At 41.5% G+C, this 72089-nt stretch overlaps 2 protein-coding genes across 4 annotated transcripts in view; both read right to left on the bottom strand.

Moving 5' to 3' along the window:
* Positions 1–12049, bottom strand: part of LOC307039016 (protein kinase C delta type-like) — a 22537-nt gene extending 10488 nt beyond the window's left edge. For both annotated transcript variants that reach the window (XM_079680757.1, XM_079680758.1), the window contains exons 1-3: positions 11853–12049; positions 1627–1757; positions 1129–1401 (exon numbers count right to left, since the gene is read on the bottom strand). In XM_079680757.1, coding sequence (XP_079536883.1) covers positions 1129–1401; positions 1627–1735 — 382 coding nt within the window. In that variant the 5' untranslated portion in view covers positions 1736–1757; positions 11853–12049. The remainder of the gene's footprint in view (positions 1–1128; positions 1402–1626; positions 1758–11852) is intronic.
* An 8825-nt stretch (positions 12050–20874) lies between these two features.
* Positions 20875–55119, bottom strand: fgd5a (FYVE, RhoGEF and PH domain containing 5a). Of its 2 annotated transcripts, none has more exons than XM_079681635.1 (21): positions 54854–55119; positions 49907–52616; positions 42854–42971; positions 41278–41336; positions 40884–40914; positions 37659–37810; positions 36421–36577; positions 31565–31655; positions 31050–31100; positions 30806–30864; positions 30039–30110; positions 29803–29871; positions 26466–26549; positions 26287–26366; positions 26042–26138; positions 25628–25765; positions 25258–25360; positions 25010–25146; positions 23774–23902; positions 23311–23465; positions 20875–21943 (listed from the first exon to the last, which is right to left on the bottom strand). In XM_079681635.1, the coding sequence occupies exons 1-21, from the start codon at positions 54861–54863 to the stop codon at positions 21907–21909; spliced, it is 4539 nt and encodes a 1512-aa protein (XP_079537761.1). In that variant the 5' UTR covers positions 54864–55119; the 3' UTR covers positions 20875–21906. The 2 variants fall into 2 exon arrangements, with proteins under 2 accessions (XP_079537761.1, XP_079537762.1); XM_079681636.1 differs by having other exon boundaries at positions 23801–23902.
* Positions 55120–72089: the final 16970 nt, after the last annotated feature.

The raw sequence follows: 72089 nt of genomic DNA, 5'->3' as shown, positions 1-72089 counted from the left end.
AAAAGGCTTGCAATATTTCAGTTGATTTGTAATGAATCCAGAATGTATGACATTTTTGTTTTTTTAATTGCATTACAGAAAATAAAGAACTTTATCACAATATTCTAATTTTCTGAGACAGTCCTGTATACCGGGCTCCCTGTCTGGATCCTAACTTCTGCTTCTGACAGCCAAAGTGAAACTAAAACAGGCTTTCAAAAGCAGATCGTGATAGGAATAGGATTTTGAACTCCAATGGAAGACCATCTTATCAAGTGGCCTTATCTTACCAAATTAATGGTTTCATGTTTGCCCCTCTTCCCTGCACGGAGATCTAAAACTCTCAAAGTACAGCCAGCCCTGAGGCTCGATTCCTTCGCGACCTTGAAGGACTGTTACAGAGCTTTGGTCGTGAGGGCCACACCTGCAGTCAGCTGACAGGCCCAGTGAGATGTGTCACCGGGCTGCAGATTAACCCTTCGCTGTTTGAGAGAGAGCGTTTCTTGCAGAGCAGTAAGTCCAGAGCATTCAGTCTCCTCACTCCTAAAAAAGTTAAAGATAACTCGGGATGAACTTATTCATGAACTCAAGGTAAGGATTCCTTTCCAACAGCAAACATAGGGTTACATATAAACTCAAGGGATATTTATGTGGGTGTACTTGAGAGAAGAAGGAGAGGGGGGAAGAGAGAAAGAGAGAGGAGGGGCAGGGGGTTTTCGCCAACAGCTGACAGCACGACACTTGTTTCTTCAGATGACATCACTCCCTGGTGGTCTAGTGGTTAGGATTCGGCGCTCTCACCGCCGCGGCCCGGGTTCGATTCCCGGTCAGGGAACACTTGTTTTGAATGCCGGGTGAATACTTTTTAAAACCAGGGTTTCTAACACTTTTCATGGAAATCCTTTGAATGATTTACTTCCCCGTGTCCGTCTATATTTTACCCCTGACTAGGGCCAAACGGTGTGTATGTGATGACGGTTGCAGGGTTGCTTTCTAAATTTGCTTTGCCACGTCGACATAATCTAACCACACCCACACAATCCTGATGGAGAAGTTATATTTTTGGGGAATAAACTGATGAAAGGTATAATTAGAGGAATACTTTTAACTCACAAATATGAAACAGTACAACATATTTCAAAGCGTTACCTGCATCCGTGTCTTCCAGGAAGAACTGCACAGCCATCTGGACCCTCCCTGAGGGAAGCAGGTCCAACCAGAACTCGGTGCGGCTGGGCGTCTTGGACTTCTTGCAGCGCTCTGCCAGCACAGACAAGTCCACCGTGGCGTTGGCCAATGGCTCCTCGACGCTCTGCATGAGGACCACCTCTAGGACACGCCCCTCGTAGATGTGAGCATCAAACGTGGACTTCCAGGGGGGATACATGGTGGGCTTCCTCTGCACCAAGCCCTTTCCTCGCTCTGTGAAAAAAAGATTCATCATTAGGAGAAAAAAAACGTTATCTTTTACTTTTTCTTTCTCAGGAAATTCACAGGAAAGGAGTGACTATCCCTCAGAGTTTATTTATACGTTTGAGCCAAGCAGATGGAGGCTGTTAAGGCTCTTACACTTGGGACATATGTTCCCCCTACTCCCCTTTCTAGATAAAATGATGACTGCGTGTGTGTGTTTGCATCTGTACATACCCGTGTTGACAGACTCCCTCATCTTGATGGCACAGATGGGAGTTTCGGTTAGAGCGGGCAGGGTGCCCACGTCATAAGCATTGAGGGCGATACGCAGGAAGGGTGCCATGGTGACCGCTCACCGAAGCCTCCTGGAACAAAGACATAAACACAGTTAGAACATCACACACACATAAGGGTCACAGGACAGATGGTGGTGTATGCTGTCTGTAAGTATGATTGTAAAGCCCCTAGAGGAACATCAGTGATCTACACATCTTCAGCCTGTACTTAGATTGCTTCAGTGCTGAGCGTAAAAACAAGAAGGAAGACAGTCTGAGGCAAACAGTGTCCTCAGACGGGAACTAAGAGGAAGTCGAAGTTTTACTCAAGACATCACTTTGGAAACTACCTTCCACTAATGAGGGAAGATAAAGCTCAATGTTCCTGTTCTCAAGTGAACAGGAACACCAAAAAGATTACATTTCCAAGAAAAGCACAGAGTCCCAGTTTAGGGTAAAAGACAAACAAATGGTAGAAGATTAGCACAAAGTTAGCTTTTTCATCCTGGTTGTTTGGTCCTTAGTCCCAACAGTCTATACTCATCTGGCTGTGGAGATTTGGGGGTCAAGCCATTCGTTTGGAGGACTTTTGTAGCACTCAATCCTACCAAAGTGTTAATCCATGGCATAAATGTGTGGACAAATATAGCCTGCTGTGAGTCCTGTATCTTTGTTGTAGTATTTCCTTTTCTTCTATTTCTAGTTTGCTTCCCCTTTCTACTTTTCTTTTTTGTTAAACCACATGTATCTTTTTTCAGTATCTCCCAGTAGTGTCTCGGCAAATAAAATCCATCCTTTTTACAACTTAAAAACGTTCTGTGTCGCCCTAGGCTGTCTTAAGGCCAAATCAGTCAATTGCATTATTAGAACGTTCTTTCATTCATTTGTTATTCTTCACCTAAACCCAATGTATTTTTGCCATATACAGTAAGTTGTGCATTCACCCTCCAAGCTAAACAGTCCAAGTGCACTTTGAGATCCGCACTTCATTTTGAAAGTACAAAACGTAAAGCAACCACAGCTTGCAAAAGTGTCCACTCGCTTGCTTCATTTCAGCCGAGTTGCTCCACCGACGGGTTTGTTCAGAAGTGTTTTCCATGTGTTTCGCACACTTCCTCTTAAAGTGCTTCTTGTTTGAACAACAGTCTCACCAGAGTTAATATTAATCCGCCAGGCTTAAAGACACTTTTTGGGGAACTATTTTTGGGAGGCAAGATGACAGCAGGCAAAAAGTTTAGTCCTGGAAAAGGGATTCCATTTGATATACAGTATGCGTGTACTTTCATCAGACCTTGTGACTGATTACAAAAGGGTGACGTTTTCTGTGGGCATCCAGTTAAGCCTCATGTTAGACAAACACAGAGCAAGAACCAGAGGTCACATCAGCCTACATCTTCATTCCCGGTGCAGCTGTAAAATCCACACAGCACTTTTTGTGGGTTTTTAATAATAGTTATTTCAGCCACGTAACACAGCTTTGATTCAGATGTTTGAAGTCTAACAGCATCGTGCTTTACTACACTTGATGTTTAGCTTCTTCTGCTGAACAGGATTATTCTGTTGCCTCCATGTGTCTGCTTACATAATGAATCATTCCTAAGGGGATGACTTCAGTTTGTGTTCATGTTGCTTTTCTCACTGCTGAATGTTGAGCTCAGGCTCTGGATGACTGAAGTGCTGCATGCTGTGATACATTTTCATGCATGTTGCTCAGCATGCAAAGGTGGAATAGATGCTATTTTGAGCTGAGTGACGCTCTGAATGCAGAGCTAAGTATTCTCTATCCCCAGCTGAAAGGTTTTGATGGTGGAAACCTCGTCTCTAAGTCAACAATCTGGAGCTGTTTAGGAGTACAAGCCGTAGTGCAGTAAACAAGTCTCAGGTGTAAACGTGTGCAGCTGAACATAACTCTTGGCTCAGGATATTTAGTGTGTAGGAGGCAGGGGGGCCCAACAGAGGCAGACTGTTCTGTAAGCTGCTGGTTTGATATCCAAGACAAACAAGAGAAATGTAAATGTAGAAGTGAATGACTGACACTAATGTCTCAGCATCCATCAGTAAGATGCCCCTTGAGCAAGCTCTTAACCTCCTTCTCCAAAAGTCAGAGGTTACTCAGTAGCCCACGGATACGTGAGAACGTGCCTAGTGTTCTTTGAAGTTAACTGGATAGAACAATTGCATATTAATGAAGTCTTTGTTTGTATTTTAAGAGTATTTTAGTGCTGCTGGTTACTTTATATCATAATAAACTGACAAAAAATACTATTTTGTACATTTGACACCAAACGATCAATCTAGAAAACAATGTATTTAATTGTTCATAAATCACAAATGTCTCTAGTCAAAAAGAGGACCCTTTATCAATTGAGCTTAAATAAGGAGGCTATACAAACAAAGCACAAGAGATAATCATGGTAGAAAAACACACATCAAAGTCTTGACAGAAAATAAATACACACCAGGACCAACATTTCCAATTTCCCGTCCACTTCACACACTCTCTTGTGTACACATACACAGGCCTTGCTACAGAGAAAAGAGAGCCTTGTTTCCCCAGACAGAGTGGAAAAAGTGAGCACATGCAATTGAGGAAGGGGTGGGAAGAGGAGAATAGCAAAATGGGAAGGAAAGAAAAAAAAAAAGATAGCCAACCCACAGGAAGGCAGGCCAGTGGACACGAGGAGAAATCAGACTCAATGACAGAACCAGATTTGCACTCACACGCTGACGTCCAGTGATTTAGATATTGATCTTATGCTTGTGCGAGGCCTCAACGAGCTCTTTAGCTGCTCTAAATGAAGTCTTTAGCCTTTGTCCTAGATTCAAATGACTGCCAAGCACCAGGTCCAGTCAATGTAAAGCTGGATACCTTGTCATTGGTGCTTGAGTTAAGTTATGCCCAGTATGCAGGAAACACAACAAGATAAATACACCATGTTACTAAATGCCATGCGAATTATCAAGGCATATCAGCTATGAGGAAGTTACCTGAACCATTTCTATGTAAAAACAAAACAAAATGGTGGCTTCTTAGGATATATTTCAGAATCAGATTCCTTTAATATCTAATCCTGTGTTTAGCAGAATCACACACATACAGTAACAGCCAGTCGCTGAACAAGTAGATCATTACACAACAAGGGAAATGACCTTTAATAATAACGTGAGACCCATATTCCATTACATTGCAACACAATACTGGAGTCAGATATGCATGATGTTAAACCATCATCAGTCACGCTCAGCGAAGCACTTTAAATGATAGTCAAAGGTTTGGTATGCACTGAACTTGGAAGAGGTGATCGAGCAGGTCGAGCAGGTCGGGGAGCTTTGTGTAAACCTGAACTAAGAAAGGTAGGCTTCTTCCACGGAGGGACCACACAAACAGAATGACCTTGTTTCATCCAGCAGCTTAAGTTCCGCTGCTCGTGAAGTTCAATTAGAAACATTGGAAAACCATCATTCAATCAAAGAGATTATTATAGAGATGACTCACTAATTTCAACATAGTAATGCCTTGAGGGAAACTCTTTTCTTATTTTGTCAGACGTCGCCTGCCGAAAAGCTAAAAGGGATCGAGAGCTCTGTTCAAATATACTTTAATAATATATCATTCTGCCACATAATTAACGAGGATTTTTAAGCCTTTTTTATACCATAGAAACAGTCGCCTAAATGTATTTTAATTCAGCAGGACAACAATGTTTACCATGAAGACAAGGCATCGTTATAGTTTCTTTTCGGTCAGTGGAGTATTCCCTTACAGATTGGACAACGTGCAATACGAGCGATGGGATGGATTCCAGTCCAACTGAGCGTGTTGTTTGGTTGCCAGATTCAAGGCCGAAAGCCCCTGAAACAAGCATGAAGTGAACATGGCCAGACACAATACCACATTTATTAATTGCAAGGAATCGAATATTAAACTTTATGCATGACAGAACGCCACACTGCGTATCCAAGCACTAAGTCAAAGATAAGTGATGATTTGTTTTTCATTTATAGAAGACATTCAGACTAAGAGCACTTAAACATTCACATGAGCTACCTGCCTTTTCTTGACAGGTGACATATTGACTTGTCATAGCAGGATATGCACAAACAATGGCTCAGTTACAGTAAGTGTCATTAAATCTTACAGTAAGGTATTCGAATGAGCCCGGGCCCTGACACCGTCTCCCCTGAATGGAATGCAGTCCATAAAAGATATTCAAACGTGTCCCAGATGGAAAAGCACAGGTGTAGATACACATTTTAAAAAACAAAGGTTTTAATTTGCCTGCTTTAGTCCTGGCCTTGCGCATGCTAGCATTTCAGTCATGCTCTCATGGCTCACTTAGACCCTTGAATGAGAAATGCTGAGACAGGTCGTCAGGATCAGCAGCACACGAGACACTTTGACTCAGTACTTAGACATATTTTGACCTTACTGACCCTAAATCATAATATATGTTTTCAACATGTGCATAAGCTGGTGGTTGTCTACTCAGAAAGGGAGAGGGTGGGCTGCAAGAGAGCTTGGAGAAATCTGAAAACAAAGGCTGCCACTCTGACTGAACCAAAAACTGGCCCGACCGGATGTTAAAGAAAGCTGGAAGATGAAAGGTGAGACACAGGTAACAGATGTCAGAGCAATCACTTTGAGTCTGCCACATTTGGCGGTGTCTGGCTCACTTGGTGCTGCCTTGCGGTTGCAGAGCCAAGAAGTATTTCACACATGCGGTATTATTATATAAATTACAGGAAATACTAAAAGCATTTTTGATAAGGGAGGAGAGTCACACTGTGCTTGCACTTCTTGTGATCCAAACACTTTAGAAACCCTGTCCTGCTGTCAGCAGAGATTGACAGGGGAATGAAGGAGGCGTGCCGGGCTGAGTGAGAGACACAAAGGTTCATAACAGACCCACAACAGCCCGACTGGATGGAGCAGTAGCATAGCAAATTAAAGCTGAACAAACACGCCCCACACAATTATAATGTACCTGAACAAGCAAGGTCAGAGTGAGCCGGGCCTAATAACCTGCTGTGCAGCTGTATGAATAAACGTCTCTCTGATCATAAAACTGCGCTTTATAGCTCAAAGTAAAACAATCTCTCCACATTGGAAATTAAACAGCGTTCATGGAAAATGTTTGTTCCTATTGTGATAGCGATGTTGACTATACTGGATCATTTTCTTACTAGAATAACACATTGTACATAAACTCAAAAGGACAAAGTGTACCTGTTGTGTGAAGGATGCATTTTCATTTTCATCTACAACCAAATAGGGAAAATCCGCGGAGAGTAGGCTACCTTAACCCAATGAACATTATATTATCAGGGCATTATTGAATATTCTTATTGATATGATCAGGGCTCTACACTCGATTTGTTCACAATTTCAAGCACAGATGTTGCTCCAGCCATTACCTTTGCAAGAGTTGAATTGATTTATACAGAATGATGGCAATGTATGTTAAATAGTACATTCACAAGCAATTGAAAGGCATTATTTGAGATCAAACAAATGTAGGTAGGTGTGAACAAAAAGTGTTTTGCAAAATGTTTAAAATAAAAAACTACGATGGGGTAAAGGGAGTCGTACAAATCTGAAGTGAGTCAGCAACACACAGTAAAAGCATCAACGATACAATATCTCATGTAAAGGGTTACTTTGAGCCTAATCAATTCATTGATTTAATTTTTCTATCCCCAATTTGGACTATTTCAGCAAACAAAGCAACCTAAATCCCACAAAACTTGCCTTAATCCACAATCCTTCCACCAAGGCATGGTGTGTATTATTACCACATTAACACCGCCCCGAGGGCACCCGAGTGTGCTTGCGCGCACACACAGTAATAACCTTGAACAAAGCAGCCTTTAATGAATTTCAGTGGAGACTGGCTGGAAAGAATCAAAGCCTTCCTTTATTTCACTAACCAAGGTTAATGTCTAACACACACACACACACACACACACACACACACACACACACACACACACACACACACACACACACACACACACACACACACACACACACACACACACACACACACACACACACACACACACACACACACACACACACACACACACACACACACACACACACACACACACACACACACACACACACACACACACACACACACACACACACACACACACACACACACACACACACACACACACACACACACACACACACACACACCCACTCTCTACTACACACACTGACAGAGGTCATGTCAACAGACGTGTTACAGATGTTGTCTACCAACACCTACAGGCCGGAAAAAAAAACATGAAAATGTGCATTTTACTAATATTATGTGATGCTCCATCTCTCAAACATACAGGTTGCTGGTTCAAGGTCAGAGTCAGATGTGATACACTTACCACAGTGATACTGTTGTAACTTGAGTACACCTTAGACTAAATCAATACCAGCTGTCAAAAACAGCCAACGTGATGATCGGACTGATGGAACACAAACTTCAGAGCAACTATGGCTTTCTGATTTCCTTTCCCTTCCTCCTGAGCTCTTTGGCACCATATCAAACCTGCTACTATACCAGCATGGAATGAATCCTGCCACTGTGTGTGTGTGTGTGTGTGTGTGTGTGTGTGTGTGTGTGTGTGTGTGTGTGTGTGTGTGTGTGTGTGTGTGTGTGTGTGTGTGTGTGTGTGTGTGTGTGTGTGTGTGTGTCTTCTCCCCACAAGCATTAAAAGAGTGGTGTCCATTTCTGCCTCGCTCACAGTTCACAAAGCCTCGGTTAAGACAGACAAAATAGCATCCGAGCATGGAGAGCCAAGCAGGAGAGCATGATGTGGAGTGAGTGTGTCGCGAGACAGAAAGACGGACGGAGAGAGAGAGAGAGAGAAAGAGAGAGAGAGAGAGAGAAAGAGAGAGAAAGAGACAAGAGGCCAAGGGCAAGTAGTGAGCTAAACTATCATCAGCCGGTGCTGACTCGGCAAATTCTTGACAAATGCCTGTGTGTTTGTGAGTGAGTGTCTGCGTGCGCATGCTGATGCATAACAGCAGGTCCTCATAAGAAGAATCAGATATTGTACTTTTCATAGTGAATAAAAAAAAATAGTTTTAATGAAAGTGGGGCTACATTTAATGTTCTCAATAGTATACCTGTGTTTCATTTACAGTATGCCAAAATTAAATGTCTACAATGCATTACTTTTTCTAGTAAAAACTACATCTACAAAACTATTTTCAGTATTTAAAAAAAATACAATTGTTAGACTTTAATAGTGTTCAATACACCATTGTGTTATATTGTTGTTAAAAAAATATGTATATAACATTATATATATGTTTTTTTATGTATTTTAAATACTTGCTTTAACTTCTTAACGATTACGGAAATATTATTTTTCTCTTTAAATTTAGTTTCATTCTAAAATGGAGCAACTGTCCTGAAAATTCCCTTGGAATAAATAAAGTTTTCTTATTTCGATTTGATTCTGCATGTTAAAGGGGACCTATCATGCAAAATGCACGTTTTGATGTCTTTTATACATAAATATGTGTCCCCGGTGTGTCAGGGAACTCACGGAGCGTCAGCAAAAAAAACTCTCTCTCCTGTCCTCCGTACCCAAATCTCTAAAAACGGGGCTACAACGGAGCTGATCCAGATTTGCGTCCGATATGACGTAATATCGGAAATGTAGGCTGGCTTTACCCCCACGGCCCTATCAGAAACTTTGCTATCAGAAACAATGCACGACTGTTTTGGACGTAATATGGTCGGTGCATGTTCACATTAGCATCGCTAACACTCAGAGCTAACCTGTACTGGAGAGCATGTGTGTGAAGAAGCAGGAAATAAAAAGGAACTCACCTTGTGGTATTACCGGCAAAAGAGAAAGCCTTTGAGCTCCATACTGATTCAGAAATAATCCTTGATAATCCATGATATGGCGTTTCATCACGGCAGTATCTGCCGGTAGAATCTCCCGCATGAGCTCAGCCCCCTCCTTTTTTTAAAAATCAATTATTTTAATTTTTAAAGCTTTATACCCCAAATCAGCACTTTTGAAACAGGAAGTGAAATAGAGGGATATGAGGCATGGCTAGAATGGGTGATCTGTTTGGTATTTTGAGCAAAACGCTTCATAGAAATATTTTTTATATATTTGTATATATCTGAGACCTATGCTATTGCCTAACAAAAGCATGATAGGTCCACTTGAACTTATCTGACCAACAGCTACAATTAAATCAAATCTTTCATTAAAATCTGTAAACATCTTCAATGACGTCAACATGTACTACTTTACAGCTTAGTTGATGGGTTTTTGAGTTTTCATTTGCCCTACCTATTAAAGCACACTAGCTTGTATACACACAATAAACATAGCCCTATATCAGTCAAAAGAGTGTTTTTATATGCGTGTTTGCACTATCTGGGGATCAGTGCTGCATGGGCAACTCCTCACTGAGCAGATGTCCCAACAGTGTCCTCCGTGCAGCTCATGGAGCCACAAGCCAATATTGACACACCTCTAACTGCAGGCAGATGCAGGCAGATAGTGTTACCTGCAGAGCTGCATCGCCTCCAGAAGATAACAACAGGATAGAGTCTTGCCACAAAGGCAGACTGTGTTGTAGTGTGTGACACAAGACTTTCGCAAAAGATTGACGGGTTATTTCAAAATAGGATCAAGTGTGTGGGAAATTACAAGTCATATCAGTTGCAGTGTGGCTTTAAAAGGTTGTTACAGCCACAGAAATTAAGGGCAGTCTTTACAGAGAAACTTATTTATCTTTCTGACACATCACACTTATTTTTGTCGCCATAAAAACACCATACTCATTGTGGTTTACATATGTTTTCTCAAATCATAGTTGCTACACCTGACTGCAGTGAACCTTTGACTTTTCAGGCTCGTGGACCAAACTCAGCTGAACTACTGAAACCGGCTCCACCTCAAGTTACACCACAATGATTGTTAGGTATTTTTGGTAATCATGTTTTTTGTCTTTGTAATAACACTGGCTGCTTTCTGTCAAATCACGGCAGAAACCAAAATAACGAAGCCTGGGACTCCATGAAAGACAGAAAAGTCAGCTCCAAATCAAGGTATCTTCCTTTAATTTTGAACTTCAAGAAATTAAGGTTTTATTCACATGTTGTCACTTTAACAGTGAGTTATAAAGATACAAACTAGATGTTATCTGTAGAGTAGAAGAGTTGCTACAGTATACAGACCTGGGACTCAACAGTGAGTTTATATGGACCTTATTATTGTCAGTGCTGCCTTTCTGTCAGTTGTATGACAGGTCTATAACCTGGAATTGTAACTTTGGACTGCTCATATTAAAGCCATAATTACATGTTTAAACTTTACCTTCATGTTGATAATTGCATGACTCAAAAGGGAGGCCTAAAGGAACAAGCTGTCAGATTTTCTGCCAACTTGCAGACTTTCTGGCCAGATTTTTTGACTTTTGTAGCTTTTTAGGAGCTACTTTCACTTAACAAGTGTTGGCAACATGTCAAGCTTATTCTGGTTGGTTTCTCAAATGGTACATATTGTAGCCTTTATTTTTTTAAGGGGTTTGACCAACTCATTCAAACCACCATAGTTAGGGATATTTAAGGCATGGAATTAATGGGTTTCAAAGGAAACACTGAAAACAAGGAACTCATCTTTGAAATGGGTTACAGATCTACTTTCTCTCGTTTGTGCTCATTGTGGTTCTTTAGCATACTGACAAACGCCTCCGTGCACCATTTTTAGTTTCCCAAGTGTCCCCTGTTGCCATAGAATACAACACTTCGCTAGAGGACTTTCTGAAGCAAGCATACTTTCTTCCCGGTGTTGATTATTGTTTCCCGCCTAACAGAGGCGAGCACAGTCTATGTTGTGTGACACCGACCTGCAGCACTGAAACATGGCTTAGCGTTGCGTAACTCCCACTGTAACACGGCGAGAGAAAGAGACATTCCGCGACAGCAACTCCTCGTCTCGTTCCCAACCGCCACACGGTCCTATTATTACAAAGACTACTGATGTGAACAGAGGTTTGCTCCTCTATGACAAAACAAAGAGCCAAAGCCGGGTGTAGTAAAGAAAGGCGACTCCTGACACTTAGTTCCCTGCAAGAAAGCAAGTGTCCCAAGTGTCAAACAACACCAAGTGTAACCCCAAGTTTCTCAAAAAACAGCGACTAACCTCTTCCGCTGTCTTGGAAAGTGTCTTGTTCGTTGCGAGTTTGTAACCCTGGTTTTAGTTTTTGAAGCAGCACGGTTTTCCCAGGAGGTTCGACTTTGAAAAACTTCAATGGAGTTTAAGGAAGTGTTGAAGGCGGCTGCGGTTCACTCAGCTCCCTCTGTCTCCGAGCCCGACTCTGTACTGCTGCGGCTCTGTGGCAGCGCGCTGCAGAGCACTGAGGCGTGACGTCACACAGGTGAATTCCCAATGACCGAACACACACACACACACACACACACACACACACACACACACACACACACGCACACACACACACACACACACAAACACACACACACACACGCACACGCACACACACACACACACACGCACACACACACACACACACACACACACACACACACATGCACACACACACACACACACACACACACACACACACACACACACACACACACACTAATGGTTTTGCTGTGTGTGCAGTAGAGGCGGTACAATTCATAAAGTGATTAAACTAGGGATACGTCTAAACTGATTGTATTTACCTATTATTTACAATTCAGGGCACTATCAGACGTGATTTTAAAACGGATATTCCACATAGGCTATGTCATTTTGGCCTCCTTTAGCCATTCCGTTTGTCCTGTAACCTTGGCCTGAACCAGTAACATATCACTTTACAATGCAAACCAAGTTAGGAAGTTAGGAAATAATGTGTTTATTCTTTGCAATAGTTTTATAGTTCACAATTGGCAGAGCCCTTGATAGACATGTTACATTTTTGTTGTTGCCTTGTGCTTTTTATTGATTATTAAATGCATTGAGAGAATGAAAAAAACTGTCAAATTCCTTATCTGATTTGGAATCTTATATGTGATTTTCCACAGTTCCACACTGAGAGTAAATGTCCACAAACGATTTTGCCTTGCAGTAAAAAAGTTAATATATTGCAGAATAATCAGCAAACCGCTGGTCTGTCTGTCTATTCATCAGTCCCTGTTAAACACACAGGTTTGAGAGAAAATGCAGTTTACCAAACACTTCCACTCTAGCCCTGCCCAAATCACCTCCACACAAAGCAAGCACGGAAATCCACGTGGTGCTGAGTCATCAGCCCCCACCCACCAAAACTGTATGACTATAAGAGAGGATGGAGCAGTACATTTAGACAGCTTGTCTCAACCCGTAAAGAGCTATTTATAGTTTTAAAAAGGGTTCAACAATGACATAGAGAATTGGTGACCTGGGATGAATGCTATGGAGTTACTCATCACATCATCATCCCCTTAAACATTTGGAGCATAGGCAACCACTCAACTAAAGGACAATGGATTTAACAAAAAAACATCTACCACCACTCACCAAGAAAATACACACACATTTGAAGTCAAGCATGAATTTTAATGTAGCTATTTCAAGATCACTCAGAGCTCTAATGTGTTTCTTTGAGAAACACCCACACTAATTTAGAAAATGTACCATGAAAGCAAGCTTTAGCTTAACACACACAACCATAAAGACCCATTATGGAAAACGTTACTTTAATCTTTACTTCTACTTCCTGGAAAACTGTCTATCTTCACCAATGACCTCATTCTGCACCAATAGTTGTAAATAAATATTCCGTCCAATAAAACTATCACAGACTTTGTATCAGTGACCCCTGCCTGCCACACCCATCAAATAAACCTGCGTCAGGCTTTCCCAGATGATATCCAGTGGATTTGCTCTCGAGTGATCCCGCCCTGTGTGTTGTCACGGCCTGCATTTAGCTTAAACAGGAAGTACCTCAAATTGGGGAAGCAGGATTTTCTTCAGATGTTGTCACCATGAACACCCCCTACAAGAAGAAATAAAGGACATAGGGGTGTATAGTTTTCGGATGTCTGTAATAAAGTTCATATCTCACTAACACCTACAGAGCATCAAAGCTAATGCTTAAAGCTTGAAGTTGAAATTAAAGGGGCCCTATTGTGCTTTATTTACTTCATGCTGCTTGTGCTGCAGCACCTCTTTTCACCCTCTGTCTGAAACCAGAGCCCATCTGCTCTGATTCGTCAGCTGGCCGGCTCTAAACTCCCTCTGTTGGGAACTTTGGGATTTTAGCCTCTGCAGATAATTAACATGCACACAGGGGCGCCGTAAGGGGGTGAAAAGTTAGGATGATTCTAAGGGTCCGTGAATGACAGGGGCCAAACAATTTTAGAACATAAAGAAAACAATGTTTAAGTAACCAATGTGATTATCTTTTCATGGGGCCCAAAATCCCTTGCGGCGCCCCTGCAAGCACACACACCTATATGACACACTACAGCAAAGGGAAATCCCCAAAAAGCATGATAGAATCTCTTTAAGTCCACCTTAGTCACAAGGAACCAGTACCAAGTTGGTATCATTGGTTGGTATCCAACCTCCTCAATAAACTCCAACATATCCAGAACTCTGCTGCCCGCCTCCTCACCCACACCCGCTCCCGAGACCACATCACTCCCATCCTCCAGAACCTCCACTGGCTCCCCGTCCGTCAAAGAATCCACTTCAAAGTCCTCCTCATTACTTACAAAGCCCTCAACAACCAGGCCCCCCCCCTACCTCACAGACCTGCTGCACCACCACACCCCTTCCCGCTGCCTCCACTCATCAGAAGCCAACCTCCTATCCATCCCCACCCGCACCAATCACCGGACCTGGGGGGACAGAGCCTTCTCCGTCGCTGCCCCCTCCCTCTGGAACTCACTCCCACAACCCATCAAAGACTGCACCGACCTCACCACCTTCAAAAAACTCACAAAAACTCACCTCTTCAATCTGGCTTTTCATGTGTGATTGTTTTTGTATTATTTGACTTTAAGTTTAACTATATATTTATTTGTTGTTCCTTTCTTCTCTTTTCTTTTCTCTTCACTAAAGCGTCTTTGAGCACCTGTAAAAGCGCTAACAAATTAAATCTATTATTATTATTATTATTATCATAAAGATTAACAAGTGAAATGATTTAAAGACTGTTATCTGCTACAATAATTACAGCATGAGTTAGTTCACTTGTTAAGTCTCAGAGGGTTATATTTTTTCACTTTAAAAACTCTTGTATCATAATAACTACAGCATATACTGTTTTAATACATGACTTCATATTTTCTGTGTGAAAGACTTGTAGGGGGAAGAACCCAGTACTTCCTCTTGTGAGGGCTCCTGCCATCCCAGCAGTGCCAGGGCAAACATCAGAGTGAGTAGTAAGGGGAACAGACTATGGGAGGGGGGAGGAAAAAGCAATCTTTAGAAAAAGGAGAGAAATAGCCCTTTCATCAAGAGACATGACTAAATCTGCTATCTGTCCTCATTTACGTCTTCTCTCCTTCTCTCACTTTTTTATATTTCAAGGCTGATATGTTTGTAGCCAAAGACAAGTTCAACAGGCTCCTCACTCAAAAGGCCTTGAGGCAAACCAGGCAAGCATTAAAACAGCAATATATTGGCTTAGCTCTTACATGACAGCATAATGTCGGTTAAACATTTAGCAATGGTGGGTTATCTTTAAAAGTAGTGTCATTTTGTGACAGTCAGCCTCTACCCACTGATCTGGAATATCAGCTGGGTTTTTGTGTATTCTTCTTATCATGTCCATCAGTGAATCTAGCTGCTTATTACATGCTGCCATTCATACTAATCCTCTTTTGTCAGATATTCTTCATACATTCTCGTAAATAGGAGGAGACAAGGACAAATAAATGGAAAGACGGAGAACTTCCCCCCTAAAAAAAAACCTTACCTCAAAGTTTGGTCAGGTGTGTCTGCAGTATTACATTGGAATTGTGTAAGGGATTACAACATGGAAAATGGCTTACGCTTCCTTGGAAGATATGCCCCTTTAAAACCTAGCAAACAGTAAGTATCATTATCCGATCTGGAATTCATTATCAAAACATTTAGGTTTTTGTCTTAAATTGTGATTTTTTTGTGAACCTTTTTGCCTGCATAGTCTGAGATGTTTGGGAAATGAAACACAGGCACTCTTTATTGACTCTCATATTAGCTTCCTGGATGTGTTAGTGTTAGTGTGTACAAGGGGAAGCTGTCCTTTTACTATTTTAGGAAGACATTTTCTTCCAATTTGCCTCGACTATAGAGATGTAAGCTAGCCTCTCTCTGCACCTCTGGTTCCCCCCGGCTACTCAGGCAACGTTTTTTGTGAATGTGTTTCTGCATGCGTGAGACACCACGTGACTGAGTTCATGCTCCAGACGAGAAGAGGAACAAGGTGTCTTCAACTTTCAGGTGCTTGAAGGAAATGAGCAAAATTTCCCTGCTCACACAGCCTTTCTCACTTCTCTCTCTCTCTCTCTCTCTCTCTTTTGGGACTTCAACTAAGTATTGGGTCACTGACACTCCTGGGATCACGTATTTAGATCAACCCCAATCTTCCTTTTTTTTTTGTTCTGCCTACTTTCTGACTGACATCACATCATCTTTACTCATTTAAGTGGAAATTTTTGCCAGATCTCTGTAACAGTGTCCTCAGCAAACCCTGTGTTCCCTTAGTTCCTAACTACCTTATAAAGTTTTTAATGTGCAAATAAAATACATATTAAATGACCAAAGGACCTAAACTGGCCGATACATTAAAGCCACTTTTCTGTACTTTTGTAAGCGCTCACACTGGGCCTGCTCTGGTTTACTCACAGTCGTTAATATTGCAGATAAAAAGCTGAAAAATAAATAGGCCGAAATGTTTTGTGCTGTTACTTTGTCTTTAAATATTAATGCAATGCTTTCTTGGTCGTTTTAAATCACTGTCTGACTTGGTTGTTTGGCTTGGTGGAACTCTTTGGTATAACTAATGAACTTATCTGAGATGGCTCTTATTACCAGAGGCTGGGAAGTGAAAAGCCTTTTACAAAAGAAGGGCTCATTAAGGGTCTCCAACGGCAGTGGGGGGGGAATGTGTGTTTCTTATTTGGCCAAATGACTTCAGCAACAAGTCAGCATTAATGATGTGTAATCCCTCTGAGTAATATAAATATGTCATCTTAATTTGACTTAAAATGAGAGTGCCTCGGGTCAATCAGTGTAGTGGAAATTAATGAAATGCAGTGTTGATAAATTCCAACCCAGTCTCATGGCATGTACGATTCATTGTTTTTAGTGGGGGCTTCACAGACCTTTAACATTACCCCTTTACCCTTAGGTGCTGAGAAGAACAGTAGAACCTAAGAACATCACAGTAAAAAAAAAGATTATCCTAAATCTTCATATTCATATCTGCTTCCAAAATGTTATTTCAAACATTTACCGCAAATAAAAACACAAGTCAAATGACATTTGGTTTGGACACTCCCCCCCTGGAAAGATGTTGATTTAAAGGTTGTGAATTTGAAGTGGTTGCATTTTCTAACAAAATCCTCACACTCACAATAAAGTTATTACAAGCAAAAGTAAAAGTCTGGGTACAATACATATGTGTGTGTTAATGTGTCCTGCATTCAAAATGTTACTCAAGTAAATATACATTATGCAGATTGGCCCATTTCAGAATAATATATATCATTTGTTTGGATTATTGATGCATTATTTGTTTATCACAGCTGGTAAAGGTGTGGTAAGGTGTGTGAATGTTCAGGTGTAACTAAAGTCTAAATGTAAGTGTTGATTATATTTCACATCATTAATCAAAATCTGCAAAGTAACTAAAGGTATACATTTAGTGGAGTACGTGATTGACCTCTGAATTGTAGTGGAGTAGAACTACAAAGTAACATAAAATGGAAATACTCAAATAAAGTATAAGTATCTCAAAATTGTACTTAAGTAAAGTACTTGAGTAAATGTACTTAGTTACTTCCCATACTTCATGGTATGTGATACAGATCATTCATTGTACACTTTCCTTCTCTGTGCTTTCCTTTTTATTTTCTGTCTAGATAATGCATTATCTCATTACATGAAATAATACATTTGCTCTACAAGTTACTATTTTGTGATTGCATCTTATACATCTTCTTTGAACTATCTAAACCCAACACCCCCCAACACTAATACTGGTGGTGTACAATGGGAAATATGCAGGAGGAACTCTCCAGTGTTCAGTCATCAGGATCACACACAGTTCTGATGATGATCTGCTGCCTTCTGCTGGTTAAAGGATGCATTTTTTTTTAAAAAACTACTTTTTGCAAAAGCCACAAACAATGGACACACGTTAGTTACAGTATGTACTCATATCAGCGTCATCCAAGCATCACTTACAGGTGATACACGTAATGTCTGTTCAGTTGAATAGAGCACAGCTTAAACCCTAGATTAAGTTCTTCTTTTGTGAGGCTCATAATTATAGCTGCAGAGATTGTATCAGGCTGTTGATTTACTGCTGTTTATCGCGATTTTGAGTGTACATCGTTTTTGTACTTGTAGCCTAGATATTGGGGTTTAAATGCCGAATAATATGAGCAATTCGTGAGTAAATGCAATCGCTTATAAACAAAACACAGTCAGAAATGTACTGTGCGTAGTGACCTTTGCTGATCAAAAAAAGAACAAAGCTCCTCATAAAGGTAGTGATTATATTGTATTGGCATGGGGATCATCACACAGGTGTTAATGTATTTGTATTGTTTCCTCTCTGGCTTTTTTGTAACTTATAATCATGGGCGGATTGCATAATGGGCCCTTGGCACGGATATGCAATAGGCTGCACCACCTCTCTTACAAAGGCGCAGACCTTGTAATTTGTTTGCATCATAACCTGTTGTTGTCAGGTGTGTCTTTGTAGTCATGACATAGCACATATTGTGTTGCAATTGTGGTAGTTGTGTGGTGTTTTACTGTTTCCTTTGGGCTGTTTTATGTCTGTTTGTGTTCTTCTGGTGTGTCTTTGTGTCTGTTTGTGGTCTTCTGGTGTGTCATTATGTCTGTTTGTGGTCTTCTGGTGTGTCATTATGTCTGTTTGTGGTCTTCTGGTGGTCTTCTGGTGTGTCATTATGTCTGTTTGTGGTCTTCTGGTGGTCTTCTAGTGTGTCTTTGTGTCTGTTTGTGGTCTTTTGGTGGTCTTCTGGTGTGTCATTGTGTCTGTGGTCTTCTGGTGTGTCATTATGTCTGTTTGTGGTCTTCTGGTGGTCTTCTGTTGTGTCTTTGTGTCTGTTTGTGGTCTTCTGGTGGTCTTCTGGTGTGTCATTGTGTCTGTGGTCTTCTGGTGTGTCATTATGTCTGTTTGTGGTCTTCTGGTGGTCTTCTGGTGTGTCATTGTGTCTGTTTATGGTCTTCTGGTGTGTCATTGTGTCTGTTTATGGTCTTCTGGTGTGTCATTGTGTCTGTTTATGGTCTTCTGGTGTGTCATTGTGTCTGTTTATGGTCTTCTGGTGTGTCATTATGTCTGTTTGTGGTCTTCTGGTGTGTCATTATGTCTGTTCGTGGTCTTCTGGTGTGTCATTGTGTCTGTTTGTGGTCTTCTGGTGTGTCATTATGTCTGTTTATGGTCTTCAGGTGTGTCATTGTGTTTGTTTATGGTCTTCAGGTGTGTCATTGTGTTTGTTTATGGTCTTCTGGTGTGTCATTGTAGTAGTTCTGTGGCCGTTTGTTGTCCTTTCATGTTTCTGTATGGTTGTTTTGTGTCTGTTCTTAGCCGTTTGTGTGTCTTTTGGGTTGCTCTTGTGTCTGTTTGTGTTCTTATCGCGTCTTCTTGATTGTTTTGTGTCTTTCTGTGGTTGTGTTGAGTCTGTCTGTGGTTATATTTGTGTCTATGTGTGAATTATTCGTCCCAGTAGTTGTTTTCTCTTTTTGTTATCTTGCATCTTTTGATGTAATTTTGAGTTTTTTTCTTGTTGATGCACATTTCTTTGTGGGACATTTTGTACAACATTTTGTAGGTGAAGGCCAGGGGGCCCCGTGACACTTGTGGCCGCTGGGCCTGTGGTCAGTGGGCTTGTACAGAAATCCATCCATGCTTAGAATAAAGAAACAGCTTCATGTGATAAAGCACATTAAGTAAACTTTTTAAAGGAGTTTATTCTTATATGTATCTATATACATTAACATTTACAATGCACTATATGCAAGAGGTACAATCCATAAACACTATAGGTATCGCACATAAGAAACAGGTAGAAAAGCTGAACAGGGCTTGGTGAACAAATGTGTGATTTAGAAATAATGCGGTTTGACGGGTGAAAGATTGCATGTGGTACAGCTGCATGCTGAATGGAGCAGCACAAAGCCTTCAGGTGATATTCATGATAAAAAGTGTGGATGTTGCATGATGTTAAAACAGCAGTGAAACTCTGCAGACATTATGGGCTCAGAAGACTCTTAACACTGGCAGATTCTAGGTAGTATAACAGTGACTTTTCTTTATTCTCTAGTTGTTTTATTAAAGGTCCCATGTCATGGCCATTTCTACTTTCTATCTATCATAATTCCATTTTTGAGGTCTACTAAAATAGATGTATATTGTGCAATTTTCCAAACTCACATTGGTTTCTCATAAAGCATCTCTGTAAAGTATGTGTATTGACCGGTATTCAGTCTCTGTCCTAAACGGCTTGTTGGAGCTCCTGCCTCCCCCCACCCCCCCTCCCTGTGATACAGCGGGACAGCGCGAAACTCATCCTGAGCACACACAAACACTCACAGCCGAAGTAAAAACAATTAGTGTGGCTTGATATTGAGTAAGAAAAAGGTTGATGAACGCTGTGAGAATGGGTCTGCTGCGGAGAGCATTTCTCCGTGCAAGTCAATGCCTGTTAGTTGAACATTTACGCTAAAGGTCCGCCCCCTGCGTTTAATAGTGACGCCAAGGGATCCTGGTGTGTGAGGAGCTCCGCGGATTGGTCCATTTTGATTCGAAATAAATGGAAAAAGAAAAATCTCCAACGAGGCGTTTTGGGGCAGCATAGGCAGGTATTTTCTGTGTTAGAGTTTTACTCACTACAGGGTGTACTTTGAGGGTTTTTGACCCTGCAGACCGTTTACATGCAGAAAAACCTTCATAACACACAAGGGGATGGGTAATAACCGGAAAAGCATGACATGGGACCTTTAAGTAAGTGTGATTTTATCCAGCAGTGTATACATATCCATAATATATACAGCATGAGAAAGGCATTAATAAAAAATGGCACAACAGTATATTCTTATGTTACTTGTCTGTAAAGTATATAAGAGTAGATAAAAAGCTAATGTTATCAAGGTCTTTTGTGAAGACATGACAGTACTACAGTACTTTGATAATATAACGAACAAAGAGTACAATTTAATTTCAGGCACATTCATCATCAATTGCAAATTGCACTGCATTCAACTGGAAGAAATCAATCGGCACTTTGAAACGGTTTGACTTTTTTTTCTCAAAACATACATATTCAAATACAAAGAGTCTTTCAAAGGTTTCATCTTTAGAAATACTGCTGAGTGGATGTCATGCTGAGGGCCATTCAGTAGCTTTGTAAATTCAATATAATAGTAACACTGTGTAAAACTCCACAAGAAATATAATGTACACACACTGGGGTGATGACCTCAAAACATCAGCATTTTCTATACAAACAAATCCTATAATTCACTCCAATATCTGCAAGTGTATATTTCACAATGTATATTCAGAATACCAAATATTGTTCTAAAACAGCGACCAATATTTTCCCTTTTTTTCTAGCTGCAAATATTACTATATGGAGCAAAGTGTGTTTGTTAAGTTATACTCATCACAGAACACAAGCAGGAACTGAGTAAAAATGAAGGATGTTCAGTTTAATAATCCAGTGGGATCTTTTGTGAAAAATGGTGAAACAGTTATTTTGGATGAAGCGTTTGATGTATCCAAGCTGCTCCTGAAATATAAAATCTTCCTTGAACTAGGATGGATCTGTTTTCTAAGTCAGAGCTGTTTCCATCCTCCACTTCCTACCATTGGGTGGCAGCCTTGTCTAAGATCCCCTCCTGGTGATCCGTTTCACAAAGAATATTCCACAGCAGGTCTGAGTTCAGAAGCAGCAGGTAGCCATGTTGTGCTCCACAGAGTCCTAGCAGTCACACAGCAGGGCGCGTTCATTTTACTGAGCGGGTGCTATAAAACAGTAGCCTCCTCCATGGCATTGACCCACCTGAAACACAAGAGAAATCTCTTATGGCACCAAATCTTAAAGGGGGACTCCACCCAATTCACATGACAAAGCCACTTTACTGTAGTCTCAGTCTGACTGCTGCTTTTAATGAAGGGAAGGGTGCATTATGGGAAATGAAGAATCCAGTGTTCGTAAAGATGAAGCCATATCAAGGTTAAGGGGTCCGGGTATTGCAGAACTAAATTGGTCATTTTGTTAATCTAACTTTTGTTATGATCAGTTCTTTTTATTTTTTATTGTCAGGATACTTACTGACAGAGACCTTTCATAGTTAAAAAATGAACTCTTCTGCGCTCTCTGGTGGACAAGCTATGGCATTACATTGACCTTAGTTTGGAATTGCTGTGCTGTAGTTTGTTGTTTCATGACAAAATAATTAATCGATAAGTCTGCAGTTTTTATCTGATCCATTCCAAAGAATGACAACCGTCATCAAGGAGGTATGTTAAAAGCAGGATTGGTCAATCACGTTAGATACCTCCATTTCCAGGTATGTACTTAATTTTTACTATCCCCCTCGATGAGTGATTTAAACTTAAAGGTCCCCTTTCAAACTCTTTTTCAACAATATAAATTATAGGATATGCAAAACGTGTCTCTGAAGTGTTTGGCTTGAAATACCAAAGAGATCATGCATTGTTTCATGCCGTATACCCCTCTGTTTCAGCCCTGTTTCAAAAGTGCTGATTCTCTATCTGTAGCTTTAAATACAAATGTGTATACATTTTTTATTATGAAAAATTAAGTCGTATTAGTCCTCCATATATAAGTCTATATCTATAAATTATTCCACAAAACACATATATCGGCAGATACTGTATGTGTCAGAATTTACAATTCTCAATTGTATTTACTAGGGATGTAACGATACCAAAAACTCACGGTACGATAATATTGCACCGTGAAAAAGGAAGGAAAAAAGAAAACAAAAAAAGTAACAAAGATTTGGGAGAAATGTTGTCTTGCCATTTTTTTTTTTACTTGAAAAAATAAATCTGATTTGTACAGCATTTTAGTAGGATAGTATTTACTAATCTAGGTTAATTTTGTTAGTGACTACATAAAACTACGTTAAAAAGCATTTCCTAATCAACCTTATGAGGATACAGATTGGTGCATATATCTGATTGGTGCATATACCTGATTGGTGCATGTCAAATGTTCCAAAAGATGAGTAATAATAAGTCATAATATCTCCTGTGAGGTCCCTGGTGGTCTAGTGGTTAGGATTCGGCGCTCTCACCGCCGCGGCCCGGGTTTGATTCCCGGTCAGGGAACACAGTTTTCCCAAACACTGACCCTCCATAAAGAAAAATCTAAAGTTTATATAAGCCGTTGGTGCTTACCTTCGTGCAGTGTTAGGATCCTCCGCCCTGAAGGTGTAGTACAGGGTTTTCTTGTGGTACAGGTGGAAGACGTTGCTGCTCTCTTCTCCCTCCGGCCTCTCGGTCAGCTTGACCGTGAAGGCCTGCAGTGGTAGACTCTCTGAAGCCACTTTATCCTGGAGGAACCAGAGGTACAGACATTAAACTCACAGATACAAGTTAACCACATGAATGAGATGACAGAAATATGCAAATAACAGGAATGTCTTAATAAGAACAAAGCAATGCACACATGTCAAAGAAAGAGAGCACAGAGAATCCCTTGATAGGTCATGTGGAGGAGGGTTGAACAGTGGAAATGTGAGTGTTGATTAGTGCATTGGCCAGATGACAATAAGAAAAGGATAGACGAAGGTTGCGAGGAAATGAATGAGATATAATTGAGTGTTTTGGGGCTGGTGTGGGAGACTCTGTGCCCCCTCACCTCCGGGGCTGTGAAGGTGTAGAGCACCTTGTCTTTGAGGAGGAACCAGAGCCGCTTCCACTTCCTCTTGCTCTTCTTTCTCCGCTGCAGGCTGCCGCTCATGGTGGAGCCCTCCACTGTAAGCGACACCTGATGAAATAAATGCCAACATAAGATTCAATGTAATACACCAAAGCAACAAACTATACAATCATAATCTCCATTTTATCTGACAGTTTCAACTATTATTTCAACAAAAACTAATCTGATTTCTATTGCAGGGGAAGGATTTCATTACATTCCTGTTTTTTTGTCTAACCTCTGAAGATGAGAATTAAGGGGACAAAGTCATATAGTGACACCGCTGGCAGCTGTTTGACACTACTCTTCAGCTGTCAGTTGTCATACATGCCTAACATTCCATTCCACAAGCTTTACATTACTGACACAGGTCCCTGGTGGTCTAGTGGTTAGGATTCGGCGCTCTCACCGCCGCGGCCCGGGTTCGATTCCCGGTCAGGGAACTCAATTTATTTACTGGATACTATGGGTTCGATTAAAAACATATAAGCATATAGAACTAAAAGAAATTTGTGTTGTAACTGGGGATTTGATTTAATTCCATCAAAGTAATCTGTCACCAGCCTCACTTAAAGGTGACCTATCATGCAAAATGCACTTTTGTACATCTTTTATACATGAACATGGGTCCCCGGTGTTCCAAGGAACTCACCAAGTGTCAGAAAACACAACCCTCTCTATTTTCCTCCATACTCAAATCTCTTAAAAAGGGGCTGCAACGGATCTGATACAGACTGATCCAGATTTGAACACTTCTCTGACGTCACAGAAGTGGCGCTACAGCTATTAGGCCAACTCCACCAATCAGGAGGAGACAGCCACGGACATTGCCGTTTGAAAGCGCTGGAGACGCTGTAGTGCATATGCCAGGCCTGTAGATGGTGCTGTTCTCACAGAATCAGCCCATGCAAAGACAGTGTTACATTGAGCGAAATGAGGAATGGCTAAAATGCATGATCTGTTTGGTATTTTGAAAAATAAAAAGTATAAATATGCCTTATATAGGTATGGTCCTACACTATATTATTCAAATATAGCATGATAGGTCCACTTTAAACATCTATCATGACCATGAGACAGACAATGAGAAGTGGATTTGGAGTTGAGGGGTTGAGATGCATAGTGATCAGGAATTTGCCCCGTCAAGCTTAATTTGTTTTTGTTATGAAAACAGACCTGGTTGAGAGGGGAGGTGGTCTTCCGGCTCTTCCACAGGCTCGGGGGCTGCAGGCTCTGGAAGACAGCAGAGAGCGGACGGCTGGCCCGGTGAGTCCGAGGGCTGGAGTTCCCGCACGCCCCTGACAAGCTGCCACCTGTAGACAAACACATGAACAGTTAATACCATATCAAGAGGAAGGAATACTTTTTTCTTTTTGATCTTCCCCATCACGAGTGACAGTACATGCAGAAAAGCTGACATTCACCTCTTTTCCTGAGCTCAGTATAGCAATGATCACAGACTTTAGCCACCCTGTCTTTGAGGTACTTCAGAGGGTATCTGTTCCTGGAACAAGACCTGCACACCACCTGCTCAGAGACACAATACACACATTTAGATATCACAATATACACACCACATAGACATAGAAAGGCTATTTGACCTTGTGATACTTGATATTCCATCCATATGATAAAATGACAACTTGCAACCAAACAAATGATCAAAAGTGGCCCTTAAATGAAGAACCTATAGCACAATGGTTTTATTGGAAACCTAGCAATTAATTATATTATATTACTATTAATATCAGGTCCGGTTCAGAAACTGTAAAAACAAAGTTGTGTGTATCTGACCTTGCCACAGGCGTTGCAGTGGTGTCGTCTCAGTGTGAGGCTGAAGTCAGAGGTGCAGTTCATGCACATCATTACATGAGAAACAGGCACCAGCAAAGGAGCAGCTTCACCCAGCGCCATCCACAGCTTCTCACGGGCCTGTTGGAGGCAAGGACCAGGTGTGGTTATAGAAATATTATCGGTTTATTGACTGCAGTGAAAACGTTTTTGGAAGTCTAAACGCAATATAATAGGGATTTAAGCAGATTATTTTGTTGGATAAAACATAGTGTAAATTAAAATCATAATGACATCCAAGCAAAGGTTACTGTATGTGAAACACACCTTATTATTGCAGATTTTGAAAGGAAACATTTAATCATTACATTATATTTGATGAACCCAGAATAAAAAACGGCCTCTCTTCGTTCTTACCTCACTGCAGGGTCCACCAAACGTACAGAGTCCTGCAGCGTGGTCGGCTACAGCCCGACTCAGAGTGTGGAACCAGTCCTCACGCTCTCCCACTGAACTGAGGAAACAGAAACACAGAAACAATCATACCTCATACTTCTGAAAGGCTTTAGATGGATCATCAAGACTGATTCATCCATCATCAGAGAAAAGTATTTCGAAACAATTTCAAAAGCATTATTTTTAAGGTTTGGTCAGATGCTCACCTGGCTGACAGTGTTATGGTGATGTCAGACACCTCGATCCTAAGACAGTTCAGCACGTCGTCGAGGAGGGGTTTGCTCACCTGTGTGTGAGGGGGGCAAATGCACATCACAGTTAAACCAAAAAATATAGAAAGTTAGAGATTAACTGTGATTGACATGAAAGGGAGAAGTGAATCTACCTTCATCCCGGACAAAGACAGCGTGTTCTTAAGCCTGTATTTTCCATCCTGCTGTGGGTAGGTGTACAGCATTATATCGTTCATCTGATAAAAACACATAGAAAGAGGAAAAATGCAAATTATGTTAGGGGTGTCCTATTTGATTATACGAATAACATAGCAGATAATGTAACATCTTAGTTGACTGACTACAAAAATGTGTTAAATTCCCTATTTCCCTATATCTATTCAAGGATGCAAAACCCCATATTGCCACAAGGTGGTGGTGTTCCCTTGAGAATAATGTCTACAATTGCAGCACACACCTCTCTCTTTATTCTTTCTTTCTTTCATGAGAGCTACTTTCTGTGCTTACCTACTTTGATCACGTTTCCTTTCACAGTGTTCACACATGTCGGTGAACAACATTCCCATGTATGCACACAACAAAATGAGGTAATACAACTGTTTATTTGCTTGTCAGACCAGAAGTATTGTGATCTCCTGAACACACTGAGAAGTCCATTGTGTTACGAGAGGCATTTCATTCCTTCCCAGACAAAAGGGATGACATCATGGGTCACACCTAATGTGTGCTCTAAACATCCGCTGGGGCCGTAAAGGCAGCATCCAGGAATTCTCCACCCTGCTCCGGGCTCCAGGCCTCCCCTCCCAACCTTCCCAGGCTACACTGAGAACCAGGACTGGGTGGAACCGGCCACCTTCACCACAACAACAACAACACACGCAGCAGTAACGGGTTCACTGGACTCTACTGGCTGGAGACAAAACACAGCGCGATGGCCAAGCCCCGAGCCCTGCCTCTGACCTCTGGGCTGCAGCCACCGCAGCTCGTCTGCTCCACCCTGCGCCGCTCATTTACTCCAGGATTCCTTCCACAGAAAACCAGCCAAGTGCCAAGTTACAGATGAGTCAAACGACTTTCCCAGATGAGACGCAACATGTACCCACTTGACCTGTCGGCACTTAAGACGTTTCGTTTTTCAAAAGAACTCACGAAACCTTCATTTTATTCCCCTTGGAGGTATGATTAGGCCCACACAAATTAGACCTGACTGTTCATGATCCCGCTTATTTTCAAAGGTCGCTCCCCTTGAGCCTTAGCCTGAATGCAATACCTACATTTACATTGCAAAAAAAAGGAAATATATTTAAATTTGATTTAAAAGCTCAAGTCTTGAGTACAGAAACAGAGAGTTGTGACACAATCTCAAATGTGCCTTCTAATAAATGCTCAGCACAGACCCACAACTGTCTTTTATCACATAATATAGGGTCTGCATTTACTGTACTACATCCACAGGTAATTATCTCTTTCCACCAGCCTGGCAAGAGAACAACTCAAAAGTACAAAGTACAATATTCTTTCTTATTTCCTCTTCTTGTCTCATTCAGCTTTGTTTTTCCTTCTTTTCTTCTTATTTTTTCCATTATGTGTAAGTACTACTTATGTTTGTTGTAAATACATTTTTTACGGCAAATTATTTTGATATAATAATAAAAATATATTTTTAAAAAACCATGCTGCTCCTTGTATGCCTAAACATTATCGATAAACAAAAGTGTGGAGAAAAAAATGCAATAATACAAATAACATGTGGGGAAATTGGCTCAAACTCGACCCCTTTCCAGCCCTAGGGAATTTGAGAAATTACAGCACAATTACAGCCGCAACCCAGAGGGTCAAGTCAGGCCCACTCAAGTGAGGGCAGAGAATCAAAGCTCTGATTCAGCTTTTTTCTTTCATTTAAACTGTCTTCCCTCTGGCAGCTTTCTCCTTCTCCATCCTCTTTCTAATTCCTTCCCTCACTCCCTCTTCGTTGAGCCCAGGCTTGTGACATGGCTGCAGCTTCTCTCCATCGCTGAGGTGAGTGATGGCTTTCATCTTCACCATTGTTCGGATTCTCTTTCCTTAAAAGCCCATAAATAACACCTGACCCACTGAAGCCGTCAACCTCAAGAGAGGGAATGGCTATATAACCCTAATAGCCTACAAGCGTCAACCACCAGCCCTTTTCAGTCATCCCTCGACTGCAATCCTCTTTAGAAGGACTGAAGGAGAATAAGGGCAAACTGAAGATAAAAATAAGAGATACATAAATCAATTTCTTCACATTGTATTGAATTTGGATCAACAAGGACAAGCCAAAAATCCTAAATACTGCTCCTACGGATATGTAGCTCAAGCATAATTCATAACATGAGACAGCACTGATTGCACATGGAACAATAGAGTGGGCTTCTCTGTATCACGTTATGTGTTTGTGTAGCACCAGCCCCCCCCCCCCCCCCCCCCCCTCCGCCAACGCCTCCTCCCTGCATTCTACAGGGTGTCTGGCCTTCACTTTGCTGTCAGTCCCCTCCCAATACACAGGAAGCCAGCATCCAGTGACCCACACCAAACATCCTGTAAGGAAGTGGGGCCCTCGAAAACAAGTCCTGAGAGGCGAGGGGAGGAGAGGAGCGAAGAGGGAGGCCCTCTATGGATGGGTGTGGTGCCAAGTGGAGGTCTTATAGCCTTGGCCTCGTGCCCTCCCTCCCAACCTCCCCTACCTCGCAAATCGATCACCACCCAACATTCCACCATATTCCCGCAGACCCCGCTAGCTTTGTTTTTATGTTTTGTACAAACAAATCAATCCCTTGGACATTACAAACTCAAAGTGTGCATCTAAATATTGTTCAAACCCAAATACTTTATTTGAACCCCTAATGGAGAGCGTTAAGTTCCAAAAGAAACCAACATTTTTCTTTGAATATGTCAAATATCACATGTGGTATATCTTCAATGAAAAGCTCAGACAAACTAATACAAACGATACTTGTGTATATGGTGCAAGAGGATTTGAACGTCCTACAGGAATAGTTTGACACTTTGAAAAGCATGCTTATTTGCATTATTAGATAAGAAATTCATATTGCACTCATAGCCGTCTGTTTAAGTTGAAGCAATCGCCAGGAGGCGGTTAGCTTAATTTAGAGAATATAAACAGGGAAAGCCTGTCTTTCCTTTCCCAAAGTGAAAAATACACCTACCAACACCTCTGAAGCTGACTAATTAACACGTGTCATCTTGTTAAATTGATCTGTCTTACACCCAGCAAGGAACCTCCTGGTAAATCACAACTTGAAGATATCAAATATTAGGTGTTAATTCATTATAGTTGAAGTGGTATGGGACTTTCTCATCCAACTCTTAGCAGTTGAACTAATAAGAGAGTATTTCACAAAATGTCAAACCATTATTTTCAAACAAAAGGGAAAACAGTATGTCAAAGGCCTTCATGACAGCTATTGCAGTCTAAACATGTGTCATAAAGAGTGCATGATGTATTACCAGAAACAGGTGTCGAGGCTGCCTGCTTTTCCTCGAGACCTTCATCAGGGTGCCCTCTTTGACAAACATCTGAAGAAGAAACAACACGCATGTTAAGATTTCAAATTCCTGCCTACGTCAACTTTGTTTTAACACCCTGTCAAGGCCTTCAAATATTGTTTGTCAGACGTCACGACCGAACAATGCGTCGCTGTATTTTGACAGTGAGACAGTAACACTGGCCACTTGATGCTCACCCTTCCGGGCTTCAGGAGGTCCCTCTTGCCCTTCACGCTGTATTCGATGTGGACCAGACGCAGCAAGTTCTCCTGAGGGAGCAAAGAGATAGAGAGAGATTATCCAGTGATGGACGGAGCAGGAGACAAAGAATGAAACCGTCCCTGTTTGTTCGTGAATGAAAGGGAGGAAGGCGGAAAGGGATGTGATACGGAAAACTGAATAGAGGGGTGGAAAGAGATAGAGGGACCCTCTGTGTTTCCACTATCTGTCATTCTGTGCATGCGTGTCCCGGCATGTGCACAGAAGAGGAAATAAAAGCAAGTGTGATAAACAGAGGAGGCAAGCCAAAGGGAGGCACAGGGGATCTTGACAGTGAGAGGCGAGAGGGTTTGTAAATTATCTCCATGTTTTGAGGGGGAGCACGAGCCATGTCCACCCTTACACAGCTCCCTTTGTAATGATACACCTGGGACTTTCTGATGACATCATCTTTCTTTGCCCCTTGCGTTTTTTCAACGGGCTACAGAGGTTGGCCTCCCCAAAGAGGGACAGACCTCTCCTTCACTGTTGCGTGTCATTTAGAAGAAGGATTGATACACAGGAAAACCTCAGCTGTCTAACTTCTTTACGCTCCATCTCCATCCTAGAATTGCTTTTCATTGCCAAGCGGAATATAATGACGTGTCTCAATAACAGCACACTGGGCTGGGAGTATATCAAACTCAACAGGAGCTTAACAGTGTCAATGATATAAGCACACAGAGTCTTTTTAGAGTTAACTCACCCCCTGTTTCAGGTTGTCATTGGCCTGGTCTGCCACCTCGGACACGATCACCAAGGCAGCTGCAACATAAACAGAGAAAGAAAGAGAGAGAGATTTATGCGCAACCCAATTCAATAAAGACACACTCAGTGACTGTGAGAGGACAAATAGGGCCTGATCATGTTTAGCAGCTGCAGTCTGTATGCATGTGTCAGTATGTCTTTTACTAGTGATAAAACATGACTTTAATGGCGTTCAGGTTTACCTTGCGTGTCCTCGTATTCTTTAGAATCAGGAGAGAGGTTGTTCAGGTAATCTGGAGAAGACAGAGATAGGTCAAGGCATGAAAATAAGGTTTAAAAAACAAATTAGATTTTATAAACTGTAAAGTATAGTGCAACATGGTAAGAACTAGGCTAATACACAACGGTATGCTAATAACCTGTTTTCTCTAGCATTTGTACATTTGAAAAGCAGGAGTATGTTTTAAAAGAAAACAAATGCTAATTCTTCTTGAAAAGCTTGAATTCATGAGCAAAATAACAAACCCAACTCACTTAGAAGATACTTGGTTAGGTACACAGTAGCCTAGCTAACCGTGGCTCACTTACAGTTAGCCAACATTAGCAGTGCTTAACTTATTTGCTACTGTTACAGTGCGTTTTAGCGGCTAATGTTATCCCATTGTTGTTATGAAGGGCTTCAATAGCCCTTGTTAGGCAAAATGACATGAGCTTGCTTTAAAATGTATTGAATAGCCTGCGCGTATTGCTCTGTTACCTGTGAGTAGCATTCGATATTGAAGCACTCTCACTATGACCTGCAGCAGCTGGTGTTTCAGTGGGATTTCAGCTTCCTCTGGGCTTCTTGTCTGTTCACACACAGAGGTCAAAAAAGAAAAGAAGTAAATATACAGATTTCACAACTTGACATGGGTTTTAAATACATTGCTACATTGACTCATAGTCAAAGCTTGAATTTGACATCTTGCAGGGTATCCTATATGAAGTCGTTTTCAGTGTAGGCTACCGAATTGACTTCCACTGAGATCAAACCATTAAAAACAAATATATAGCTTGATCGTCAAAAGGCATTTCTGAAATGCACCCAGAAAACCACATCTCTTTGAAGGTGACCTCTATAATGCTGCGATGCTGCGAGTCAAGGTCACTAGTGACCACGGGGACACTATCGGACTAACTGACCTTGACGCATCTTCTCAGCAAAGAAAACCCCTGAACAGCTCCCATTGTTCTCCTCACAGTAGTCATTTGCAGGTGAAAGGGGGCAGAAATTGGTCCAATCAAAGAGAGCTTTAGAAAATCTATCAGGATCTAATTGCCTCTGACAGGTATTCATGGCCTGAGCGGTAGAAGCGCAATGGGGACTGGGCACACACACACACACACACACACACCCACGCACGCACGCACGCACGCACGCACCCACGCACACACACGCACACACACACACACACACACACACACACACACACACACGCACACACACACACACACACACACACACACACACACACACACACACACACACACACACACACACATACACACACACACACACACACACACACACACACACACACACACACACACACAGTGCATTTTATAATCCAATGAAGTCCTATCTTTCATTAGAGAGGCACAGATAGCGCCCTGCGGGAAACATCATCTTCATCTTATTTACCCTGCACACACACTGCACACACACTGCACACTGCACACACACTGCACACTGCACACACACTGCACACACACTGCACACACACTGCACACTGCACACACACTGCACACACACTGCACACACACTGCACACAGACAAGAACCCACACAGACACACAATGAACTCGTCTCGGACACATTCACAAACAATATATTATTGATGCGCCCCTCCACACACAAGCAGGGATAAACACACACACACAGACCTTGGGCTGGGGATGAGATAACACTGGTTTGGCCTGTAAAGGGTAGGGCTGGGATGTGAGGGAAACACACCACTCTTTATCTTCATTATCACAATCTGGAGTGCAGGAGTGAAAAGTAAAACAAAGAGCTGACGCCTCTTCTAATGAGCAGGCCTTTACAAAAACTATCTTTTTGTTTCCTATTCTTTGTCTCATCCTTCTCTCCTTAACTTGGGCCCTCAGCAACAACCTCTGTTTTGATTCATCTCTCTTTTCTGCTCTCTTTCCTCTTCTCTCCTATCACTACATGATGCATCAAGTACTATAATAACCAGCTCTCCATTATTAGACCAGCTTGGGTTTCAGAACATCCGCTCTACTCAAGTGTCGCTTGTAAATTGTCATCCAATTGACACTTGTTCAGAGGAAGTGGCTTTCCAGAGATGGTAATTAGCGTGTGGTTTGTTTGGGTGAGCGAGCCAAATGGGGGAGGAGAGAAGAGGGAGTGGGTGATGCCTCGTGCTGGGAGACAAACACATGCACACACACATACACCAACACTTTTCAGACTCTTTCACGGCCAGCTGATTTGCTGAATGCACACACACACACACACATTCACACACACACACACAAAATGCACACACTGATCTAATTGGGGAGTTGTAAAGGAGACTGCTTCTCTAATTAGCTTCTGTCTGCCTCATTGCCCAGCTGCCTTTACAAGGATTTCACTCCATTGCTCTCTCCCCCTATCGCTCTATGTCCACCTGCTGCACAGCCTCCTCCTCTCCTTTGGGCTTCTTGCACAAGAGAAAACACACGCAGGCTTCACACCGACACAAGCCATGGCATGAATATAAATCTAAATGGATGTGCTTTGGAAAGGGGATTTCATAAACTAGTCTCACAAGATCTACACAATTTGTGTATGGACATGTCCCTGCGAAACAATCAGACACCAGCACAACAAGGTGCAAACACTCACAAACAAAGGGTACACACACACACACACACACACACACACACACACACACACACACACACAGACACACAGACACACACACACACACACACACACACACACACACACACACACACACACACACACACACACACACACACACACACACACACACACACACACACACACACACACACACACACACACACACACACACACACGCACACACACACACACACACACACACACATATGTACAAACACCACACTGTGTTACCCAATGTTTATAGATGGTGTGGTAAACAGGGGAACTGGCTGTGGAGAGGAGGCTTTAATCGTGTAAAGGTCTAGCTCTGATCTGATCAGAGTCTGTGGCTACTTCATCACTGTCATCACCACATCTACAATGGAATTACTACCACTTAGACTGCTGGGCTTTGGCTTGGAGCAAAATAAAGCGGGAAGGTTGAGAAGAAGAAGACGTGTTGAGGGAGGTAATGGGTTCAGTCTTGATACAAAGAAAGAGATGAATTGATGAAAAACTTGTAAAGGTCACGCAGTAGAGTGCAGATCTCTACCAGGAGTTTCTCCCTCTCCCCTTACAATTAAAAGGATCTCTCATATCTAACTTTAGTGTATCATAGCACATTGGGTGTGGATTTAATCTGCAGATGCTTCGGTTCTAAGAGAGACCAAACTGTTTTAACTGTCCATCATGTGGCCTGCCTAAGTCAAGGTAAGGGTGCTTTAAAAAAAAAAAGAAGCTTTTGTTACAGAAGCATTTGTCGGCCGGTTAACAAGAGTAAGGAGCGAGCTTTCATCGAAGGTATAACATAGTTCTAATATTGTGTATCATCACAACCATGAGAGGTCATTGAGCGTACCGTCGTAAAAATACAGACGGGAAAAACAACTCTACTGAACGCCCTATAACATTTTTTTCAATTCTGAAAAATATCTGCAGTCAATCAATACAACATTTTTTTTAAATCAGTGTTTCCACTACTAAGTATAATGAGGCGTCATACGGCCGACAGATAAAAGATTATCGGCCCCTCTCAGTAGTACATATAGTGTCCTATGACCCGTACGATCCTCCTTGCTCTCCCTCAGCCCTCCTTCTCCCTCATTACAGTGGGGTCACATACACCTTGCAAATCCCAAGGCAGTGCTTTGATTCAACACAGCATCCATCACACAAAAACAATGCCCTGGTGTGGGGAGGTTGGGGAAGACAGACCTCAGATTATAGTCTTATATGCAGTATGGGAAATGTTAACACAATGTTCTGTGTGTATATGGAGTGGCAAGTGTGGTGAATCTGCCGGTGCACTGAGAATAGGTTATTGGATATGCCTCTGGGTGTTAATTTAGAGGTGCAAGATGAGATGAGACTAACCTTTCTGCAGAACATACAATATACTTCTGTCCTTAGATATGATCATATCCTTTTATGCGTTTATCCTTTTTTGCAAATCAATCCATTTATTGCTACTCCAGGTGGCAATTAGTGGTTTATGATGTGAGAAAAGGCACTATTATCAACTTCATGAGGCTAAAATAAAGTGGCACGAATTCTATCAAGGTTATCGAAGACACTTTGTAAGATACTAATGATCATTGTGATGGTTAAGGGTCTTCATCTCTCACCTCCACTCACTCTATTTACACAAGCTTCACTAAAGTCTGGCAGAGCCAACATTTTCCTTGGAAGGGGCAGCTGCTTCTGAATATTCATGAGCGGAGACAGTTGGTGCCTTGTCCGTTTCTTTCTTATCAACCTCGAAGCATTGTGTCAGCCACTCAAAGTGTATCGAAATACAGCATGGGACTGGTAATGCGTACAATTTGGGGGGAAAGATGCTGAGTTGAGTAGGAAGCTTTGTGAAATTCAATGTTTAACATAAACAGAAACCCAGGATAGGCTTTCAATTGGGATATTTTATTATTCAGGGTGACCTGTGTGATGCCACACAGCGGCAAATTGTGAATCAATTCTATAGACCAGTACACAGCTGCATGAAAATGAGAAATCTATCTCTTTGGTCTTATCTTTAGGCTCTCTTAATATCCTGTCTTTTAGTTACAAATGGCCAATTACATTGTCACCAGTTTGAACTATACCCATTCCTCTCCAATATATCAAAAGTGTTGCTTAAAGTAGACCAGGCACACAATCTGTGGACGATTGCGATGGGTTTAGAATGAGCTTTGCTATGAATTTTGATCTTGACACCAAAATCCCACTTTCCTGCTCTCCAGGGAGCGAAAAAGGATGAAGGGATCCATGCTGGACAAAGAATGAGTATTTGGTGTTGAGTGGGTATAAAATATGCGTGCATGGCATCGGAAAGGTCAGCTCCATGGAGAGAAGAGGGATAGATGGGATTTAGAAAAGGCCATTATCTCCATGTGGAGCTGGGTGACACAATCTAAGTTGAGAACCGCTGAAGGCGCTGGGGAAACAGGTACCATATTTACTCCCTGGAAACACACACAAGGCTTAACTTTCCCTGCATAAACAGAGAAACTGAACCCGAGGTTTGAGCTGTCAAACTGTCAGCATGTGACTGTCAAAATACTTCTACGAGCTCCCCTTTGAAGAGGGGATCTATTGCAGTGCGCTCAGTAAAATAATAAACACAAAGGAAAAAATGGGAATAGACACAAAGACTAACTGTTGGCAGGAGACACAACGAAAATCTCCCTTTGTCTGCTCAGGATCTAGTTTCACTGCTCAGCGTTTTACCTCAAATTTCCTAACGATGTTGGTGAAGGCCTGGTTGTCTTTGCAGCTTTCCTCCAGTAGGAACATGCTGCGATCATACTCTGAGATAAAGGTGTCAAACACTCCAAAGTCCTCGCGACGTGACAGGATCACATCGACCACCCTTTGGCTCTCCTCCCTGCACAGATAGGACATTTTAAGATTAAGTACATTTTCTCAAGTCCTTTCATGCACATTGAATGTTTGTTATTTATATCAATGCAAAGATCGATAGTCTACCATGAAACATTTTATATTCTAGAATTTGTATTCAACATTCTAGCATTGTCATTCAACATTCTAGAATTTGTATTCAACATTCTAGAATTGTCATTCAACATTCTAGAATTTGTATTCAACATTCTAGAATTGTCATTCAACATTCTAGAATTGTCATTCAAGGAATCCATGACTTGTTTTTGTCTGTAACCACTGTCCTTTAACTAACATACGTCTCCCCTAGTTTTCATACATTTCCCATAATGATGTTGACAACCTTAAACAAACAGAGGTTAACATTTTCCTTACAATTTTCTTTACAGAAAACGACATTCATTGTGACTTCACTATTTTAGGAATATAATCCATCACTCGTAAGATTATGGAACATCTGAAAAAGTCTAGAAAGATGTCATTGTGAGAGGGTTTTAATTGATATTTTAAATTAAATGAAAAGGTGGACATTTCAGGAAATTTGCTTTTTAACAAAAATAAAGATGGGAATATCCCTTGTTTCATATTGTCATAATCTGCCCTGCCCTTAGGTTATGTTTAATTTATTTCATGTAATTCCTTCATGTTCTGTGTTTCCAGTTTTATTTAGCGTTGTCTGTATGTTGTTGTTGTTGATGCATGGAGTTTTGTTAATCTGTAATCAGCCTGTCTTTTTGAATTTCAGCCAGTATTGTCATTGTGTCCGCTAGTCTCTTAATAACCTTTGGATCTGCTCCTTTACACGTCTTTCTGGATAAAGAATGACCTCACAAAGTGTTATTTTATCCTGCATTTTAAAGCAGGGTTATAGGTTGTAGAGTAATTATTGTGTAACCTCAGTGTAGAATGGCGTATTTTATACGTTACATCCATGCTGCATTAGCCTGTCTCAGTTTTAACTGTCTTGTGGCTACATACTAAATACACCACGATTAGAAACGGCGTCATCTGCAGTGTACAACACAGGCAACAGGACAACTAACAGTAATGTCCCTGGTGTTTCTTACCACTGAGTAATGCGTTCCTCCAGCTCAGTAAGGATGCTGCTGTGGAGGGTGTAGACCTGGGGGAGCATGCCCAATATCTCTCCTAACCTCTGCTCCTCCAGCACAGGCTCCTCTTCCTCCCCCAGCGCCTCCATCACTGCAGACCTAAAGTCCTGCACAGGAGAGGGAAAAGGGATTTGTGAGAAAGAGGGATATTTAATACAACAGACATATGGGGTAGAAAGAGAGGTGAATGGAGGAAAGGGTAAGGTAAAAGAAGGAAGTGAGCAGGAGAAATTAAAGGCAACGAGGAATGAAAAAGGGGGGAGAAATGGAAGGAAGGTCAGATACTCCTAAACATCCTTCCTGCCACCCTCCCTTCAAATCACCTCAGAGCCTCACCACCACTTTGGGCTCTGTCCAGGCATTCAGGAAAGGCGGCACTGCTTGTACAAGAGTATCACACCAGGTGTTGTTGCATAAAGACCTTGTTGCTCAATGACACAATGCTGGTTCGTACAAAATCCCCACTTTTCATGTCCCCTTAGACAAGAAATGAAAAATTCACTGATATACAATGAATTCAGGTTCACTGGAGTCTATTCAGCGCACATAAAACACAAGCAACAGGCATTACTCGCTGAAGTGCCAGACACTAAGAGGGCCAATATGAAGAGTTATGTCACACGGGACTAAAAAACCAAAAGAGATGTTATTCATCCACACACAAAATAGATGACGGTATAAAGAAATCTCTGTGTGTGTGTGTGTGTGTGTGTGTGTGTGTGTGTGTGTGTGTGTGTGTGTGTGTGTGTGTGTGTGTGTGTGTGTGTGTGTGTGTGTGTGTGTGTGTGTGTGTGTGTGTGTGAGTGATACATGTCTGGAGTCCATCTATTCCAGTTCTGAGTAAAGCACTGACATAAAACAAATAAAGTTGTCCCGGCTGCTGGATAATGCGGTGACACCGGGTGCTTCAGAGCACGCCGTTCATCATGCACAATCGATCGCGTATGAGTTAACATTCATCACATCTGCCGGGGAGAAGAACAGCTCTGGTTGTCTCCTGGGTTACACACAAACACTCAGATCCATGAATGAGAGGAGCTTTACTCTCCAGATTTCCCCGGTCCATTCTCAACCTTATTCCCTCACATCGGGCAGGTCAAAAGCAACGTTAAGCAGTCGGTCGAGCAGCCAGTCATGCTCGGTCGTAGCTCAGCAAAGAGAATCTGTTCGAGGTCACAGGCTACAAACAAGAACAAAATAATAAGCCCTATGTGCTGAAGCTGCAGCAGGGAAAGGCCTTTAGAAGAGGAGCACGGCCTCCCTTCCTATGGCTTCCTAGGCTCTGGAAATTCTTTGTATTCTTGTTATTTTTTATCAAACAATGGAACAATAGCTCATGTGTGCCTCTCACTTAACGCCCCCCCTCACACCCCAAACTGTGTGTTCGTACCGCTGGAGTGTTTCCCAGCTGTATTGCTCAGTTTCATGCTAATTATGACATGACACGAGTGATGTGTTGAGATATTAGTTACTGTTTGATGCACAAACAGTAACTAATATCTCAACACATCACTGTTTGAAGTTTGAACAATAATAACACCCGAACACAGCAGCAATGCATTATCCAGCAGGATGATACAAAAAAAGCCCTCAATGTCACCTTAGAAAGATGGGAAGAAGATTCAATTAGGTCCTGTGGTTACACAAGAGGCGCTCAAACCAAGGTTAGTATTAAAAAAAAAACGAGGATTTTCAATGAAAATTATATAATTGAACGATTCAAGATAGACTGTCAAATTGTCACTTTAAAGCCCACATTGACTTATAGAATTTGTTTCTGTCAGTGCTTTGGCATGCAGCAGCTAATTAGTATAATTGAGCATAATGATGAGATTGCAGATTTATGAATATTAGAGGCGTCCATTGTATAATATTTGCATTACTTGCTGTTTTAATGGCGTCAAATTAGACATTACACAAAGCAGCTGCTAGTGTGCCCACAGCAGGCTTTCATAAATCATGGTGGGTGGGCACATGTAAGAAATTCAGGTTATGACCTCATTCAAGGTTATAAGGTACAGGCTGAGTGATGGGCTTCTCCTGGTTCAATGACTCTACCTGTCAGATTTGTACTGGCAACCATCACCTTAATGGCAACTCTTCCTCACCGTTCTTCCAAAGGTGTTGCCTATCTGACGTCTCTAGCGGGACTTTCCCTTTTCATTAAAATGAAATAATGCTCACCTCAGCCAAGGAGGTTATGTTTGTTTCTCAGCAGAACTATGCTAAAAGATTTTCATGAAACTTGGTGAAGGGGTGTAGCATGAGCCAAGGAAAAACCCATTACATTTTGGAGAGGATTGGATCAGGAGGGGGGTTAACGGATTATGTTTCACTTTCATTAACATTGCTGCTGCATTCGTGTTGTGTCAAAATAATCCAAAAATGTAGTTTCCAAAAAGGGAACATTTACGTTAACCCTCCGGAACGGCAACTCGGAAACAGATGTCGACATGTTGTTTAAAAGCTTTGGAGCAATGAAATAAAACACTTAACTTAAGCTCATGAACACACCCTTCTAGTTTTAACTGTTTCACCATCATTTATGTGGTGCGTTTGGTAAATCCATTCCCTCCAGTGATTTGGTCTGGTTTTGACAGGCAGTAAGTGAGAATTGATGGAAGTAGATGAAGACAGTTGGTGGTGATGCATGGCCGACCGTATGAAGCTTACCCCAGCTCAACCTTAAATCCTCTCTCCCGCATTAACAGAAGTCATTTCACCTTTAAAGGGGATATTCTCCATTTTAAGGCCATATGAAGTTCATACCGTGCATAAACCACAACAACTAAAGGGCCCAGCGGACTTTTTGTGACCTTTAGGTGGCAGATTGCCAGCTGAGTTGCTATGAATCATTGTATTTATGTATCATTGTATTAGTTGAGTAAGGATACAGGGACAGCAAAGGAGCAAAACGCCCGCAGTACGCACGCTGCGTCATCTTACAACTGACCACTCCAGTGTGCAACACATCAACTCTGTCAAGACCAGGAAGTAGATCTCGCTGCAACAACATTGATAAACCTGAGCAGAGCCTTACGACAGGAGACGTAGACAGAGAATGGGGAGCAGACAAACAGGAAGTCATGTTATCATTAAGAAAGTTTAATAGGCTTTAAAGGAGGATACATTCAAAGCCAATGTGACACGCTTATGGCGTGGCAGCGAAGCTTTTCTTACCTCTTGAAGGTACTTGAGGTTGCTGACGTGTCTGGAAAACAAGAAGAGAGAAACACAAGATTTAATTAAACTCTGAAAACAATTTACAACCTTCTACACAACTATGTTAATCTTTTCTACAAGACTCATTAAATTATCTAAATTATGCATGATGGGAAAAGTACATCAGAAGAAGGGTTAAGTGTGTAGCAGGGCAAGGGCAAGCCTGGTGTGTTTAATAAGTTACATAAGACACTTGTGTAATTGGCTGTCAGACAGTCCGCATTCAGGATAAATTAGCTCAGGAGCAGGAGAGATACAGTCAGAGGAAAAGGAGAGTACACACAAGGCCAACAAAAACATCAGATTTGGATGCGTCCGTGTGCAAACGGGGAAATCCAGCGCAGATACTCACAGTCTCTCTGAGTCGACCAGCTCTTTGGCGACGTAGAACGCTCGGGATCGGCCATCAATCTGCGTGACAGCGAGGGAGAACAGCGTGAGATGAATGAACAAAGCTAATGTTTAAAGGCTCTCTGAGGGCACTTATTCCTTTCAAACATTAATAGGAACAGCTTCGCAGCAGCCAAGGAGGCCGGCCATAAAGCAAATTCACTTTTTTTTAGTGTCAGTTTTCTGCTGTCGAAATAAGACTGATTATTTCATTACAGTAACAGCAGACACACAAAGGGTTGCTCAAATACGGAACATTTAAATTCGGATACATTATGTATGAGAGGCTGTGGCGACAACACTGCTGCCCATTGATTTAAAGGCTAATCACAGGCTCTCAAAACATCCGAGCCAAAACATAACATTGAAGCCATTTAGGGGTTTACCGGCAAGGCTCTGGTGCTTTGTCAGTGTTATTTTGTTTCTTCCTTTATGGGGCATTTCACAAATAATGCATTAAGGCACGCTGATCCTCATTTCCTCAAAGTAAAACCAAAACACAGTTCCATTAAAATAAACTGTTCCTGCAGCCCACTCAAGTCTCTCTGGTCCTCTTCCTCTCTGTTTTTTCCTCAATTTATTGTTTTTTTGCTTTGAAGAAGGAGAAAACAAGGAAATGTGTGTCACGTGATGTGAGCTGTGGCCTGATATTATTATGGGAGCAGGACGGGTGGGGTCCATCTCTGAGCTACTGTAAAATGGATGCCTTTTACTGTACGGGGAGTTTGAGGCCTGAAGAAATAGAGTGCTGCATGGGTAAAGTATTTTTGTAGGCCAACAGGGAAGTTAGCATTGTGTTTCCCTCAGAAAAAGCCAGACACATTTTTTATTGGATTTTGGATAATTGCAGAAAATAAGCTGTGTGGCAAACATATGTTTATATTACTTAGCCTACATATGTTCTTTAGCTATATCATCTTTACCACATTTTGGTTTATTAAGCATGAAAGCATGAAAGCAATCCCAAAAACCTTATGGGCGCATGACTGTGTGTCACCAACTACTGTATTCTCATTTAGCCACATGTTAGCAACGGCATATTGTAAGACATGTAGTAGCTTTGAAATTCAGGTAATTACAGATTTTATGTCCCAGAACAAAAGGTTTTATGATACTAAACTAAATGCTTTATTGTCCTCGTAAGGAAAAATGTTCTGGACTCCTGCGGTTGCACAGAAGATCATAGAAAATCATAACGAAATTGTTTGTGTTGACCATAGACCTTGTTACAGGGATTTAACCCATAACACATTTAAAAAAACGAATTGACTTAGAGACAATGGATCAAAAACTTGCATCGTTTATAATGTATCTTCCTGTAGAAAAGATACACACAATAATTTACATTAGGTTCTGTTGTTCATTCCTACTCTCGTAAATATTATATTGTCATCTTCATTCAAATCTGACATCGCCATGTGTAGAATATTTGAAATGAGTTCCACAGGGTCATTAATATAATGCCAGTCGGTAGCTCAGAGAACATAATTAAACATCTTCTACCCTGCTTTCATCTGTCTCTGTATCCCATATCTCACCTGTCGGTCATAACTCTGCTCAGCCGCCCCCTCTTCCTCCTCTGAAGTGCGCCCGTGGTCCTCGTCCGCTGACAGCCCGGCAGAGACGGCGTTCATCGGGAAAGGCTCCGTGTAGGCACTGCCAAGGGAAGAGAGGAATGAATACAGCAAAGCAGCTTGAAATATGAATACTTAATAGTTACAGCTTCTACATTAAAGCACATCTTCAATAGCATTGCTTTTACGAGATAGAAAGACACTAAGTATTTTTAATTGGCAATACATTAAGGCATTCCCAAAAGTACATGTGCATTAAATCTTTGCAGCAGCCTATTCTCAAACCACTGAGCTATAAGTCTGCTATAAATATACGTTTTTCCCGTTTCCTGTGTGTGCCTCTGAGCATTTCCAATCCTCCCGTAGAGCCCTCCAGTGGCACACTGTAATCTCTTTCATCATTAGTTCTCTCTCACAGATGGCACAGTTGTGTTCGTACACCGGTAATCCTTTTTTGTGCTACTCTACCTGAGGGGGCCACGCTGTAGGTCACTTCACATGTAATCCCTTTAAATGCTATCCGTGGTAATTATTAATGTCCTTATGGCACAGTCAAATCAATTCAGTGTGTTTGATCGAATGCATATTGCCGCGATGATAACTGGATAACAACTTTTCCAAACTTCAGTTTTATAGTATGCAATGTCTCCACCTTTTACCTCCGCTGTGCAAAATCTAATTGAAAGACTTTGTGGGACTGATTGATGCATTTGATAAAAAAAAAAAGAGATTTTGAAGTTCAATTGAGAAAAGTTGTGCTATCTCCTTGGGTTTTGACTGCTTACTTAAATGCATACGGGTAAAACAGCAGACCTGAAATCAGAAATAGGATCGTGTTTTATAAATCATTTCCTATATATTTTCCAGAAAAGCTTATATTCCTATATAGAGCTGCATCGATTAGTCCATTCATCAATAAGCCGATCAACAGAAAAATAATCAAACTGATTCAATGTTTTCATACGTTTTATGCAAATAATACAACCCCAATTTGGGAGAATTCGCAAAATATGTGAAGTTAAAATCCCCATGATTTGGTTTTGGTTTGTTCCTTGACAAAACCAACAATTTGAAGACATTACCTTGGGAAATTGTGTTTAAAGAAATTGTGATTTTCCCTTTTATTCTGACTTGCACAGGTAATGATGGAAGGTTGTCCTGATGTCTTAAACAGCCGCTGAGTGTGTGTGCTGAGAATAGACGGCTATTACTGTAAAAGGCCAAAGGTTAACAGTTACCCAGTGGACTTCATCTCCATTCAGTCACACACACACTTCATGAGGTTCACACACACACACACACACACACACACACACACACACACACACACACACACACACACACACACACACACACACACACACACACACACACACACACACACACACACACACACACACACACACACACACACACACACACACACACACACACACACACACACACACACACACACACACACACACACACACACACACACACCCCCATTGGTCCTATTGGGTGGGCTGAAGAGAGCACCTACAGACCATTACTCATGGTTGACCTCAGAGTTGACAGACGAACCTGCTGTTGGCTCCTGGGAGATGTTTGAGGGGAAAGAGGACTGGAGGAACCGGTCTTCTTTGAACTACTTCTCAAGCTCCGATTTATTCTATGACTACGGAGAATCACTTTATACGCTCAAGAGAAATGCACCGCAGGTTATAACCTTCACTTTTTCACCCTTGACTATCAACATGTCTTCCAGAAAAGATCAACAGAAAACTAAAAAACGTTACTCCAAGTCTGAACATTTGTATCTTCTATAGTGTAATCATATTTATTCGTATTTTTCTGGTCAAACTTATGAGAAATTCTATGAATCAACGTACTATAATGTTGAAGCTTGCCAACAACATTGTCTCTGACCCCAACCCTGTCCTGAACAGCAATTATGAATTTTTGTTTTCATATAAATGTTGTCAACAAATCAGAGATCCCGCTATTCAATAGGGTTGGACTGAAGCACCCTTTTGTGCAACAGTCAATCCTCAAATTAAATACATGGTTAAATCCCAGGTCAAATGTACGTCACAGGGTCTTGAGCATGTTTCTCCTCAGTGATTGGTGTGTTATGTTAAATGTTTGTTTCCTTGTATCTTGTCTTGTACATTTCAGACTTGATCTGACAATAAAGTATTATCATATCGTGTCGTGTCGTGCCGTGTCATAACGTATCGTATCAAAAAGGCATAAACATTGAAGTGCTGGTGCATTAGGTTCAAATTGGCTAACAGATGGGTTTTCAATTGCGACAGAGATATGTAGAATTATTGCTGTCCTGATGTCAATGGGAATGTAATTATTCTTTAACAACATGGTCCATTCATCAGCATAACATCCTAAGAATAGCTTTTGTTTAGCTTCAGCAGCTTCATACTTCGTTTCCATATTTGAACTTGCTAATATGTGATATTCTAATGTAATACATGAAGCCCTATGACAAGACCATTAAAGCAATGCTATTATTCTAACAGAGTGCAATGGCAAAGTTAAATCTACTGTGTCAGATTAAGAGGAGGACACAATGACTCTCTGTGAAAAATACCTTTATTCCACCTGCGTATTCGATGATGCCTGTAATATGTGATTCAATTGGGCTAAACCTCCAGTATTGAAATATATATGAAGCGCAATCAGACAGGCCTTTTTCAACTTGTAATGGCTCCATTATAGGGAATAACAGCAGCTGAATAGGTTCATTAGACTGCTGACGATAGATGATTGGGATACTGATGGGGCGATCAAGAGATTTGGAGTAGTTTTAGATCGTTTGCTGCTTTTAGTGTTGATGATTACATGTACCCTGTGGCTGTTGTGCCGCTGCTGTTGTGACAGTGTGTGATGAAGTGATGTGTGAAGACACTGGCAGATCCTCACCCTGCATCATGTGCCAGGCTGGATTAGAGGACCACATGTGCAGCAGTGTTCCTCACTTATTTTCAGTTGATTAACACTTTATGCCACTGAACAAAGAGTATTTTAGGCGCTGTATGAAGTGGAAGGCTGGAGAAATTCCCGACAAACTTTGAGCAACAATAACAGCAGACCTGGCATTCCTGACGGTACCACACCTCACCTTGTTGTTCAAGGGAGAGTCAGGGAAGGGAGTCTGGTGACCCCTTTCTTCTCCCTCCATCCTATCTGTTCTCTCCCGTCTCCACCTCCCAGCCTCCCGCCAGAGCCCCGCCCTCCTCCTGCATTTCCTGTAAACAGGCTGGTGGGAAGCTCCTAGGCTGGACGCTTCCTCCCCGGGGATGACCTGGCAATGACCTCAGAGCGCATGGCACCAGGCCTGGCGAGCCAATGACACGCCCCGCCCACCACCTCGCCACACAGCACTCAGCCACCACCCAGTACAACAATGCACTTAAGATGACTCCCTCATCACTACTAACACTAACATAACAGTGGGTGGAGCAGCTGTTTGAGAGGCCATGGCGAGGCTTTGTCATCACATTTTGATGTTGAACTGTGTGAAGTGAAAACCGCACCAAAGAGTGAGATTTGGTATATTTGAGCACACATTAACAGTACTTTCCTGAACAGACCATAGCTCTGTTTATGGTGTGCACAGTACCAGCACAGCAGTACAAAATGTACTACTATTAACTGGGACGTCAGCAAAAAATATTAAACCCACCTGAAAGAAAAACCTCATAAAAAGAGAATCAATATAAGTTTAAGTCTCTGTATTTACTAAACGTTACTGGTTGCTTAACCTTACCAAGAGACAGCCCATTACATTGAGGAACTGGAGGCTTTACATCCGCCTATTCTCGAGCCAAATTAACCAGACTCACTTGAAAACCCCCAAGAGATATCACTTCACAGAAAAGGGGAATGGCTATATTAGCAACTAGTTTTTTGTAATGAAATCTGATGGCTAAGGCAAGAGTAGATAAGAGGGAGAGATAACGGCTTCCTCTGGGTAAAATGTTGTCAGATGGCAAGGTAAAGCGATAAACATAATGGTAAATAAAATCTTAAATTTAGCTGAGACTTTTTTTAGGTGGGCCTTCGTTTTAGGTGGCTATAATACATTTTTGCTAATGTCCTCATCCATTACATTGCTTAGCTTCCTGTCTGTTTCACCAACTGGGTGCCAATATCATTTATAGTTCTGTAGTACACTCAAAATAGATAGACCATACAACCCCACTTCAGAACATCCAAACTATTCTTTCGGAGTTCACATATATAACACTTAATGAGCTCTTAGTTGGGCACAATCACAAATCCTGGGCTTTCTTAGCTAAATAGGTTTTTTAAAACACATTTGTTGCTACAAGGCTACAATTCTGCCGACACTGCATTTTTAGCAGGAGCCCTATCTTTGATAAAGCAGCACTAAGTAGTAACTGCATGCACAGAATGCAAACACACACAAACCCACAAACAAATGCCTTGGTTATGATTGGAGTGAATCATTAGTGTGTCTGTTCTTTCTGTGCACTGTGTTAGCCTGCTAATGAACATGTCTCTTTGCTTACCCTGACTGCTTGTGCTGAGCTAGCGTCTGAATGGTGCTACACATTAATCACACTGGTGGAAACAAGCCAAGCCTGTGGAACCACAGCTTTGTGAGTTTTCTTAAAATGAGTGTCTGCTACTGTAGGCCCGGTCCTTTGGTGTGCAGCGCTCTGGGGCCATTTGGTCATTTTCCTCCCCACAAAAATCCACTTCTTCCTCTGTTGGTTTTAAACCACATTGACTGTTGAATGTGTACTCAATAAATCACTGCCATCATCGGCTAGGCATCCTGGGACAGCGGCAATGTCAAGCTTTGAACAGAGTTTAGGCTAAAATGTACACATAAAGGCAGGGACAAACACCTACTGACTACACAAGACCCTGTGCTGTGCACACACAAACACACATGTATACACTCACATTCAAATAAACATAAAAAAGCCCCATATAGACACACCAAAGAGCGGCCCAGGCAACTGAAGCATCTCCGGGGGGAATGCAGAAAAGGCGAGGCGACGGGACGGATAGCTTCTTTGCATCATTGAGAGTGGAGACCTCCAAAACACAATGAGCCACATCGATAAAGTCACTAAGGGAAAAGGAGCTCTCACTGGCTTGGAAATAGAAGGGTTTTAAATGGAACTATATGGACACAGTTTAAAGTACACTGTAAATACACTGAGGGGAATTGACGGTATAGCTTTTGTCTGGAGGAGACAAGTCTAAGTGTTTAAAAAGTTCATAAACGGTTTGAAATGCAAGCTGAACCCGAGGCAGAATAGTTACGACAGTCAGTTTCTCCAAAAATAAAACAGCATTAAATATAAACAAAAGGTTCTTCTAAAAATAAAAACAAATACAGAAGCATTTCGCCCCGAGATTACCTTAAGCCTTTAAGAAGCTCTTTGTAATGGCCTGTCTCTTTGACTGCACTCAGGTCATCAAACACAACTATTTTATTAAGACTGGGGAAAGTCTGTAGCCCGTAGTGGCTAAAGCTGTGGCACGGGGTAATTTGGTTCAGTCTTACCGCGGTGATTCCTCACTCTATCGCACACTGCAGTAAATCCTTGGGCCCCTTCAGGGTCCAATGAAAGAGAGGAACTCTGGAGAGAGCTACTTTAATAAAAGCCCTCCTAAACTTAACAATAAGTGTCAGGTACAGGAGAACAATTACACCAGAGCTTCTGTTACTCTCCTGTTCTTATTTCCACCTCCCCCTCCTCGATATGGCTTTATCGCTTTTTTACGCTTTGTGTTCTTACTCTTCTGCACCTCCTTTCAACACTTCCCCTCTCTTTGCTCTCTCACATTTTTCCTCACCCTGCTACACTTCCTTGTGTGAAAGAAGCTCCCCCACGTTTCTCACTTTTAATTGCAGCGTATAATGACTGCTTCTAATATGACTAACCTCCGCTCAGTAATCTGCACGGTTGCTATTACCTGGTCTTCCACCACAGACTTGCATAAAGGAAGCAGCAGCACCAGATGTGTCTTCTAAATCTACCAAATGAAAAACAGGAGTAAGCACTCCCACAAGCATTGTCCGTCTTCCCAAAGCCAACGAAGCCTGACACAGCAGGCTGCTCATTTCTCACTGAACACTTTCCTACAGGAGGAATATCTGATTCTACTCAGCCAGGTGCACTCCGCTCATTTGAGGTACAGTGTAAGAATATCCATCAGCTGTTCAGTGGTCAAGATTGCCCCTCCGAGAAGCCAGGTCCAGGACCAACGACTAGGCTGATTACTTTAAGAGTGGCTCCAGAGATAAACACCTTTGCCTGTTTGGTAGACATGCAGGATACACTTATTTTCTACAATGTATTATAGGCATGTTAAGAAGATTGTGTGCGACACCTTTTAAAATCATATATAGAACACATTTTGGTCTAATCATGTTACAGACATCTAGTTGAAGGCTGAGTAATGTTTTCATGATTGATTTTTATACCAAATAATTGATTCATTATTTAAAAGGTCCAGTTTCACAAAGTCAAATCTGATGTCTTCAAATACCTTTTTTTTTTACAATTGCTGAAAACTCAAATATGTTCAATTTACCATCAAAGACAACAGACAAAGAAAGGTCGGGGACTAAATGTGTAAGCTCTAATTGTAGTGATAGACGGTGGTTATTAATACGTAATATATAATGCAGTCAATAATGGTTTTATTTACGCAGATTTGGAATATATTGAAATATCTGCGTCTGAAATCTCTGCTCATCCCAGAGACAATTTACGTGCATGGCATTTAATGTGAAATGGATTGAGACAATGACATTTCAAAAGTTCTGCATCTTTCATTGTGAAGGTTATTTGGGTCTCTGGGTGACATAGCTGTAGACATTTCAGAGAATGTATTTTCAAAACTTGATCAAATAAAAAGAATAGTATCTAGATATCACTATAGGGAAGCTAAAGGATGCAAATAAAGGTAACGTATGTTTCAGGTTTGCTTGAGATTATACAAATGCATTTTTTCAACTTTTTTTAACCTCACCTTTCAGGGTCTTCTTTCGATATCTGGGTAATGTCAATCCCAAAACTGTTCATATCCACATATCCATCATTCTCGTTGCAGGCAACTGTAGCACGATTTGGGTCTTCAAAGAACTCAGTCACAGTGTGGGATCTGGTGGGTCTGTTGGGGATCTGGATGTTTTCATAGTCTGAGTTCATGGCCGGGATGTTCTCATAGTCCGAGGTGTCAGCACTGGGGAAGGAGATGGAGCGTGGTTTGGTTAAAGGCAGCGGCATGGCGGAGCGCCGAGAACGTTCCTCGAAAGACTCCACTCTGGAGATGCCTCTGCCAAAAGTTTTGGGGTCACCTTTCCTTCTCTGGGGGTCTTTGTAGAGGAATAAGGATGATGGCAGGTTGGGGTTTGGGCGGTTCACAATGTGGTTCTGAAGCGAAGGAGAGCTGCCGGTGCTTCTACGATCGAGCTCTATGACCCTTACTGGACCGTGGTGGCTGGACTCGGAGGAAGAGCGTGAAGAGCGAACACTTCCATCACTGAAACCCTTCGAATCTGACTTCCTCTTGAACTTGAGTGCCAGGAAGCGCTTGAAGGAGGACTTCTTCTTCTGGGGTATGTCACTGGGTTCATGCTGGATCAGCAGGGATGGAGAACTCTTGGTGACTGGTCTTTTAGCGATGTATGCCAGCTCAAAGGGGGGCGGGATGTCCACCAGAGAGGTTGGTGTGGAAACTCCACTGGATGATTGATGGCTACGCTGGGAGAAGCTCCCAGAAGAAGTTATGACACATGGGAGCGAGTGTGTATCGTCTTTCCTCTTCATCCTGATGTCATTCTTCAGAGAGTTGTTGATCTCTGTTGGGGAGGTCAAGGTCAACTCTGGACCCTCTGCAGACCGGGAATAAAACAAGAAGCGGCGAGATTTCGTAGACGGGATCAAACTGTTGACCCCAGGCTGCTGTGAATGGCTAAGTGGTTCATTGTTCTTATCTAAGGCCACTGTGCAGTAGTCATGAGTCTGATACTCCGTCCCTGTCTCCTCTGGTACAGTTTCTGGAACGTAACCTGTAATTTTCCCAGAATAAGAGCGTGATCGTGTGACTATAGTCTTCCGATCAAAAGTCACAAAGTTCTCCCCTTCAGAGTCAAACCCCGCCTCTTCGTATATATGCTCCTCGCTGTCCGAGTCTGTGTCCTCATAGAAAGGCACAATATGGCAGTCCAGTTCCTCAATGTCTTCTTCAAAGGCCTCGGTGGTATGGGCGAACACCATCCTGTTGGTGAGCTCTGGGGTGCGGCCTACTTCTGATGGCACTGTGATATTGCACAGCCTGAGGCGAGGCTGGCAGCTTATTCGATTGCTGAGGAAAGCCTGGTCTCGTTTAGCTGATCTCTCTTTTGCACTTTTTCCTTTGATAGGTTTCTTTTCCAATTCCTCCTCTTCGTCATCATCACCTATCTCGACGTAATCCTCAGATGAGACACACTCCTGCTGCTCTTCCTCAGCTTGAAGGCAGAGTGAATCGTCAATGTCGGCATACTCATCTGCTGACTCGCTGGCTTTTTCTTTGTCTTTTAGCTGATCAGACTGCTCGGTGCCCTCCTCGATATCTCCCAGTTCTGAGAGCGCTTGCTTATCATCCAGCTTGTCCACGTCATCTGATGACACATAGTAGGGTTCCTGGTTAGTAGCAGCTTCCGTTTGCAGTTCAATCGAAGGTTTGTCATCAGCGTCATCCTGACTCCACTCTGGGTCAGCAGTGTCGGTCACATCAGGGGAAAGAGATCCAATGACCGAATAAGGCCCAAACACATCCTCTGTGCTGGATGTGAATCGAAAGCAGCCAGAGAGGTCCTTGGTGGCCCTTTCCGGTTGCCATACCCCTATTTCCCCTGTTTCAACCGTGTCACATGACTCACATGTGTCACTAGCATCATCATTGGGGCCAATCACATCGTAGGGATACTCTTCAGTTACAGTGGGAAGCACACTAAAACCAAATGCAAATCCTCCATCTTCCAGCTCAGTGTCATCTGTGTGTAAATCACAGTTCAAACAATGGTCACTTTGCTCATCGGCTTCGTTAAGTCCTGTGTCATTGTCCTGATCACCCACATTGTTTTCTTCCACATGTTTGTTTGAGTGCCCTGAGGAGCCATTAACTATTTCACTATTTTCCCTAAAACTTCTCTTCTCCTCCTCTTCTGCTTCCTCTCCTGTTTCATCCTTGGTTTCAGCAAGAGGAGGAGAAGGTGTTGATGTATTCTCATCAGTGCGATTGACACCTTCAAGCTGGTTCAAGTCATTGTCAGTGTTTTCCTCCTCAGTGGTTTCAACAGTAGAACCATCATCTGCTTTTACCGTGTCTTCAGAGCCAACGCTGTCACAATCATGATCTAATATGTCTACTTCTTTTTCCTTTTTCTCCTCAATTTCTCCTCCAGCTACTTCCTCTATATCATTGCTTCCATTGTCATGAACCCCAACCTCTGCATCACTTTCCTCCCCTTTGTCCTGATTCTCCCCAGCCATTTCCTGGAGCTCTTCGGTCTCCCCATCGGAATGATCCAGGTCTCCGTTACTCAGCCTCTGTGGGGGGGAGGGTTTGGGGGCGACAGGAGGTTTTGGACCACGGAAAGGGGGACACGGTTTGGACATCAGTTTGGACTTCACTTTGATGGTCAAATGACTGCGAACCTTTGGTCGAGGGACTTGCAGTGGATTTTGAAAATCTGTGGAAAGAGAGTAGGAGTCAGTAAAAAAAGCAAATTAATAATTATTTCGTCTCTTCTCCCTAATATCTAAGCTCACACAAGGATACATATGTGGGTCCTGTTTTGGCATAGAAGGCTAAAAGGAAGTCAAGTCCTGTTCACAGTGACAAGCAGAATGCTGCAGGGGACATTATCAGCAGGAAAAATAACAGAGCCACAGGGTACTTAGAGAAGGAACAATAACATGTCCCTGTCTGGGAAATGACACATGCAGGTTGGACGCCTATAGCAGATTCCAATTTGTTGGCTAATAGTCGTCAAAAATTATAAAGGTGATTTTGTCTTTGCTCTACAAATGTCTAAACTGTATTGAAAAATATAATTTTGGAACGCAGATCTGTCTTTTATTTTATACCTGTCTTGCTTTTGAGTTTAGACTTTTAGTGTGTTCAAAACTGTCATAAACTAGCACTGGTTACGAAATTTTTATTTGTAATAAAGCACACCCGTACGTAACAAAGTGTGTACACCCCTAGTCTCTTCCTGTTATTTTTGTACCTGCCCTGACGCACATCCTATTAAACCCTGTGTGCACTTTGGCTATCTCTGGGTGTTTTCTCTGTCAGTGTTTCTCTTACTCTAAGTATAATATTAATCTCTGCAGAAACCCCTCATTACCCTGTATTGCTTTCTGCCCTTATATTAGTTTCTCTATTAATGTCCCTACGCTGTTTCTTTTAAGATTGGCAGGTTCATCAAGACGCTCAAGCAGAGCCTCCTCAGACTCCACACAGGATGTCCATGGGGGGAAGGACATTAACACCATGGCCCCCCATCACTCCTCCATGAACCTCTCTAGGAGTACAGATTTCCACAACACAAATGGACTTCCTTCTCGTCATTCTTCCCTCGATTCTCATGAAACCAGCTCGCACACACACACACACACACACACACACACACACACACACACACACACACACACACACACACACACACACACACACACACACACACACACACACACACACACACACACACACACACACACACACACACACACACACACACATTTTTTGTGCAGAAAAGGTCCTTTGAGTGCGTCGAAGAACAATACAACTCTGGTAGAGAAAACAGAGGTTGCAGTCTGACAAAGCACCCAACTGCAAACAACAGGATATGAATTATGCATCAAGAATTCAATTAAAACAAATGTTTGAAAAACAAAGGAAGAGATAGACAACTGGGACTTTTTTTGTACCAAACTCACAGGATGTGATTTGAGACTGTGTCCTCAGCATGACATGTCACCCATTAAGCGCCTGAACAACCTAAAACCTGAAGAGACATGGCTGAAGAACTAAATGGAATATAATTTTCAAAAAACTGAATTAATTTGACACAAATCACATACAATTTATACTATTTTCAGCTTCCTTGAATCAATGAATTCAGACGACAGTGAACTTTAAAGACAGATGACCTTCTAGAGCAAAGGCTGTCTACTTTTACAAACATGGATTATAATCGTAATACTAATCCTGGAACAGATTTTTTTCCAGTTGGGATTTCTGAATGAAAGCAACTTTATCCAAAGCTTATGGATTTAATTCCTCCTTGCATTGTAATGGGAAAACTGGAAGCATCATTTCAATAAGAAATTCCATCAGATGTATGATAAATCAATATCTCAGGTTATATTTAATTAATATTTAACCTATGGAATAACTCCTTTAAAGCGCTACAAAAGGCTGCATCAAGTTGCATTGCATATACATTTGTATGTAAAATGAGTGGAAATTCCACAGATGGAATATGTTATCAGTTAGAATCATCCAATTACAGTATACTAACATAAATAGGCACGTCAGCACACATCCACACTGACTCTCACTGTTTATTTGCTCTAAAAACCTTTAAAGTTTGTTTTCTGGCATTGTGGGAAAACTGCAAGAATCATTTCAATAAGAAAATCCAGCAGAAGTATGATGAATCAATATCTCAGGTTATTGTACCTATAGAATAACTTTTTAAAGCGCCACAAAAGGTTGCATCAAGTTGCATTGCAATTCAATTTGTAGGTAAAATGAATGGATAATAAACAGATGAAATATGTTATCAGTTAGAATCATCCAATTACAGAACAACACAAACAGGCACGTCAGCACACATACACACAGTCTCAGTTTATTTGCTGTAAAAAAACCTTTAAAGTTTGTTTTCGTAACATGATCATAAAAAGATGAACAACCAACCTGCATTCATCGTGTGGCATCATCATCCACGGGAACCGACAGTTATCCTCATGTTTCCCCACAGCCAGCGCGTCCCTCGAAATGACGTGAAAACTTAATCCAAATACAAACACATTGCGGGAAAATCAAGACGTAGAAGGAGAGTTGCGGAACATCGCTGTCTCGGCTTTCTCCAGTTTCTTCTACTTGTGTTTGTAGGGGGGCAGCTTGAGCTTCCAGCCGGCGTGCATCTCCAGTGCTGATGCTACAGTAAACTGGTGCGCTCTTGTGTGGAAACGGGAGGTGCTGCTTGGCGCTTCCTGAGGCAGGACCAGCCTACAGCACGGCAACTAAACCCACTGTCTAACATACAGAGAGCACTACATTTGCGCTGTTTTGATTTACATTAGGTATTTTAGTTGTATCAAAATAGCTACTGCTCCACAGAGGTTGGTAAATGTGCAGTTTTGCAGAAGCAGCACGGTGGACTAGAGTGAGACCAAATTCACTCAGTAAAAGAGATTTGGACTTTAAGCCATTGCTTAATTGTGGTGATGGGCAGCTTTAAATCTGCAGTTAACTATTTTGTACAAATATTTCGTTTTTATCACGTCTGCACATGGTTTGGTGCATGGTAGTTTTTGACAGCAGTTGGAAAGTTATAATCCACGCCTTTATTGTGAGCTGGTGAACTGTGAGGATAAGGTTATTGACAACAATGGCAACTTTAGGAAGAAAAATGAGGTAAAACTGAGGAGGAAAATGAAAAAGAGGGAGACAAATTAGAGAATGATGGCGAGAGCTTTGGCTCTGCGGACGCAGCCAAAGCAGATAAAGGCTCTACTGTTCACACTACTGAGAAAAAAAAATCAAACACAATGACTTGAAACAGCATGGTGACTCGTCTGTGAGTGATGCATGCAATCACGCTGTGTCATGACACCATTTTAATGCTTTGAATGACTGGAACATGTATAGGGAGGATTACACGTTATATAAAAACAACCATAGATTCCTTTCTGTGTTTTGTCCAGCATGTTTTGCCCGTGTATTATTTCCTGAAGCAGTAAAGTGCATAGAAAGGTTCCTAAAAGCAGTTTCCAAATACAGTTTGTGCAGGACACCAAAGCTTTTTGCTATTGGGGCAGGCTTCCTGGCCCTGCATCTGTTGCTCGATTGAATGAATGCAAGCCTTTAAAAAAACCTCTCTTCATAACAGGAAGCCGCTCTCCCTGTTTCCTGCACAACAGGCAACACTTCCTTAGCAACAGATGGGAAAGGTTGCCGACGTTAACCCCTTAGGTAGCCTCTAACGGAGCTGATTGACTGGTGCTGTGCACAGCCTGATGGTTCGAGGAACAGACAAACTTTGACAAGCTTTACTCTCGTTGTGTTGCTTTCAAGGTCGGAGGCACCTTGAGCAACTCGGGGGGAGGCTGTGAGTACGCCCACTTGGGGTCTTTGATTTTTCAGCTCACCCACACATTGAAGGTCAGACAATGTGGTGCAGACTTCTGGGAATTTTGCAGCAGAGTTGTAATGGATAGTGATAGATTGGAGAAGCACTACAATAGGATCAGCTGTGCTGTATCACCGCGGGGCTCCGGTCCTGACTGCTGCAGCGGCACACAGACCCATACGTTACACACACAGCTAAATCCCATTCCAGATGGTGGTGCAGGAAGGATTAGGCTCTGCTGCAGGTGGACACTCCAAGAGGTTGTTAGAGAGCGCTCATGTCATAATCACCTCATGTTATCTTTGCACTTGCATGAGGGTCATCTCCTTTATGTGATGATATAGTTCCTAAATTATTAAATATGTCACTAAATGGAGTATTAAAATGTAATCATTTCTGTGGAAGAGGCACCCATTATGTTTGCTGCAGTAATTAAGATGCTTATTTGTTTAAATATGATGCTGAGTAATGCATGCAATATCCTATAATTCCATCCTATAACTCCACCAAAACAATTAAATCAATGTGACTCAGTTGTTTTGTTTCCCCTCGTTACAATGAGATACTGTCATAACTATTATGGAGTGTTGAAGCCAAGACCATTGTTTAAAGTGTCAGTAGTAGCACATTCATAGCTGCTGTAAAGTAACCTTTTGTTTTTTCGATGACTAAATATAGCTCCACTCTGCTCTTTTACGAGTGCCAAATTGCCCCTCTCAAGAGTATACTACTCACAATTGCCTTTTTTTTTAGGGTTTCATTTGTGCAAAATATGTTTTGCTATTGCAGGGTGTGCAAATAGAACCTGTCAAGCGTATTGTGTCATGCGGCTGCAGGAAAGAATGGCTTTAGGAGTAAATATCCCTCCAGATGTGGCACAGACGGTCAAAACATGTTTTTTGGACAGAGGACACAAATTTCCTGAACCGCCTGTAGTTGCGCGCTGTGCTCTGTCACCCCACCTGGAACATGACTTGACTGGAACAGAAAAAGGGGAATGGAGATATTAGAGAAAAACATGCCATAGTAGCTGGAACCAAGCGGCTCTATCTCCCCTGGACTCGGCTGCACACACAATGCCAAACAGGAAAGGGATCAGGGAAAGGGGTCAGCAACTTGTTCCCAGAGCTCAGACAATCCATAACACCTGCTTTGCCAGCGCCTGGACACTGGACTCTATGGATGTGCTGAGTGTTTTTATTCCCCTGTGAGACTACCGCTATGTGACATCACACTTAAATGTAGCAGATTACTGGAAAGCGCATGTTTTGCCTCATTATGGCACAGGATGTTCTTTAATGTATGTCAGTGGCAAGCTTGGCAAGATAATGAAATTCTAAGATATGAGGCACTTAATCATGCCGTTATGCAAACTAGCTGTACTGTATTAAGTTCAGGTATTGATTTATGTGATACTCAACTACAATCATGGCTCTCCTCTGTAATGTGACCCAAACACCTTTGTAATTGGATGGCAAAGCGTTTGACTGCTGTAATGGATCGAATCATTATTGACATTTCTTAATGATTTCTAGCTGTGCACAACCAGCAGCACTCTTGTGGGACTTCTGTATTTGCCTTTAAGGATTTAGATTAGTGATTAGGAGGCTTCGAAGCAAAGAATATGTATATAAGAGGACAACAGTCTTTATGGACATTTCAGAGAATAATGCAGAATTTGTTTAGGATTAATGGAGTTTGGCAGTTTTTAGAAAAAAGAACAGTTATACAATACATAATACATAATTTAAACATCAACCACTGTTGCAAAAAACGTCTTTATGCATTCAAATAGTTTTTTGTAACCCGAGTTAAAAAAGAAAAAACCCTCTTGTCAGCAATGCATACTCCAAACAATATAAAGCCAGGAACGCCTCCTACCCACCCCCAGTGACTGCTTTTGCATGCACACACACATACACATACACATACGTACTCATACACATACACGTACACGTACACATACACATGCACATACACATACACATAAACACACATACTCATACACATACACGTACACGTACACATACACATACTGTACACACAGCAGAGTGCTGCAGTAAACAGGTGGACCCTGGAAGTCTGCACTTCATCAAAAAGCAGCAAAAACAGCTTTAATTCCCCACAGGGCCTAGAGAACTACTCAATCAGTGGAGCTGGCCTGTATCATTGTTGTCAGTTAAATAACAAACACATATTAAATTGCATTTAAAAAAATGTCCAGGGTATGTTATTGTTAGTGTGCTGTAGTCATCATATTGAGGCTTTTCCCCATGTGTAAGCACTTTTAAGAAATGCCACTATCCAGATAAAGACTGAAAAAGAGTGGTGTGTTAGTGGCGTATTTGGTTCATATCAACTTTACGTTAATTCTAGCGTCTTAACCTTACAGGTTTTTATCATTTTCAAACTCAGCTGGGTGACATGCTGTTTGATACTCATGGTACCTGTCACTGTAAATAGAGTTTGTAAACTGTACCCTGTACATTATGTTGTATGTCATCCTTATTGTTGTTCTGTTGTTTTGATGTTACATGTGTAACTAATGTCCTGCAGGTCACCCTTGAAAAAGAGATCTTTTGATCTCAAGGGGCTTTCACCTGGTTAAATAAAGGCTACAAACAAACAATACAGGATAAGGTAGCAGCACTGCTCTATTTTCACAAAACAATGTATTATTGCTTGCCGGTAAAAGGCCACAGCTACGGCACAATAGCTGTCACTCTGCCGTTAATTTGCCTGAAGCCAAGAGAGTAGGTCAGACTCTGATAACGGATAGATGTTGTTATTCTTTTTCTCTATTGCCTCAGAGACAATCCCCCGAGCTACACTGAAAAAACAATGATTTACTGGTCCAAAATACAATTCTCAAGGAACCCTATAAAAAAAGAAGCATTTATGTCCCCTCCAAATAAAGCACAATAGCACAGTCAAAACACTAATATGCAGGCCTCTGGCGTCACAGATTAACGACCACTGTCGAGGCCTTTCATTGTGGGGAAGTGTTGAGTTCATGTGCTCTGTGTCTCTGTGGGGTTTTGCCTTATTATATTACTCCATTATGTGTTCCCTCAATCTCTGCAGTGGGTTTGTGTTTACCATTTTAATGGGCTTGAACACATAGGTCCCATATGACAATATATACCATGAATTACCGACATGGAATATGTTCTGAGCATATGTGTGTTGATGAAGGGGTGTGCTGCACAGTTTGCATACAGCAAGTGTTTTTGTGTGTAATCCGTTGTTCTGATTGTCGGAATCAAGAAAATAGGCTCATGAAAAAAGCCCTGAAACATTTCTCAGTCGAAAGTGACAATATAAACTCCTGCTAGTGAAACACATGTCTTTGGTTGAGCTTTTTATATCGCCTCACACAAGTTTAACTGTAGGTATGTCTTATGTAACAACATGCAACTGTGTGATTTAAACCTATACACAAGCATAGGTGCATGAGCAATGGAGGTAGTGAAGCAAATGCATTTTCATTATTAATTTAGGGTGAGCAAAGTATTACATTGTCTTCTCCTTTTTGTCTTTTTCTAAATAAGACTATCCTCATACAGTCCCTGCAATCAGGTGTTCATATTCAAGCAGCCAATATCATTTATTATATCACTTTTTTCCGATCGGTCCCGCATGCTTTAGCTGTCATTCCCGACATGCTTCTGTCTGTCTACAAATGAAAACATGCTTTTAGTTTACCTGTGATCATTGCCTGAAAATAGAATATAGGGAAAGGTAGGTTGGTGTATGTTGACTGAACCTGCTTCGCCCATTTACTTTGGCCATGCTCAACATGAACTTAAAGTAGGATTGTCCCGAACCGATTTGTGAATCAACATAAGCTAACGCTAACTTAGCCAGCCAGCAGCTAAGGTTGCTAGCTGATTTTTTACTATTTTAATAGGGGCAAAATACAAAGCAGGACAAAAGCTAAACTACTAAAAGCTAATTGCTAAAGGCAAACAACTAAATGCAAAACAAGTATACACAAAACAGCAGCAGGAGAACCTAAAATAGAAACTTAAAATGTAGGAAGGAGGCAGCAAATGAGTGTAACATAGCAGAAACTGAGGAGACCAATGTATCCATATATTAACAATGGACAGCCTACCCTAACTGTACCACCGACCATTACAGACAGAGCCAAAGCAAGAACAGAGGACAACAGGAGTGTTTCTCAATGTCGAGGAGGCTTGCTTGGTAGCACATGTGCCTCAGAGTCAGTTGCTTCAAAAGCGAGGCAAAAATCCTTCCTAGCCTCGGAAAACGAAGAATGGTGGAACAGGCTAACAGGTGTGCAGGTGTGTGTCATATGCGAGGCCCCGCCTAAAATGGAGCGCGATTTCTGCCAAATATTTGGAAATTGGTCCGTGTGCAAAGCATTGTGGGGATTTTAAGACCGCGGAGTCTACACATGCACAGCCTCGAAATTTCCCGCAACGAAGTACGCCGGCCTCGGTAGAATTCCAAGTATCCTGGACATTGGAAAAGTCCTTCGGCGGGACTCGGTGACGTAGTATCCTTGAAATAGTGGCTCTGGAGCAGCTTTCCTCGATATTGAGAAACACCCTAGGTGTGTTTTATACCAGCCCTAATGAGGGGAGTGGTTGGGGGAGGAGTCAGGCCTTGAGCTGCATTAAAGATCACTGCACTCTTTTTGAGAGCATTACCCACTTCACTAACATTTGACGGTTCCACTATTTACCCTCTTCATTTAACATTAACATTTTTATTTTATCAAAACATCCTCTCAGGTGATTTTGTTCTTATTGGTAAACTCTCATACTAATATTTTACCCTGCTCCCCACCTTGCACCACATAAAGCAGGATTATTGTTTTCATAGCACCCTCAATCTAAATCAATCTAGACTAGTATGATGGCTGAATTATACATTAGGTGATGTACTGTAGAAAGGCAGAGCATTTGAGTTGTTTAGGGGTCCAACCCTAGCATATTTTCGAATGTGCTCCACCATTAAAAAAGATTGGCAACGAAGTACAGTATAAGAGGCTTATACTGTGTCCGTAGTCGAGCTAGCGTGCATTCACTGTAGAGGAAACCATTTATTTCTTTGTGATATGGGTAACAAAAAAATATATAGTCCTTGAAGTCGTCAGATGAATATAAAAAACTCTTCTGCGCAATATCCGCACAAAACCATAAGTCCTCTGATAAATCAGAACCATTTATTCTGAGCAATAGCATGTGTATAAATTATCTGTGTTACAAAAACAATGATACTCCTACGCACAAATCACAAGAAGGAAAAAACATATCTGGGGGCTTTCCAACTTCTTCTGACAATGCATCTTTCATGATACGGCCCGAGTGCTCAGATATGAGTGAGCGATGGGATGTGTGTGTTTGTGTGTGTGTTTGTATGTGCGTGTGTATTCACTCGGCCCTGCTGTCCTCGGCCGAGATAGCCGCACCAGAGTGTGTGGAAAACACAGATGGTTGTTGCTTTTGCTTCTTCCGCCAGACCTGTGTGACCTTTTACACAAAGATAACAGGGCGGTCTCTTATCCCCAGGACCCCCCGCCCAAAAAACAGCCAGGCCTGGCAGCTCAGACAGAGGACTTCCTCTCTTCGAGATCTCCGATAGAACAATATCAACTGGCAGCATCACAGCCTCCCTTTTTATGTCTCCTCCAGGCTTTTGTTTTTGAATGATTAAGTCCTTTCTAATCAAGACGGGTCCATGACAGACAGGAAATTAGAGATCTGCATTCAAATTAGATGAGGCTTTCGGTAGACTTTGTAACAGTGTATGATCCCTAATTTACTGATCATGTTTAATTTGCACTCAGATGAGACTCTCTGGCCGTTTCTCAATGTCGAGTATACCTGCTGCAGAGCCACTATTTCAATTATACTACGTCATCGAGTGGCGCCGAGTGCTGGGCATTTAACACCCATGATTTAACATGCATTTAAATAGTCCTTCGGCGCCACTCGATGACGTAGTATACTTGAAATATTGGCTCTGCAGCAGGTTTACTCAACATTGAGAAACGGCCTGTGTTAAAGTCAGGCAACACATGTGCTCATAGGGTCAGTCAGATTGTACATTTATAATCTGAACTCAATGTAATTTTTCATTCTGATTTACGTCATGGTAACAAATGACTACAAATCTGCAACTGAAAATGTATACTTTTATACAATGGTGTACCACTGTTTGTTGTTCATTTGTAACAGATTGTGCTTTGTCTGTGCTTTTTTATACGTCAATATATTAAAATGATGTTGATTATTTTAGCTGTATGTTTTACAATTTGTAAGCAATCCATTACCATGTGCTCTACAACAGGGCCGGTTCTAGACATTTTGGTGCCCTAGGCGAGATTATGATTTGGTGCCCCCCCCCCCCTCCAAGGAATACACAATAGAATATAAAAATAATGAAAAATCTCTACAAAAGACCAATACACTACAAAAACTGAAACGTATTGACATGTTAAACATAAAGAAGGTTTCAAATGTATTAATTATTGTATGAACATGTTTTAATTGGGCGGTTTAACATCACATCCTCTAGGGTCTGGTGCACTTTGAGCAGAATTACTAGAGACTAGATCTAGGGAGTACAACTTTAAACACCCATATGAAAAAGATCGGTTTATATTTTAATAATCAAATAAGCATGTGAACATAACCAATAACCTACCATAGCCAATAACAAATAAATGTAACATATTTTATTGTTGTTGTTCTTTCATATCTTATTTGACCAAGTTAACATTTATTTATTCATGCGTTTTTTTTTATATCTCCAGTTTTAAACTATACTTTTGGTTTACTGTCCTATAGTATAGATTGGAATAGTCCTTTACCTCACTGAGCTGCAGTTATCAGCCTCAATCCAACAACAATCCGCGGTACCGATGCGCGCCCTCTCTCTCTCTCTCTTGCTCGCTCGGAGGCTCGCTCGCACTTTGGCTGTGAGCTGCAGGGGCTTGATAATTCAACATCCCCCACTTTCATCACTTACAGTGCCAATCGTACAGGGCAAATGAAAAGCGTAACCGGGGTGAAAAGGGTGTTACCTTGACTTAATTATGAATGTTGTTACTTCAAGGCTGAAAATTAGGATGAGCCAAACAGTCAAAAAAATATGTTTCCCTCCCAGAACTGCCAGCGCAGCGCCCCCCCAGATCTGGCGCCGCCTCGCCTATGCCAAAAACTGCCCCTGCTCTACAATCTCTAAGGATAAAATCTTGGCATTATTATGTTTGTTATAATTACCAAATGCCATGAGAAGATACTAACCATTATATATATATATATCTATTTGAAAATGTCCCCTCTGTGGGATAAAGGTATTCTGAGGTATTCTGATTCTGATAATGTACACACGTTTGATTTTCTAAATAGTATTTTCAGCATAAGGACAGTGTTTTGTGGGATTGAGTCAACATTAACTACAGTGGTATTTCATAATAACAAAGGAACGAGTCACTCATTGCAACAATGTGGCTCGCTGATGTGTTTCTAATAGGTTTCGAACAACAACGGAGTTCTATGGCACAATGAAGCTGTGTAAACACAGAAACTCGTTAATGGCATCAGTTTATTGTTGGTTTTGCAGGATTTGTTGACATCAAAGGAAACCTATGAAACACCACCACTCTTATCCTTTGTCAATTTCAATTACTATCTTATTTATTCTTTACCTTGACTCCAGGGAACTCACTTTGTTCCCTATATCCATTATGTGGGTTCTTGTGTCCTTTCTGAATGTTTGGCATGTGAATTGCTTCACTTAAGGTCATTGTGAATTTGCCTGGCTTGACAGTATTCCCCCGGACATTGATGACAAGGTGACCCAATCGGAGTGTTTCTTAGCAGTATATTGAAGCTTCAATCTACTTTCCCCCCCAATTCCCTATTTTTCTCTCCGTCCTCATTCTTTCTTCTTTTCCTTTCTTTAATTTCTTTTTATGTTCCTCACACACAAGCAGTGAATCACACGCAAGGGACATGAGCGGTGCAGCTGTCCTGTCTTTGGTCAGATATTTTGCTGAGGTGGTTTCAGCCGGGCTCTTGTGTATTCTCATGCACGGTGAGCCTCGGGGGATGAAGGGTGTGGCGGGGGGAGGGATGATGCTTCATGTACAGAACTGGTGTGTTTTCTCCCAACATCAGCAAAAACAGCACGGTCAATTTTCATTTATGGAAGACGCAAAACCACCAAAGTGTGGAATATGCTTTATTGTGTATATTTGATGATGCGATTTATCATGAAAACAATGCACAGGTCACAACATTGCCCTCGGGTCAGGTGGTGTGGTTAAACTGGTGATAATGAAAAACACATTGACCTGTGGAGCCCTTTAGCATCAGCACTCATCTGTCTTTTAGTGCGAAACAGAAAATGGAGAGGAAGCTTCTAACTATCTTTAAGTAATATCTGCCCCAAGTGATAGGTGTAATTCTCAACAATGTGTCAGCTGATGTCAATCAGCAGCTATAACCCCTATTGAAACCATGTGTTTCCATGGCAACCTGGAGGTCAAAAGGGTCAGCTTTGATCCAATGAACCTCCAATCGATCGTTACTGTCGTGGCAACACATTGGCAGGGCGATATTGCCTGGGTTGTCATTATTTGGTGAAGGGAAAATCCCCCCGGCTCTGTCTCCTGGGACCTTCACTCTCCTCACCCCTCATTGACCCAGTGGCCATTGTCTGTAAAGCTTGTTTTCTTGAGAGGGGTCTTGGCTCTACTGTGTCATATTGGTTTATGAATGCACCACCGCGGCGCCAGTGCCATAACCGAGATTTAAATGTCAGGTGATGGAGCCACTTAAAGTGTAAGTAGGTTATAAAGATGAATTGCTGTAGAGAAAGTGTATTTTTAAAGGTTGAAATGTTCGTTTATATTACGTGTGTTTCAAATATGTATTTTCTGCTTTTCTTATTTTCCCAATAATGAGATTATGCGGCACCTGGAGGTGAAGCACAGCTGAGGTCATAGCCAGAGAAGATAATTTGGAACATCCATTCTTGTCATGTTTTATTCAATTGATTTTGGTTTCCCTGCAGTGAAGCCAGAATCAGTCAAAAGTACACAAACATATCAGACTTTTATTGAGAAATACATGTTGCAATAGAAGCAACACTTCAGACTAAGCTAATGAAATGTGGCTGATTAGATTAGCTGAATGTATTTTAATGGCATTGCTGTCAATGAAGTGAGTTAGCCAGCAGACTGCAATGAAACAAAACTGACGTTGTTATAGTCTCTCCAGCTCCGTGTATCATATTAAACTGATTTAACCACGGCACAAGTTTTATGAAATGACAATGTTGCAAGCCACGTTTTTAAATGGTTTATGAATCACTTGAAGATGTATCACTCTCAAAGATGTTTGCCTATTGTGTTACAGAATACATGAATGTGAAGGACATACAAAATAAAATTCAGAAAGTACCAAGCATCAGTGATCTTTCCATTGTAGAAGCAATAGTCCCCACTGTGAGAAAAGCTGTACTTTCAAGCAGTATGCACATTTTACGAGCTCCATTACAAAGTTTGTGCTAACACAGACATAAACAGGCCATAAAACCAGGGTTATCATCCTTGGGGCAAACCCGACTATTGGATTGCTGTTCTCCTCAGGATGGACACATGCTTATTGTGCTAAACAAACCCCTGCTCTCTTAGCAACAACACCTTTCAGCGTTTTCATTCCCCCTGCCTTTGGGGAGGTGTGAATGTGTGTGTGTGAGCAGCACAGGGAGCTGCACTTTTTATTAGTCTCATAAGGTGAGGTCAAGGGGTGAGGTTAGCTCGGGCCGTACAGCGTAGGTATCACAACTAGTGTCAGTGAAATGAGATGTAATATGTGGCAGAGTGGCGGTTATCAAACCATGCGTCCTTGCTGCAGACATTGAGAGCGGAGCGGCCACGACATGAAGGGAAATGAAGCTTATGGTGGATGCTGAGATCTAAAAGGAGATGTCTCAGTCAGATAGATAACAGCAGAGCCTCTGAGCTTCCTGCGGAGAATGTCAGCGGAGCACAACGGAAATTATAAGACAGAAACATTTGCACTTAAATGCTATACGCTACAGCAACTAAAGGCTAAAGAGGTAAACAGATAATGTCATCAGTAAGATGCATGTTTAAAGTATCACATTTGACGGAATCTGAGCACACTTATGCAGCCGTGACCAGTGTCCTAACCTGCAGAGGACAAGGCTGTCACAATCTCATCTCCGATGTGCATCCATTACTGTGTAGAATGATAATGGGCCAGAGCCACTACAAGGGCAAAGCCAAACACTAACATGATTATGGTAATGACTGCCAACAGCTACTCCTCTAAGCGCCAGGGAGCAGCGCACTGAAAAGGCAATTCCTAACAATGAATCAAAACACATAAATAGACATAATGTCGTTGACTTTCACGTCTGGCAGACAAGCGATTGGTGAATGTTGTTGATATCACATAAGCTATTCAATCATTGTGATGCATGGGGCTAGTGGTGGGGGGATTTGGCAGGCTACAATGCATCATGCCAACATTTAGTTCACACTTTGTCAGCAAATGTAATTAGCTAGAATCACAACTTTTACACGTGAGAGATATGCCAAGATATTTTTAACATCCATCTCTGTAACTGGCCTATACAAACTGACAGGTTGTATTTCAGACTGAACTGTCCCGAGGGGTTCTCGTTGTGATGACAAACCACATGGGAGGATATCAGTTGTTGTACTGCTTGATATGGAAAATGCATAGAGAATAATGCTTTAAATTATGTTAATTGGGAAGAAGTCAAAGCTTTAGGAATTGTAATTAAACTACAGTCCTGATACCAGCTCTGTTAGGCTGCCTTTACTCTGCACGGTTTGGCTTGATTCGACTCACTTTTGGTACCAGGTCCTTTTCTCCATTTCATTTTCCACTGCAGATATTACCCCTCTCAGTTTATCACTCGGTGACATCATCAACGTAACACTTACATAATCCTTTTTTCTTGCAACCCAACAGACAAACGTCTGCTCTTCATCCGTTGTGCAGCATAGTTTACATTTCTTTTTTTATTTGCTTCAGGGTATGAATACTAAGGGGCGGTATTGACAGTAATTATTTTCTGTAACCAATCTATGTAGTGTTCTTATTCCACCTTCTATTATTGGCCCAGCTAGCTTGGAGCCTTGACCTACGTGCCACAAACTGTTGTATCTTACCGTACCACGCAGTGGAAATGAGACATTATAGGCACATCATTGCTTTGAGCTAATATGCTAACAATATATAATGTTTAGTGTGTTGGCATGCTGCTACCATGGCCAAAAGCAAAAGGGATAATTTACTTTTTTTTCTAACTAGCTAACTAAAAGAAATTACGAGGTAAATAATGATGAAAATATCATTTTTATCTTTATGTCTGATCAACTTAATATCATATCTACATTCAGCGATTACAGATTGAGCAATTCTTATCAGATAATATTGGGTAGATTCAAATGATATGTGATTTACAACAATGTTTATGCTAATTTCTGCCTAATCAGATTCAGTGTGAGGATTTGAGTGAATTATAACAATGCGCTGTGTTTGACATCTTACTGATTGTGCATTACACTGCCGAGAGGAGCGGCACAGGGTGTAAATCCTAACACCTCTTCCTGTGCACCAGTAGCCTCAGTACATACACTTAGTAATCTATACAGTGTGTGTGATCACTCGAGCTTGTGCTTAAATGTGAGTGTTCAGTACCACTTCTGCAAAGACACAGATGGTCCCCCTCCCCTTCTAATACCACCTTCCCTTCCCACCTTTTAAGAAAATACATTGGTTTGATTTATGATACCCCCATTAGCAACTTCCTCTTTTGCTCCTCTTTTCTTCCTTTAATTGCTACCGTTTCTTTCTCTCACTTTTTAACATACTAAGGAAATAATACGAGAAGGCGCTGCTTCTTTGTGAGGTTAGAGTAACGCTGTAGTATGTCTGTGGGCGTTGGATCTGGAGACAAAGCCTATCTTGTACAGAAACAACCCAAGGCTAAACCCACATGCAGAACTCTCCTTTCATTGGGGAGAACTTTATATACGTTTCCTATATAAACTACCCTGCAAATCTCAAGGGATATCTCTGCTTGTGTTACTGGTTTCAGGCAAAATGAAAATTACTAAACCAGAATAAACAATGATCTTTTCCGTTTTTTCCGTTTATGTTTCTATCGTTTTTGTTTTTATCATTTTTCCTTTAACCCATGCTGGGATTTGTCACCCTCTGTATCACCATGGGAAGAATATAAGCAAGACAAATGTATGGCTCTTATCAAACAGTAGCTTAAAGGTCCTCATTTTTCAGCGAGGGCCTGCACTCACAGGTATACATTGTATTATCACATTATGAAAAATATAGCACTGGAAGACCTGCTCTTATTTGATTTTCAACATTCATATGAATGCATGTATTACGTGTTCTTCTCCTGTAGTCAAGGAAGCAAATGATGGTGAAGATAATACACAAGATAGGCAACTGCTATGTGTGTGATCACATTTACAAGGGTACAAAAAAAGCTTTATTTTTAAGTCCTAGGATTCCAGTGAGTTGGATTGTGTTCCCTGAACATCTTAAAGTGGTGAATGGTTTGTGTTCATTCGCAGAGAGAGGACAGCTCAGCTGTGATGGAGTTGTATTGATCCTCTGTCAACACTACACATGCTAAATCCTCTTCTTGACAACTGTGATTGAACACTTTACAGATATTTGGCTGTGTGTGATGAAGAAATCTGAGGCAAAGATTGTCAGAAATGCAGTGGAAGTACTTTTTATTTAAAGGTCACCTATCATGCAAAATGTACTTTTTTATGTCTTTATACATAAACATGTGTCCCCTCTGTGTAAAGAGATTCTGAAAGTTTCAGGAAAAAAAAGATTCCCTCACTTTTTGTCCTGATCCATTTATATAAAAACCTGTCTGAAAAAGAGCTGATCGGATTTTGGCCACTTTATGATGTCATAACGATTTGTTGGCTTGTGTAACCATTAGCCAATCACCAACCAAGGTAACCCCCCCCCCCCCCCCCATTATCACCTGAATCTCCTCCTAGAGCACCATTGTGTTCTTTTTAACCAAATATCTCTCAGAGGGGCGTGGGGAGTGGCTCCTTATTTATTTTCATCTAAAGTAACACACAGAGAATCAGCACTTTGGAAACAGGGCTGAAACAGAGGGGATTATGGGATGCTGCAATGATCTGTTTGGTGTTTGGAGCCAAACCCTTGAGACATGTTTGTATATATCCAAGACCTATTATATATTGAATAAAAAGAGTATAATAAGAGACCTTAGGCGCTTTCACACTGGAGTACTTTTCCCAGGAATAGGAAAAAGTTTGTTGCCAATGCAATCTGAATGTTGCAGATGGGTATTTTAAACTGTTTCAATGTTTTGACTGTCGCTGCCTGATATTTCACTGTATATGTGTGTAAAAATAGCATGCAGTGGAGCACAGTTACATAACGTGCATTCCCAAAACAGTTACAACCACTGAATTTAAATGTTCTGAGGTAGGTTAATTTGTATAAAATATAGATTGATGATAATGACAAGCATGTGTTCCCTGCTGTGTCAATAGATGAAAATGGCAAGGTTGATCGACTGTAGGAAGAGGACGATGTGTAAAATGCAAATAGATACACCAACAGCCTGCAGAGGATCTGGCCGAGGCTGTGTACTAAGTGTTTTTAGTGACATTAATGCAGCGGTTTGTGTTACAAGTGCCAATTCTGCTCTTCTACACACCTGTGTGCACAAATGGGGGAGATGCCTAGCAGGAGACTGTTACAGTCTTTGACTCAGTGAGATTAAAATGCATTTTGTAGAGTAGATGTTGGGTGCACACATGTACGAGACCTGAAAGTGAAGGTAACTGGGTTCTTACTTTTTTTATTTTTGTTTACTACTCTCCCTTTTTAAATGTTGTTGATAAGTCATAAACTAATACAAAAAAAGTAGAGGAAGATTTCAAGGACTATAATCAAGCATTCTGGTGACTTTTCTGCCAACAGTTATGATCACTAACAGAACCATTATCTACTCCTATAGAGACTATCAACTTAATGACTCAGAATAATCACATTTTCTGCTTCATTATTAATTTGTTCCTCGGCAGCTGTTATCAGGAGGGAGAGTCCTTTAAAAATGATCGGTTCCAACATGTTTGTTGCAGCGAACGTACGAGCTGTTCATGTTACTGCCTTACTACAGTAGCTAATACTGAACAGACAGAGACTGTTATGCATCTTACATTGCTACTAGGAAACTAGGAAAGATAATGTGTATATGTACATTTATGATCTGTAATTTAGTTCTTATGGCAAAAAATCCTGTAGAAGAATAATTTAAAACATCATATACTAATTCAGGTGAGTTTTAATGAGGTAGCAGCTGATTTGAATTGGTCTTCATACAATATGGACAGAATTCACTAACAGATGAAGCTAGCACATGCTACAATTTACAATAAGATGTATGAAACTATTTCCTTAAATCTTGATTGTTTGTGCTTCCCGGCACTAGGCCAACACACAGCGAGGACTAACACTACACCTGTAGACAAGCTGTTTTTGGAAAAGCTGTAAATCCCCACTATGAGGTGTAATGAGGGAGGGCTGTGATCCCGTCTGCCCCGGGGCTTAATATGGTAACACCTGCCGCCACAACACCCAGGTCGTCAGCAGAGAACGCAACAAGGGTTTACCCTCTTTATAGCCCCGGCGAAACATTTCATTTCCGGGTATTTGGGTGGGTTAGTGGAACAAGCAGGTGGGTGTCAGGACTGGCTATCAATCAGGGTGATGCTGCGAGACAGTGACATACGACAGAGTCATCACTTCAGGCCGAGAGGAAGGCAGTAATAATCTGCTTGTTATGATGAGGTGCCAGCTGGCCTGGGTAAAGAAAGGAAATGTGTGCAACATACACTTGCAAGTGTTATGTGATTATATGTGTGCCTCTGTGTTTCTGTGTATTATTCATTCAGTATACTGAGTCATGTGACGGCCATTACTTCACTGAGTGGCCCAAAGGAGATGCTAAACACCACTTGGCCACAGACTTAATAAATAAGTAAGCACCTTAATTGTTTTTAATCAAGATCTCATTTTAATTGCGCTCTAATGAATTCATTACGGTGGGTTGGGGAGAACGCTGAGCTCAACAGTGCTAGAATTCACACAAGAGGATCTACTGTTGTGTCATGAATCAGATCTGAAAGTGTAACAATCCTGAATATGTATCAATCCCAAATGAAGTATGAATTTTCTTCAGGGTTAAAGGATAATAAAGTTGACTTCGATTTTGACTAAACTTCTCTCGAGATAGGTGGGTTTTTTTTATAACAGCGTTATGATAACATTGCACTTATCAAAAGTAAATGCTAAGATTTGCAAACACTCCTCCGACAAACAGAATCTGAATCTTAGCATGATGAAAGAAAAACACATTTCTCAAGATATTTCGATGTTTTCCCTCGTGGATCGGTTTGAGGTTTTGCTTCCAGTTCGTATATATTAATATTCACTGTCCTTTCAGCTCTGTTTTGGTCTCCTCCAATTTTTGGGGAAGAATATCTGGCCTTCAAGCAGCTAAGTTCTCCATCTTGTTGCTAACCTTTCTTTCTGTGATTTGGTGCTGAAGACCTGTTTACTGAAGGCAGCAATGGGTTTAATGAGAGCAGTGAGAATAAACTAAAAATAATTAAGCTTTGGCCAAACAACCAAAACAATAAGCAAGCTAAATTGCTCCATTGATATTATA

The sequence above is a fragment of the Notothenia rossii genome (assembly GCF_949606895.1).
Source record: "Notothenia rossii genome assembly, chromosome: 5".
Taxonomy (NCBI): domain Eukaryota; kingdom Metazoa; phylum Chordata; class Actinopteri; order Perciformes; family Nototheniidae; genus Notothenia; species Notothenia rossii.
Note: the sequence above shows the minus strand (reverse complement) of the source record. Positions and strands in the feature narration are given on the sequence as shown.

What these genes read in the sequence shown, in the direction of transcription:
- fgd5a (XM_079681635.1), bottom strand. An exon ending in AGCAGAGTTATGACCGACAG is followed by an intron (nt 41,337 to 42,853) that starts GTGAGATATGGG and finishes GCTGTCACGCAG; the next exon opens with ATTGATGGCCGATCCCGAGC. An exon ending in CCACCTCCCCTCTCAACCAG is followed by an intron (nt 23,903 to 25,009) that starts GTCTGTTTTCAT and finishes TTATTTCATCAG; the next exon opens with GTGTCGCTTACAGTGGAGGG.